Here is a 72089-nt window from a genome sequence, read left to right as displayed (position 1 = left end):
TATTACGCTCTGGAAAGTTGGGGGGGAGGGAGGGGAAATTGGGTGGGGGGGAGGGGTGGGTCTTATGTTTATAATGTATCTGTATAACTTTTTAATTAAAAAAAAACAAATATAAAATGAAGCAAAATATTTGAGCATTAGACATATTGAAGGATATTTTTGAACAATGACCCAGAAATTAATTTTAAGCCTGTATAGAATGTGTTTAAAAGATGTTATGGAAGAGGAACATATTTTACTTGACAAGATTGAAACTGATTTGAAAGTGATTTAAAAAGTACATGCTACAAGAAATATGGAAAAATTAGTTACATTGGGCATACAAAGGAAGCCAACTGACATTTTAATAATTAAAAGGATGATGCAAATAGTAAATCAAAATGTACCTGAATAATTTTCTCATACTGGATTTAGAAAAGATACCTGATAAAAGTTTTGAAGAATTTTGTGAGAAGGGAGAAATAAAAAATGAAATCAAGTCCTAAAGACATTGTTTGAAGGGATCAAATATCAAGCTTGTTAAAAATAAAAGGTATATAAAGTTGGTTTATTTAATGAACCTTAATGGATTTCTGCTGACATCAGACCTGAAATGATGAGATTTTAAGGTTGGTTTATAAATAAAAGATGGGCTATTGGAAGAAGAGATAATTGTTGTATTTTTTTGTATTTATTGTATTTTAAGTGAAGGTGATAAGTTACAAAAATTGTTTATAATTATGATAAATCAGAAGTTATACTTTTTCTCTACTATAATTTTGCTTTTTCTCTCTTCTGTTTTTTTTCTTTTCTACATCGTCTATTTTCTTCTTCTTGTTCTTTTAAGTTTAGACTAGTTCCTATTGTTCTAATTGTAATTTTTAATACAATTACTATAAAAAACAAAGTTACAAGTACGAATTAAAGAATACCAACAAAATAGGTACTAAAACCATCCAACAATTGGAAACCTGGAAAATGAAAGGTGTCTTTACAGACTCTTCTAATGCTAAGAAAGTCAGGACAAATAAAACTTCTGAAAAGGTGCAATTCAAAGCTTGGGAGCAATGCAGAATAAGGACCTACCTATTCCATGTACAGTACCTGAAACGTGAACCTCTCGAGAGCAGACATATATTCAGGAGGTCACTTCTGCTAATCTTCACCAGACAAGTTCATACCAGGAAAGGTGGGTTCCTTAGCTAATCAGGAAGTAAACTGTGTAGGGAAATAATGGGTCATTTCCCAGCACCTTAAATTTGCTAAACCAGTTGATCCTAGAACTCTCTTAATCAGTTTACAATTTAACTTGGAGTACGGACAAGACTGAAATATATTTCATTTGTTTCATTAATTTTATTTATACCTAGCCATAATTATTAGTAGTAGTTAGTAGTTTACAGAATATAAAATATAGAATATAAAAGTTTGAACCATCCATGGTAGATATGAAATAAAAAGTATAAAAGCATGAACGAGCTCACAGATCTAAGCTACCAGTTCAATACCACCACCCATACCATACTATTGTACAATGGTTCATTTATGTGTATGCTATTTCCAGTAAATATTTTAATAAAGTAATTTTCAATAAATGAATAAACAACTGTAAATTGCCCAGAGTTGCTGGGAGCTATATGGCATATAAATTTAAGAAATCATCATTATTATTATTAAAGTAGCAATAGCAATAGTACTTAGATTTATATATCCTTCATAGTGCTTTATAGCCTTCTCTAAGCAGTTTACAGAGTCAGCATATTGCCCCCCGACAATGTGGTTCCTCATTTTACCAACCTTGGAGGGATGGAGGGCTGAGTCAACCTTGAGCCAGTCAGAATCAAACTCCTGACACTGAGCAGTGAGGTAGCCTGCAATACTGCATTCTAACCACTGTTCCACCAAGGCTTATTATTAAAGTAATACATTTTGAATTGAATTTGTCTTTTGAATACATATACAACAAAGTTTTAGAATATTAAAGTGATGAGCTGATTAAATTCCCCCTTTCCATTTGCATCTCCCTTGTATTTTCAGATCTGTTAATGGGGGGGGGGGGGACTGGTGCATTCTTAGGGCCCTTTGTCACTTGCACATAACCATATGCTCAATAATGTTTTTTATTTAATTTATTTTTGTATTCTGTCCCCATCATGTTGCCTTCATCTCACCCCCAGCCTTTGGGTAAGAGAAACAGCCTTAAGCGATTCATAAGTGTGTTATTGTTACAGTGGTATTTCCCCCTTTTCCAACAGTATCCAAGGGCAGCTTCAATGTGTATGAAGTCTGATAGGGTTTGTCTCCCATTGCCTTGGAGGGAAGTCAGACAATTCTGTGATGGAGACAATAGAACCAGGATAAGGACTGGCAATGCAGAGAGCAGATTTCCTGCTACAATAGTTTTTTATTGACCCAAGGATGGGTGGATAGCATGTCAGTTCAGCAGTGGGGAAAAGCCCTTGGTGTGTACACAGGGGAATGTGAGGGAAGGAAAGGGGAACTCCACAGGCCTAAGCAAAAAAATCTCACAAAATTCTGGATTTAGTAGATTATACGTTGCTTTTTTGCATGCTTTATTTATGAAAATATATAGTTATAAACAAATGTACAGCCTTAATTTGAGAAAAAAGGAGAGTAACCATATGATTCATGAAGAGAGTTTGAGAGCTCTTATACATCCCTCCTTAACACTGGAAACAACTCACTAATCCAGTATTATCACTTGCTGGTATCCATGTTAGAGAAACTGTATAGAACTGGCTTTGCATATTATGACGGAAGAGCCTGCTATGACTGACCTTGAATGCAAACTTGAAAAGTTTTTTTCTTACACATATAAATCCTAGATTATCAAAGGAGCCATTTATTCAAATTACATATTTGAATTATTCCAAATCTTTAAATTAATCCATAACTCCATACTCTATATTCCAGTGATGATTACTGTATAGATGAATTACACTGTTTTTGTTATTTCTCAACTTAAAAAAGTAGAAAATCAAAATAAGAACATGGCTGTTATAAAGCATTCCTAGGAAATTAATTCCTACTTAATAAGATAGAATCCCTATGGAAAACTTAGCCTATAGTAATTAAAATGCCATGCATAAATTATTAAATACAGGCTCTGATTTAACCTTAAAACATGCATCACAATTTCATCCAATTTTAACAAGTGATTATATCATAAGCAAAGTATTCAAAATTTTATTCTTGAATATTTTGCCTATGTTATAATCACTTGTTAAAAATTGGATGAAAAAGAAATATAAAACACCTTATTAAAATTGTAATTAACCTGCTAATTTAAAGGCTAGGAAAATATGTGCTTATCTTGCCCAATAGTGTTGTAAATTATGCTTAGATTTGGGGCATAGTTCATCATGGGCTGTCATGTACAGTTGTTGACTTAGATGTGCAAAATAGCCATTTCCAGATTACTAGTCTTTCTCATCACCTAATGTCAGATCAAAAATAAATTGTAAAATTGTGACAGCTTGTACCTTAATGTGAGAGTAACCAGATAACAAATGCTGAAATGAGAGCGTGTAGAAGATTGCTCCTCAAGCTCTTCCAATTTATTCGAAGGAAGTTGATATTTGCACATGTGCTGACAATTACTGGGAGCTGATTACTATTTTTCCTTGTAGTGTTATTATATATACAGAACTGTTGACCTCAGATACTGGTCAGTTTTATCACAGGCAGAATGAGGAAGCAACCTGCTGCAGCAGATTTGAGTATCATAAAAAGACATCACAATATTGGTTATTGCTGCATTAGACCCAGATTCATTCATAGACTCAGTGTAACCTTTGCACTGAAAGTTATTCACATCTAATTTAAATGCCATTAATTCCTGCTACAAAGTCTAAGCAAGGACTTACATTTTTACTTGGAAGGAAAGAGTTGCTTGTGGAATTCTCCACCTTAGGTCCTTAAAAAGCATACTTTGTCTTGAATATTTGGCACCTTAGCTGTGGGTGTGTTTGCATTACACATGACAAGAAAACTGCTGCAGTGATTTTCTACTTCTCCTCCCCAACAGGTATTTCAGCTGAGAGTACAGGTAGTCCTTGACTTACAACCGTAATGGAGCCCAAAATTTCTGTTGCTAAGTGAGACATTTGTTAAGTAAGTTTTGCCGCATTTTATGACCTTTCTTGCCACATTTGTTAAGTGAATCACCGCAGTTGTTAAATCAGTAGCATGGTTGTTAAATGAAGCTGGCTTCCCCATTGACTTTGCTTCTCAGAAGGTCACAAAAGGTGATCACATGACCCCAGGATACTGCAACCATCATAAATATGAGTCAATTGCCAAGTGGCTGAATTTTGATCACATGACCATGGAGATGCTGCAATGGTTGTAAGTTTGAAAAATGGTCATAAGACAGTTTTTCAATGCCATTGTGACTTCAAATGGTCACTAAGTGAACTGTTGTAAGTTGAGGATTACCTGTAGTAGATGTGCTGTTGCCTGGTTTTATATCTAGATCTAGGAACACAGAAAAACCACTGATTAACTCTGCTACCCTGATGTGAATTTGTATGCCATGGTTCCAGCCAGCTAACCTAAAAAAACAAAGTAATGAATTTGGCTGATGATTACAGTTTGATGTAGTGATTAAAACATCAGTTCTAGTCCTTTCTTCTACATGAAAACAGCTGGGTGACTGGGCCAGTCACTTTCTTCTGTGCCTAGAAAGGAAGCAATGGCAAACCACTTATGAAATTGTGCCAAGAAAACTGCAGGGACTCGTCTTCAGGATTCAATGCTGACTTGAAGACACACATATAGTGGCTGATGGCTGAAGTTCTAACTCATTCAACAAATTCATCGACCATTACAGCAGTTAGGCTAGCAACATATCCCATTTTGTTGCCTAGCATACACTGAGCATAAAGTGACACACACTGTTCCATTTAAATGCTATACTTTAATGTAAACTTTAAACTCAAGAAGTGCAGGATATGAAAAGGCTTAGAGACTCCCATATTCCATATGAAGAGAAAGAGCCTCTATTTAGGGTCCAGGTAATTTAGAGCTTAAAGGCAAGTACTTGAAAATAACAAGAAATCTAATCTAGGTGATAAAATAAACAATGATTAACCTAGTGTAGGTAATGCCAAAGATGACTAAGCACAAAGCTGCTGACAACAAAAATACTTTAATAGTTTCTGAGTATAAACAAAATCCAGTTTTGTGTTTTACTTACTTACAGTTACGTGTAATATAATTAATGCTTCCAAAGATTTACCCATAAACATTATAAAGGAGAATAAGGATTACCTTCTAATGGTTTTCAAGACATTTGTGACAGAAGAGGCCTCTGCTTAAGTAGAGAGTTAGAGAAGTGGTGGGAGAAGGAAAAATCTGATAACTGCGTAGACTAGAGAATAGGAATTTGGTTGGGCTTGTTAGGAGCTACTAGTAGAAAATTAAATCCTTTTCAACCATGTCTTACTTCAGTATAGGTATCCTGACACTTATGCTATGGCTGGTGCATACATTTGATATCACCAAGGCAAGAACTTATTTCAGAATATCTGTTACTGAAAACCGTATAGTTGCCTTGACTCCTAAGTTTTTCTCCAACCAGATTGTTCCTGTCACTTTAAGCATCCTATGACTATGACTCCTTTGAGACTTGATTATTCTTTCCCACTGTTTCCTCCACTACAATACTTTCTTCACCCCTCTGTTTAAGCAGTCAAAAACTATAATTCTGCTTGCTGCGTGAGTTGGTTTTGTGTTTTAAGGAATTTTTCAAGACGTTCTTTGCTCTGGGATCTCTTAATTTGACATCATAACAAAACACAAGAAGACTGGGAAGAGCAAGTAAGTGTGCAGGGGTGTCAAACTGCCGGCCCACGGGCCAGTTGCATCATGCATAGGCCATGCCCATCCCAGCTCCTGCAATGCAAAAAAAGTTGCAATACGTCACAACACGTCACATGACGCAGCGAGTTTGACACCCATGGTGTAGGAGGATTTTGATTCTAGCAGTGGAATTGCCTTATGGCAGGGGTCTTCACACTTGGCTCTTTTATGACTTGTGGACTTCAATTCCCAGAATTCCTCAGCCAGGCATGCTGGCTGAGGAATTCTGGGAGTTGAAGTCCACAAGTCATGAAAGGGCCAGGTTTAAAGACCCCTGCCTTATGGCGTCCCTGGAACCAGATTACAGATAGTCCTTGATTTACAACCACAAGTGAGATAAGAAATTCTGTTTCTAAGCAAGACAGTTGTTATATGAGTCACACCCACCTTTTTTTGCCTTAGTTGTTTACATAATCACCCCAGTTAAGTGAATCAGAGAGTTATTAAGCAAATGCAGCTTCTTGACTCTGCTTGTCAGAAGCTGGCCGGGAGGGTCACAAATGGTGATTGTGTGGCACTGGGATGCTGCAACCATCCTAAATACATGCCGGCTGCCAAGTACCTAAATTTTGAGCACCTGACCGTGGGGACTGTGTGAGGACCAGTTGCATGCCACTTTTTTCAGTGCCATTGTAACTTTGAACGTCAACTAAATGAATGGTTGTAAATCAAGGACTACCTATATCTTAATACTTCCCTCTTGTTTGACAGTTTATGACAACAATCCTAGTCTTGTAGCTTTGGTGGAAACCCTCTAATAAAGTTAATAGTTCAATGGAAAAAGAAATCACCACTGGACATTTGACCTCTTCTATCAAAATTCAAGAATTTATATTCCCTGAATTGCATTTAAACTTTAAACTTTCTTGCTGTTTCTGTCAGTTATAAACTCACCTTACTGTTAAATTCATGTGTGTACCTGTTTTTCACACCTTCTCCTGAATGTTATTATTCATGGCTCCTTCAGGAGATGTTGCTCTTACTCATTCCTTGATATGAAGGGCTTTTAATAATCCATGCTCTAATTTCCTGTATTTCACCAGTACTGGTAACTTCCTGTAACCTCAAATTTCCTGTATTTCACCAGTACCTAATATTGATAGTGCCGGTAACTGAGGAATATTAACACTGTTAATTGGCCAGCTCTCTTTAATTAAGGAAAGAGTCCTATTACATTAGCCAGAGACATAAACAGAGAAAGTGCTGAAATACAGAAAGGAAACAAAAAATGTTTAATATGTATGCTAGATATGTTTGGTTATTTAATATTTTGAGTTACTTTAATTTCCAACTGCAAAATCAGGGATGGAGATTTTATATGCATGTAATAGTTATGTCATGAGAATTTCAAGAACATCTTTTGATTTTCTGCATATATATTTTATTTTCTGCATATATATTCAAATTTCTTTTTAAAAAGGAGCTGGCTAGCCATTCTGATTCTGCTTGCCTTCTCAGGTACTTTGGGCTTTTGAGACCCCTCAGCTTCATTGGATCACAGATCTAATGTAATGTATGAGGTTAAGGGAGTAGTAACCCAACAAATTGGAAACTGCTGCTCATGCAATTTCGTCATGATACAAAACTCATTTGTAGTCCAATGCAATTTATTTAGAATTTACCTTAAAAAACACACAACTGAAAACCAGTTGAAAAGAATGATTGGGAGCAACATGTTCCGATATCTGAGGGCCTGCCACAAAGAAGAGAGAGGCCACCCATTCTCCAAAGCACCTGAAGGCAAGGCAAGAAGCAATGGGTGGAAACTAATCAAAGAGAGAAGCAGTACTAGAATTAAAGAGAAATGTCCTGACAGTGAGAACAATTAACCAGCGGAATGACTTGCCTCCAGAAATTGTGGCACTCCATCACTGGAGGCTTTTAAGAAAAAAACTGAACAGCCATTTTTCTGAAATGGTAGAGGGTCTCCTGCTTGAGCAGGGGGTTGGACTAGATGACCTCCAAGGTCCCTTCCAACTTGGTCTAAATTCTGGAATGTTTTGTTTCATGGATATGTTTCTAGTACAAAACCACACAAATTAGATATTTGTCTCCTTTTCCTTTGTCCTGATGATTTGAAAAATACTCTTAACATCTTAAAATGTGCTACTGGATATACAGTGCAAGTAAAATTGGAGGGAATTTCTATTTCTAATTATTCCTAAGGCTGTAAAGAGATATTGTATACAAATAAGAGATGTTGATTTCCACTTGATAAAAAAAACTATTCATGCTATCTATAAAAACATCATACAGGACCATTATATATCTAAATCTGACAACTAGTTTTCACAATTTCACAGTATTTTATGCATATAGGGCAAACCACCCAGGTGTTTTTCATTGAGGAAGAGTCTAATTTTGCAATATATTTTATATAAATATACATTTCAGAATAGTTCAAACTGAGTAGCATATTCACAGGGAAGATGACAATATAGCTCTCAACTTTTCATTTTTCAAATACTAACACTATTAGGCTTCAAAATTCAATGCACAAATTAGTAAAGGTGTTAGTTCGATTCTAAATAAGTCCCAAATCAGCTAAGATCAATGTCTGCCAAATGCAGACTAATACATAGAAATGAATAATTTTATGAAGCTACTTGTGTTCAGGATATAACTTCTTTGGCATCTGTCCAATTTGCACACCTACCTGCAGTAAACAAACCATTTTTTTTATCTGACAAGAACTTAATTAGGAAACTTAAAGAAATATATTAATCGAAGAACTGAGAGAGGGAGAGTTTAAAATAGATATTGAGATTTAAGTGTATATACTAATAGCTGAAGGGATGCGGTGGCTCAGTGGGTTAGGTCGATCAGAAGGTCGGCAGTTTGGCGGGTCGAATCCTGAGTGCCGTGTAACAGAGTGAGTGCCTGTTACTCGTCCCAGCTTCTGCCAACCTAGCAGTTCGAAAGCACGTAAAAATGCAAGTAGAAAATAGGGACCACTCCGGTGGGAAGGTAACAGTGTTCCGTGCGCCTTTGGCGTCTAGTCATGCCGGGCACATGACCACGGAGACGTCCTCAGACAAGCGCTGGCTCTTCGGCTTTGAAACGGAGATGAGCACCGGCCCCTAGAGTTGGAAACGACTAGCACGCATGTGCGGGGGGGGGGGGAACCTTTACCTTTACCTTTTACTAATAGCTGAAAGTACGTTAGCAAAAAGAATCCCTTGTTTCAATAAAATCATTATGGAGAAATACATGTTTAAATATTTAGTCAAACCATAATATGTAAAAGCTTCAGAAACGGCCAACTTCGCATTCACAATCACCCACCATTTACTTCTCTGATGTACAAAATCAACAGGCTCCATTCCAGTGGGTTTTTCCCCCCCAAACTTGGCTAATTAAAGATGCGCGGACTCCAATTCCCAACACCGGTAGTAGCCACAGCCATGGAATTCTGTTAATTGAGCTCTACACATCTTCCAAGTTGCCAAGTTTGAAAAACGCTGCCCTGTTTCCACCCGTTTGTAATTCCATATATCTAGATACTTCCCAAGTTCCCATCGACGTTTGCGGTTAAGGTGTTTGCTCAAAAAATCATCCCTATTCCCATTTGGTTAAAGTTACGTACGCCAGGTTTTCTGGCGTTAAAAGCCTTACCTTTTCCCTCCACTCGTTGGAAGTTATCAACTGGGGGGGGGGGGGGAAATGCGGCTCCCCATTGGCTAATTCAAACCCTTAATCTGAAGAGGAAGTGTGAGAGCACCGTCCTCATGCATAGGGAATGCTCGCAGGTTAGTTTATTCCAAGCCTTATTTTGTCTTTATCTCACACACAATCCACAACGAAATTAAAAGCCGAAATAACAGCGCTTTGGGGTGTGTGTGTGTGTGTGTGTGTGTGTGTGTGTGTGTGTGTGTGAGAGAGAGAGAGAGAGAGAGAGAGAGAGAGAGAGAGAGAGAGAGAGAGAGAGAGAGAGAGAGAGAGAGAGAGAGAGACTAAATCGCAATCAAGACGGCACGCGAGGCGTCCTGCTTCCCACAACTCTCTGTATTAGCTTGTATAACTTGAAGGGGGTGGACTGTCACGCAGGAATTAGGGGTAGAAGCCCGCCCCCCCCACTCGGAGCAGCCAAAACAAGAGATCCCCAAACGTAACAGAACTGCTTTACCGCAGGTCGAAGAAGCACACTGGTCAAGGTGCAGACAGGTCTAGGTACAGGCAGGTGAGCGGATGGGTCTAAATCCAGAAATCAGCTAAGCTTATCGTGGAAACAAACGGGGTCTCTTACCTTAGGCTTAGGGAGAAGACGACCTGCTTCTGAGCTGCTCGGCTGGGTTCCTCCTCCCGGGGACTTGCAAGCTGCTGCTTGTTTTAGGAGGAGGGAAACATCCTTTGCTTCAGGCAAAAATTCTCCAGGATTTCATCTCCTGAGCTCTGGAAACACACTGGTTCAGCTTTATTCCCCAGCTCACGCATCCCTGAGCATCCTTCTCCGCTGCAGCTGCTTCCTACCAGCATTCCCTTGTGCCAACCAGCCAGCTGCTGTGTGGAGGCATTATGAAAATGCCAGTCGCCCCCTCGCCCAGGCATGTGGTGAAAAAGGGAAAAGGAAGGGGGGGGGAAAAGAAACAAAACACAAAAGCTTCCTTTGGGAAGGATGGGCTAGAATGATACCTCAGGTGTTCTTATTTATGCCAACTAAGCCCCTTTCCTCCCTGTGTCATTCAATAGTGTCATTCAATTGTCTCTGTGCCCATTTAACAGATATGAAAACAGGTGGCATATTAAAATAGTGTTGACTCGAGTTGCTCCAAATCACCAATGAGGAAACAGCTAGCTTTCCTTTGTAAATGTGCACTTCATTCTGCCTAGACTTTGCACATGACCATCCTGGTTAAATTTTCTCACTGCTTCCCAAGAAATCTTAACTGATTTTCATGGGCAAAATAGAAGAATAAGCAGGATTCCCTTCAATCAATTTTGTCCAAACTGGAATGTCTTCACATGGCTTGGAGCCTTTTCTCACTATTGAGCTCAATGCTTTCCACCCATCCTTGAGTAAACACAACTAAAAAAATAAACATGATTTGATTTTGTGCCAACAAATCGTTGTTGACTCCTAGAAACCACACAAATTTTCTCCCTGACCTTCTGTCCCTAACCTGGTTCTTCAGGTCTTCCAACACTGCACTCATCACCACTGTAATTGAGTCTGTTCACCTCAATGCTGGTCATCCTCTTTTCGTTCTTTCCAATTTTTACAAGATTGGAGGTTTTTCCACTTGAAAAGTTTTGTCTCATTTGGGAGTCTTGTCCAATCTCTATTGTCTCTGTTAGTCCTCATAGTCAGTTGGACTTCCCTCCATGGTCGCAGATGCAAAACCTAATGGATTTCCTGCACTTTGAGGCTAGTTTTGGACAGTATGGATTAAGGAGGAAATGTACTGGTACAATTAAGGACACCCTAAGGCTGATTGTCTCACTCGTAGGCTGGAGATGAAATGGGGGGAGGGTCACAGTAGAAAAATGATTTTCCTACCTCGGACAGGCTTTTTGCAAGATACTTGCAAGAGGGGGAATGGCCATATTAGGTTTGTTAACTATAAATTATCACTGAGAACAAAACTAGATTTCCTTGTGTATTCCCTATCATTTATTTTATGCTTTGTATCCATACTGGAGAAAATTTCCCTGCAACCTCCTTAAGACACCTTCATTTATTGAGGGCTAATACTGTAGAGCAAGGGAATGAAAGGAATAATGGAAGAATAAATCCTTCTTGCTGATCTTTTCCAGATGATTTAGACTACAATCTCATAATCTCCAGCAGATCAAATGACTGTCATCTCATATTTCCACAATGTGAACATAGGCTTCCATTATTAACTATGATGACAAAAATATTACAATATCCGAAGACAACCCCCACCCTTCACTGCTTGCGTCCTGACTTTGAACACAAATACTTAACTGTTTTCATGTTTGTATGATTATGCTATATTTGTGTGTTTTATCACTTGCAGTACTTTGCCCACCTTCTGGTGCCTATGATATCAAATGAATGCAGCAGCATCCATTTATAAACTGCAAAGATTAACACACTTCGCAAAATGCTATTGTGGCAGCCACAAATATTTTTTTTATGTGGTTCAAGACAAGAATATTTCTTTTGTCATGAAAAAGTTGCCTTGTTCTTTCATACTGAGTAAACAGAACATATATGCATAAGGGGTGTAAGTGCATATGTACGTAGGGGATAACTTTCCTTGTGTGGAAGAGCCATTTCACATCTACATGGCATTTCTCATTGATTAGCTAGGCACTGGTGGAAACCATTTAATGTAAAAGCAATATCCCCAACAGATAAACTTTTATGGGCTCAGAAGCAAAGTACAGTTGGTCTGGTTAGTTTTAAAACAGCAGGCTACCAGGGAATGCCAGGGTGTTAGTCTAAACTAAAAAATCACATCCCAGGAAAAAAGCTTTCGTATTTGTTTACCTGAAAACAAAGTCTCCTCTTTCTAGGATACATAGAGATTGAAAATAGAAGCTGGAAAATAACATTGTCACATCCATTCCAAAACCTACAAGTTTGGAATTCCTTGCCTGAAGCAACCGTTTGGATACTTCATAGAAAAACCTGCCCTATGATTTTTAGATTGACAGATTACCTTGTGCAAAAATATATATCTCTGTAATTCTGGTGATTACTCACTATATTACTCTGTTTCCTTGGTTTAGAAACCTAAAGCAGAAATGGGGGAGACACATTAATTACACACTAAAATTAGAGCTAATATAGTGCTGCAAGAAAAAAATGCACATATGACAACATCTGATTCATGATATGGACTGAACCAGGAGGCTTAGAGGTATGTTCATATGTGGAATATAACTACACTCACATATATGTAGGAATTATTGCAAAATAATTGGTTCCTCATGTCAAGTCAAACCAGTAAACATTCCAGGAAATAATTATTTCCCATTCATACAGAAAAATATTTGCAACAATACCAGTTTTTATGGGATAGTTCCACATAAGGACTTTGCCACTTCAGAATCCCTCTGAGCCTCCATAATCTCATGACATGAACATTATCTTATTTCTGGTTTAACTTTAATATTTTTGAAATCACAATTAAACTAGTATTTGAAACACTGTTAACTCTGTGGAGCTTCTGCCCAGTCTGCTGAAACTCTTGTCCCATCCAATCTTCTGCTCCAAGACTTCAACCATCCTAGTTTGTCTTTCAAAGATGTTTTATGATTTTGCAGTTTCCTCTCAGAGGCAGATCTCTGATTTTTTTTTATAGACAAATAGATACTGCACATAGTAAAAATAATTATTGCAAGCTACTAAGTAATTCTACTTCACTTTTGGATAGAGTGGGAATAAGTCAGGGATCCATAAACTCTTCAGGTCATTGACCCTTTTGTAAAGTTTCAGATAGTTAATTAACCCCCAAACACTCATCTATGAAAACAATTTAATAACTACCACTTTATCTAATAGTACTATGAATCATAATAATTAATAATAATGATCTCTTAAATAGACCCACCAAATCTTGGAGGTCAATATTGACTACTTTGGAGAACCCTGGAATATGTTCCTAGTTCCCCACTTTGTAAGATCAGTGGAAGAGAATATGATCACAGAAGTCTTTAATCTTCTTTCAGGAATTCAGAAGGAGAAATGGAGACAAAGTGGAAGTGTTTTCAGAAATAAATCAGCAAATATTTGATCCAGAGAAGACATCAGCTCAATAAAATAAAATAAAACTGCTGTTTCTACTGTTTTTTATTTTAATGTAATTTCTTCATTTCCATTTCTCTAAGTGCATATTTTCAGGGGCCTATAATGATGCTTGATAATTATCAGGATCTGATGGTAAGAGATGACAAAGAGAGAAATAAAATTGCAGAAAAAGAAATAGAACTGAAGGAAATACATTAGTGAGGGAGAACGTATGAATAAGTCATTTTCAAGCCTTTGGCTTAGTCACCTGTGCATCTTTTCTTCAAACACATGCTCACTTAATTTGTACAGATGCCCACCTAATTTGTCATTTCGACAAAGATGGTTATTAAAGAACAACCAGAAGAAAAAAAAAAGGTTCCTAAAAACTGTAATAATAGAATCAACCTTTCCAAATTTGACAATTGTTCATTGCCAAGACTCCTCCCACAACTTAGCTCTCATTGTTTAATTTCTCAGTTAATCACAAATTGATAAAGCATTGCATTTTCTAAATGTTGCCTGGTAATTTTGACCTTGTGGGAAGTTGCTATGGGAAAGAAGTTGATGTCATTAGCACAAAAAGCACTGAATTTACACATACAACAGGAACAGAGCTATTTATATAAAGAGCATTTTACCCTAGCCTCCCTCTTTCAGTGCTGTCAGAGAGAGAAGAGCAGTGATTTTCCTCAGTCCTGTCTGAGATAGATTTTGCTAATTTGTCAATAAATGCTTTGAATTCATGCAGAGCAAAGGATAGAAAGCTGGAGGGGGGAGTTGTCATTTGGCAGGCCATTCAGGCATACTTATCTACTTAAGTCTATGATTTTATAATAGTAACCTTGAAAGATTCCAGAGCTCTTCCTTGAAATCTGTAAGCCAGTGTTGTGCCATCCAGTAATATTGACCATTCACAAATAATTCAACTCCCCACACCCACTACTTGTAGCTGTTTTCTTATGTCTTTACACATCTTGTCCTGTGAACAAGTGTTAGGATGCAAGTAAAAAAAAGGCATGAGATTAAGTCCTGTGCCTTAAGAAAAGCAAGATCATAAAATCTTCAAATTATTTTTTAAACAAAGGAGACTCCCAGTGTAGACATTACAGTATCTGAAATGCAAACTTTGGGAATACATCTAATTCAGTCATTAGGAACTTTTCACCTGGCGATATGCTGTCCTCCAGTATTCTTCCTGAGTGGCAGGCTGGCATTAAGATGAGGGTCCTGTCGTGAGGACATGTTCTCAATGCCATCTCAGCATTGAGGCAAGAAGAGTACTGCGTATGGAAGAGTCTGTATAATGCTACTCAGTTTTACTTCCATTGTTGTTTTTTGAACTTGGCACATTGCTGAAAAGCTAAGAATTGCTTAATGTTGCTATATTTTGTTTATATTCCAAGATGGTGTCAGGTTTAAATGTGCAAACGCATTTTGAAAAGTCAGTGTGCAACCATTTGTTTCTTTCTCCTAGAAGTTCCTGGAAAAGATCTACGTGCAGCCTGAAATCATCTCAGTACCTGACAGAGCCTAATTTGTAGGTCTTTAGCCTACTCCCATATTTCATCATACTATACTGTAAGTAACCACAGATTGTAGCTTGAATATTAGGCATTTCCCCCTCCCTGTTCCTTTTCTTAATGCCTTTCCCTCTACCTAAGAGTTCTTGAGAATTTCCACAGTATTTTGTAAGCTAAAACAGAGTTCTCCAACCTTTCCAGCTTTGTGGACCAGCCCGGGGGCAGGGGGGAGAGGGGATGGTTCCACGTGAGTGGCTGGCAAGCATGTGCATGTGCACGCAGCTCCATTTGCACGTGGTGTGCATGCACATCCACTGCTCATGCAAATGGAGCATGCATGCATGTGCTTGCTGCTGCTCACACAAATGGGGATAGACATACGTGCTCACCTGACTTTTCCACAGCCCAGTTGCGAACAGCTCATGGCCCACTAGTGGGCTGCGGCCCAAAGGTTGAGGACCGCTTAGTTAAAAGTCAACTTGAGCAGTATTTGCAAAACATTCTGCCACTAATGAATAACTTTTAAAATGGAGTTTGCCTTCAGATCTGAATCTGCCTTCAGTCAGTCTTATCTCATATTTGTTAGCGTTTGGCTAAAAAAATTTTTTAGTAGTAGATGAATGGAACTGTATTTTTTGTAGCCTATTTTCGTTTCATCCATGATCTGCTCTCTGACTTCCTGGTATCTGTCAATAAACTTTAGCTACGGTAGAGTTGACCAACACCATCTAAGCTTGCAAGTTTATGTTGTGGTTAAGGCAACAGACTAGAAATTGGGAGACTGCCACTTCTAGTCCTGCCTTAGGCATGAAGTCAATTGGGTGACCTTGGACCAATCATTTCCTCTCAGCCTTAGGCAGGGCTCTTTTTCTCATAGAACGCTCAGAACAGCGTTCCAGCACCTTTTTTTTTGCAAAAAAAAAAGCTCCCTCTATTGGCTTTAAGAGTAGGCAATCTTGGCTCTTTTTTATGACTCGTGGACTTCAACTCCCAGAAATCCTGAGCCCAGCCACGCTGAGGGGAAAGAGAGAGGTTTCCAACCTGAGCCATGCTGGCTCAGGAATTCTGGGAGTTGAAGTCCTTGAGTCATAAAAGAGCCAAGGTTGCCTACCCTGCACTAGAGGAGGACATTAAAATTATTTACAAGGTTACTTCTTTAGGAACTAAACTTTTAGAATCTAAAACAGCTAATTCAAAAAAGTCAACAGGAAAGAACCTCACATTTTTCATCTGCTTCGGTCTTTTGGAAGGTAAAATTAGATAACACAATAATCTATTTCCTATGTTAACATCTCTGCAATGAAATCAATAAAGGTAACAGGAAAGAAATGAGAAACATTTTTCTCAATGTAATATGTCTAATTTAGCTGATGCTAGAAAAAAATGGTATCTTTTGTACACTCTTGAAAACTATTTTGAATCTATAACCCTCTATTACAACTAAACCACTTTAAATTAAACAATTATTAAGAATGAAATATTCTTAATTTGGACTTTACTTTTACTGTTTGGACTGTTGTGTGTTTTGAAAAATAGATTATTTAGAATCTAGTTATGTTGCACTTCAGTCTTTAAATAATTAACCTAGTATATACATAACAATATATGATGTTTTCTATGGTGAGCTTAACATCAATAACAACATTTATTAAAAAGGCTAAAATAATTTCTGGTGGTATTATCTGTACATTAAAATTTTGTTTACAAAAGATTGTCACAATCTTTCAAAAAATGTTACATATGTGCATAAGTGTAGTCAGTAGCATATGCCTTTTTAAAAATATCAAACATGCAAAGAAACAAAAATAAGTCCAAAATATCTGTATTACATCCAGAAATGCCAACTTTGCAACCAATATTTCTCATCCATAACTATGGCACCCTAAGGATACCTGCATACATGCAAATGCTTCTCTGGGATCAGTAACGCAGCGGGGATTGCTTTTTCCTTCCAGTAACAGATTGCTGGGAAATACCAAACATGGCCTTGAGAATTCCAATGTTTGTTACAAATTTTTCTGGATGTGGTTGGAAAGAGGCTGTTTGGCGCCGGAGACCACTGCCACGAGGAACACAGCTCTGGGTCGGGGTTTGGAGCAGCTCCGGGTGGGGGCTCAGCACGGGCCACGGCATGGCAACTGTGGGGAGGGGAATCCCCGTGGCATGTGGCTCCAAGCCACAGGGGCAGGGGTGCAAAGGACGGGCGGTGACGCCGTAGCAAGACACTGGCATCGCTCCCAGTGATAGCACCTCTGAGTTCCGGCACCTGTTTTTTTTTTAGAAAAAAGCACTGGCCTTAGGATGGTGGCAACAGCAAGCCACTTCTGAAATCTTGCTAAGAAATCTACAGGGATTAATGATTGGAACTAATAACTTGCAGTTCCAAAATTATTGAAATTTTGAGAATTGGTTTCATGTAGTGATTAAGACATCAGGCTAGAAACTGGTAGACTGTGATTCTGATCCCGCCTTAGGCACAAAGTCAGCTGAGTGACCTTGGGCTAGTCACTTTCCCTCAGCTCTAGGAAGGATGCAATGGCAAACCACTTCTGAAAAACCTTGCCAAGAAAACAGCAGGGACTTGTCCAAGCAGTCCAAGAATTGGACACGAGAGAGAGAGAGAGAGAGAGAGAGAGAGAGAGAGAGAGAGAGAAAGAAAGAAAGGAAAATAGCTGATCTGCACCATCCAATATTAGCACAGCGAGAAAGATATCAACATATAACATGAGAAACTAAAAAGGAAAAGAGAGAAATCATCTGAGTTGGTAATCTGAGAGTCCTTCCACAGTACAGTATAATGTTTCCTAAATAATCTTACCTATTAGTCAGTAGATACTTGGTGTTATGCAGTTCTCCAGTGCTCACTGCCTACAGCTAAATGATAATTTTAACCTTCAGAAAGGAACAGTGTAGATAACTGGCAAAAAATATAACTGTCTTAAATCAGATAGTCAAGTATTAGCCCTTACAGGAGGTTCAGGGAGTTTTTCTGTGTTTTAGTAAGCAGCAGTACACATCAAGTACAACAATTTAGTCCAAGGTTATGCTTGAATATTTATTAATAGGGGAATGAATATAAGACCAGAGACAGCTACATAAACATATTAAAACACAAACAAAACTTTTGTAGGTGTCAAACATTTTTGAAATATATGATTTATGTATTAAGGCAAACACAGAGCATTTTTAAATAATTCCATCATTTGTAAATGAGTGGGTCATAGGGATGGGGAAAAAACAACAACCTGGGAGGCCTTCTAGTCTAACCCACTGCCAAAGGCAGGAGTCTTTATATTAGCTCTTAACAAATGATTGTCCAATCTTTACTTGAAAATCTTCAGTGATGGAGCACTGACTCCATGAGGCAAGCTGTTCCACTGCTTAATAGTTCTGTGAGGAAATATTTCCAGGTTGGATCTCTCTCTGATAAACTTTCATCCATTGCTTCTTGTGCAACCATTAGGTACTATAGATAATAAAATGATGCCCTCTTTTCTGGCAGACCTTCAAGTATTGGAAGGCTGTTATCATGTCTCCCCTCAGTCTTCTCTTCTAAAGCTAAATATATCTAGCTCCTTTAGACATTCTTTACCAGATTTAGTTGCAATGTATGGCAGTGAAAGCTGGATGATAAAAAAGGCTGAGCGCCGGACTTCTGGTGGCGCCGCGGCGCCGGAGACAGCCTTTTTGGGCTGCCCGCGGCTCAGCTGTGTTGTTTTCACCCGAAACAGTGCTGATCAGCTGTTCGGGTGAATTTGAAGCCCCCTCCTCGGGAGAAGAGGAGGGGGAGAGGCCCCAGGTAGGGGTTGAGTTCTCCGGGGCCGCCTGAGCTTAAAGCTTGGGCGGCTGAAGGATTGAACTCCCCCGTAGCCTGGGTTGCTCCCAGCTGTTCAGCGTCTCCGCTCCGTGATTTCTGGAGCGGAGCCAGGCGTTTGCGACCACCCCTGCCAGAAGGAAAGACCATGGAATAAAAGGAGCAGGCAGAGCGGTACAGGAGGATAAGGTGAAGAGGACTTTTATTTTTGCTCTCTAGCTTAATGGACTTTATAAACTTAAAGTGAAAGTGCGTCACAAGTGAAAGTAAAAAGATGGCGGCTAAACCTCCCCCAAAAACTCTTCGGAGTGCTGGAACTTCTCCGGTGCAACAGACATCATTGCAAGCTTTGCTTCCTCCCGCTGCACTGACATCGAAGGATTTACAAGATGCTCTTGAAAAACATGCCCAGGTAATTTTGGAATCAATGGGTGATAAATTGGCAAAGATGGAGGAGAAATTGGAGGAGAGGATGGAGGAGAAGTTCAGTGCGATGAGGGTAGACATTTTGTCTACAGTGCGTAGTGTGGCTGAATGTGTGCAAGATCTGGATGAAAAAGTGGAGGACTTGACTCAAAAGAATGCCATATTAGAAGCAAAGGTATTGGAGAATGAAGATTTAAGAGACAAAATGGACAGAGAACTGTGTCTAGTTCAATATTACCAGATGCAATATGCTGTTAGACTTAATTGAAGCAGATAAGCATGGAAGATACGTTATGATAGAGTTGCTGTTAGAAGGTAAAAAGACGCTTTTAGTTGGATTATATGCTCCTAATCAACAACAAGCTGATTTTTTTAGTTTACTTCACACAAAGCTTACTCAGTTGGATTATAAATCGTTTATTTTTATGGGGGACTGGAATGGTGTTTTGGATGTACAGATGGATAAGGCTGGTTCTTTTAAACACGTTCCAAGTCATGCTAGACTGCCTAAATCCTTTTTTGAAATGAAGGATGACTTGGAACTGCGAGATATTTGGCGTGAAATACATTTGCATGAAAAGGATTATACTTTTTTTTCTGACAGACATCAATCTTTCTCCAGGATTGATTTTATTTTGCTGACTAATGACTTTTTTTCAAGGATTAAAAAGGTGAAGATATGTGCAAGAACTATTTCTGATCACAGCCCAGTCTGGCTAGAGATTAATAAGGAGAATAGAGATAGGCGCTCGTGGCGCGTAAATGAGAATTTGTTTAGAAATCAGAGAAATGTGGAAGAATGTAAACAGCGGATGAAGGATTTTTTTGAAATTAATATGAACAAAGACACTTCTATGGACATGGTTTGGGATGCTAGCAAGGCCTATATGAGAGGGGTGTTGATATATATGAACAATAAACATAGACGTATTTTGGAAGCCAGGAGGAAAGAATTGGAGAATGAAATTAAGGAAAAAGAAAAGGCTTTGATTTTGAATCCAGCGGATGTGAAGACTAAGGAGGTTATTAAGCTATTAAAAGGACAATTTGATAAATTAATGGCTGACCAAGTGGCAACCAATTTGCGGTTTGCCAGGCACAACACCTTTTGCAATGCTAATAAACCAGGTAGATGGTTAGCTTATAGACTGAGGAAAAAGCAAAGGGCTTCTAATATAGATAAAATTGAGCATAAGGGAAGGGTTGTGTTTCAACAGGATCTTATTAAGGAGGCCTTTCTGGACTTTTATTCTAAATTATATGCTAAGGAGACGATTAATGAAAAAGATATTGTTGTATATTTGGAGAATGCTAGCATCCCGGTTCTTACGCAAGAACAAAAAGAGGGGATTAATCAATTGACAACAGAAGAAGAAATTCTTATAGCAATTAAGGAATTGAAGGTGGACAAAGCGCCAGGCATGGATGGTTTGACTGCGGCTTATTACAAAAATTTACAATTAGAGATGATAAAACCGTTAAAGGAACTGTTCCAGACAATTCAGAGGGGGGGAAAGGTGCCACCGTCTTGGAGAACTGCTTTTATTTCTTTGATTCCGAAGGAAGACCAAGATGCTACTCAAGTTAAAAATTATAGACCGATATCGCTTTTAAATACAGACTACAAGATATTTGCTAAGGTGTTGGCTAATAGATTGATGAGGGTTCTGCAACAGACGATTCATGGGGACCAAACGGGGTTTATTAGTGGTAGGCAAATGAAAAATAATGTGAGGCATATAGTTGATGTGTTAGAGTTTTTGGAAAGGAATAACCAGATCCCTGCGGCGCTAATTTTTTTAGATGCTGAAAAAGCTTTTGATCAATTGAATTGGCAATTTTTGATGAAAGTCTTGGATAAAATGAATTTTGGGGATAATTTTTTGCAACCAATTAGGGCATTATATCAAAAACAAACTGCCCGAATAATAGTTAATAATAGCCTGACAGAAGCATGTAATATTGAGAAGGGCACAAGGCAAGGGTGTTCGTTATCGCCCTTGTTATTTGTACTAACATTGGAGATATTGTTGCTTAAAATACGGAATTCGGAAAAAATTAAGGGTATACAAATTAGAGATCAGGATTATAGATTGAGAGCGTTCGCAGACGATCTGGTTGTTACAGTGACCCAGCCGGAGAACTCTGTTGTGGACCTGATGAAGATAATAATACAATATGGGAAGGTTTCTGGATTTAAAGTCAATACACAAAAAACTAAAATTCTGGCCAAAAATATGACAGCTTCGCAAAAGGCTCTCTTAGAAGGATTAACTGGATTTGAGATTGTTAAAAGGGTTAAATATTTGGGGGTGCTTTTGTCGCCCTCTAATACAAAGTTATATAAAAATAACTATGAAAAATTATGGGGGAAAATTCAAAAAGAAATGGAGAGTTGGGAAAAATTGCAATTGTCTTTGTTGGGGCGAATTGCAGCAGTGAAAATGAATGTCCTGCCTAAATTCTTATTTTTATTTCAAATGATACCGGTTCTTAAGAAAGATTCTAACTTGGAGGAATGGCAGCGCGGTATCAATAAATTTGTATGGGCAGGGAAAAGGCCACGAGTTAAACTAAAGATAATACAGGATACTCGTGAAAGAGGTGGTCTTAAAATGCCTAATTTTAAATTATATTATGAAGCTGCTGCTTTAGCAGGAATAAGTGATTGGATCAATTTGACACAAGAGAGATTATTACATCTTGAGGGCCATGACTTGTTGTTTGGCTGGCATGCATATTTGTTGTATGATAAGAAGGTAGATAATGTCTTTAGAGTGCATATTTTAAGACAGGCATTGTTGAGGGTTTGGAAGAAGTACAGACATAAATTAGGTTGTAAGATACCATTGTGGGCAATCCCAAAACACGCAATAGAAAATATACATGCTGGTTTCAAACACGATGTGACTACGTACAAGGAGATTCTAAGCTTGGAAAGAAATGTCTGGTGTTTGAAACCATATAGTCTCTTGCGAGATGAGAAGATTGTTCAGACTTGGTTTCAATATACTCAGCTACGGGCCAGGTGGAAAGAAGATCAGAAAAATGGTTTTACAATGACTGATGAAAATCTGATGAAGCAAATCAGAAATCAGGGTCCAGCACATATTAAACGGATATATCTTGCCTTGATAGAAATTGACTCAGAAACAGAACTCGTTAAGGATTGTATGATTAAATGGGCCCAAAATATCCAAGAAGTTATTACAATGGACACATGGGAAAGGATTTGGGTGAGGAACGTAAAATTTACACAAGCTCAAAATTTAAGAGAAAATTTTTATAAAATGTTTTACAGATGGCATTTAGATCCTAAAAAGCTGGCAAGTATGTATCCGAACTATCAGCCCAAATGCTGGAGGTGTGGTGAAGAAGATGCAACATATTTTCATATATGGTGGACTTGTAAAAAGGTTAAGGCCTTTTGGATAAAAATTTGGTGGAACATGCAGAAGATTTTCAAGCAAAGGATAAAGTTTTGTCCGCAACTTTTTTTGTTGGGTATAATTACAGATGCTACGGTTGTGGACACTAAGCTGATGTTGAATTTAATTACGGCAGCAAGACTCTTAATAGGCCAATATTGGAAGAAGGAGGAACTGCCGACTGTAGAAGAATGGACTTTAAAGGTTTCTGACCTGGCAGAGATGGCAAAGATCTCGGCTTATTTGAAAGATCACTTGCAAGAACGTTATGTTATGGAGTGGAGAAAATGGATTGAGTATATCCAGAACAAATATGGGACTAAGAAGTTTCATGTAGCATTTGAATAAGTCTTCCTTTTTTTTTTCTCCTCTTTTTTTCTCTTTTCCTTTTTTTTATATATCTTATATTAATAGTGTTTGTAATTACCTTATATGAGCTAGGGAGAGATGGATTTCAGAGTTTATGGTTGTTAGCATATGAATGTCTACGATTGGTTTTTTTTGGTTTTTTATACCTTGTACTTAGCTCTGGGAAGTCGGGGGGGGAGGGGGGGAGGGGTAGGGAGGGAGGGATAGGGGAGGGCTAGGGGGGATTGTTAAAGATAAAATGTATGATAAAACTTTTCAATAAAAAAAAAAAGGCTGAGCGCCAAAGAATTGAGGCCTTTGAACTATGGTGCTGGAGAAGACTCCTGCGAGTCCCTTGGACTGCAAGGCGATCAAACCGGTCAGTCCTAGAGGAAATCAACCCTGACTGCTCTTTAGAAGGCCAGATCCTGAAGCTAAAACTCAAATACTTTGGCCACCTAATGAGAAGGAAGGACTCACTGGAGAAGAGCCTAATGCTGGGAAAGATTGAGGGAAATAGAAGAAGGGGATGACAGAGAATGAGGTGGCTGGATGGAGTCACTGAAGCAGTAGGCGTGAGCTTAAATGGACTCCTGGAGATGGTAGAGGACAGGAAGGCCTGGAGAAACGTCGTCCATAGGGTCGTGATGAGTCGGGACATGACTTTGCAGCTAACAACAACAACAACAACCAGATTTAGTCTCCAGATCCTTTATCATATTTGTAAAACATATATTAGATTTTAATTGTTTGAGGCAAATGTTACAAGTCTTTGGTTGTTACATGGTTGAACACAGTAAATGAATCCGTAGTACTTAAAAGAATTATGCATAACACTACAGCAAGTGGTTGAATGCCAGTAATAAATTAAATTTGTCTTTAGGTTATATTGTGGTTCATCAGCTACCCTCCATAACTACTTACAAAGATGAATACTTTAATGGAGTGTTTTCCTCTTCTAATAGCAAAGGCAGTAAACACATGCTTTGAAAAGATAATTTGTCACTGCATGAGAGGGGAAAAAAGAACCTCTAGAGTAAGCTTTGAGCTAGTAAAGAATATCTTATAAAACGTGTATGTAGGATACTTACCCATGCCAATGAAATTAGAGATGTTAGAATTTCTATTTTGAGGCCCCACAAGTAGAATAGCCTGAAGGCATTCCCTGAACCTCCACTAAAACCTTATCAGGACTTCTTCCCAGGTATGTATAGAGTACGTTTTGAGTTTAAGAACCCGTATGCTGGAGATTTGTTTTATTCTATTTGAATGTATTTTCCTATGCTGTTTATCAATGCATTCCTATTTGTTAATAATGTTTTAAATCACCTTATAATCTATCCAGAATGCCAAGTGGAATAATGTTTTTATGGTCATACATTCAGGTACATGTCCTCCTGAATTAGGCCAAGGCATATCTTAATCTATGACTTTGTTACAGTGGCCAGCAAATGAAGCCGTCTCCATTTCCAACCACTATTCCTGTGACTGGTTCCAGTAGTTCTTGACTTACTCCTTTTATTTAGTGACATTTGAAGTTGCAATGGCACGGGAAAAAGTGACATATGACCATTTTTCACACATGTTGCATCCCTGTCATCACATGATCAAAATTCAGTTATTCGGCAACTGGCTCATAATTTTGACGGTTGCAATGTCCCAAGGTCATGTGATCACCTTTTGTGAGCATCTAACAAAAAAAGTCAATGGGGAACCAAGATTCACTTTCCAACTGTTACTAACTTAATTGGAGTGATTCAGTTAACAACTGTGGCAAGAATGGTCATAAAAGGGGGCAAAACTCACATAACAAATGTCTCATTTAGCAACACAAATTTAGGGCTCCATTGTTGTCGTACGTCACGGACTACCTGTATCTGAAGCATGTTGCCCTGACTGGGAGATCATATTTTGTTTTCAAAACTAATAGCCCCTGCAAACCTGTCTTTCATGAATTTATCTTCTCTAAAGGAATCAAATTTAGTGGTCAACACAACGTCTTCTGATAGTGAAGTTTAGGACTCTATTTTTTAAAAAAGTCAGCTGAGAGAGATAATTAAGGTGTGTAAAATCACAGAAAGTCAGATATTTTTGCTCCCGTATTATATTGGTTATCCACTTTTATACATTTTCTTTTCTACCTTTTTCAAATGTAGTGACCAAGTGTACACTGTTTCAGACACAAAATGTACCATATATAAGGAACTCTTTAGTTACAGATAGCTTACGCCCCATATTAAGTTACTCTAATTGATTTTTTTGCCCAAAATACATTTTATACTTAATTAAATGGACCTGTATTGGTCATTTGGTTGGCCATTAACCCAGAGCTCTTTCTATAATATTCACAAAATCCTGTTTTTAATCACCTTGCATTAACTGGTGTCATCTCCAAATCTAACCTGCTTACTGCTTATCCTGAGTCAAGCTAACTATCAACTGGCTAAGAAGCAGTTTATACATTATACACAGAATTTCAAGGACTCCACTTCCTACTTCTCTCCAGTAAGAAAACTGCCAGTAAATATTTACATTTTTCTTCTAACCAATTAGCAATCCATAAAAGGACTGTCTTTGTCAAGTATTTTGAAAGACCAAGTATACAATATTGAACAGGTCTTCTACATCCACATGTCTATGTGGACACTATCAAGTTTGATGAAATCTGTGCTAAGACAAAAAAAACTTTAAAAAAGCAGCAGCAGAAAATGCAGCGCTATTTTTTAAAAGATTGTCAAGATATTCACTCTTAACCAACTTTGTAAGATTACCTGTATTCTTATAGTAAGAAAATGACTTGCACCACTGGGAAGTATTATAATATGGACTGAGACCAGTCATTACCATAGGGTCATTAACTATTATGAAAGGGTTAGGGTTAATGCCATCAATTTAGTTTGTTACCAACTAAATTTCAGTGAAAAATATCCAAGGATGAGATCCAAACCATCTTCTAAAGGAATCACCACAGGAGAGATTAAGCTGCTGCAGAGTAAGTGTTGGCAGCTTTACTACATAAGATTGGCATGTTCTCTATTAGCAGATTGCAGCTTCCATCTATAGTCAAATGTAGAAATTTATTCTGATTTTATAGGTAAAGAATTAACCTGTACAAATCAGAGACAATTTTGACTGCCAAATGAATTTATTAATATTTGAGGAAGAGATCCATGTCAATCAATGATCTAATACTGCTACTGATGTAAACGTTACTGCCCAAAGTAGAATTTTCTTCAGGATCCAAATAGCAGCCATAGGCGGCAGAAGTGGGGGCAGTACTAATGCAGAGGCAAAGGAATAATTTTGCCTTCTCCCTTCCACTAAAAGTAGAGAAATGCCAATTATGTAACTAACATCACATCAAAGAGTTGGCATTTTGCCTCTCCCAGGATTTTTTTTTGATACATAGCTTACAAACATGTTCAGATAAACCTAGCAATCCAAATAAGATACAAAAAACTAGAAAGAATGTCAAAAAATTTCATTCATCCAATAATTCTAGAAATTTTCATGGTGTCAACAAAACAGTTTTACTGAACAGTGATTACACAGAAAGAATACAAACAAATAAGTGATTTACAACAGTTTAAGGATGAAAAAGTTAAGATATTACACAAAGCAATCAATTCGGGACATTTATAGAGAAGCAAGCATAGAATACTACCAATAGATAAGCAATTGTACATACTCTTAAAGCATCAGCTAAGCTTCATTTGACAACCTAAGAGAAAATAATTGTGAAAAATGTTCTTATTGTTTACACATCTAACAGGAACAAGATCAAGCATGAGCTTTCACTTGCCTTAGGTGGTACAGAGGGGAATAGAAAAGTAGGGAGATATTAAGAGGGGCATTTTCTGTATGTCAGAATCATGTCTTCAACATCAAGGAAGTCTTCCAGCTTAGTATGAAATCACAAAGGCGTCTGGGGAAAGAACCATCAAATGAACTGCTCAGCTCTTCTCTGAGATCTTGCAGAAGAGGCACAGTAGATTTCCCATTTGGATTCAGAATTTTGTCAAAGAATGTATTCCACAAATCACCATGAGCAAACCTAAACAAGAAGAAAAAAGTGCTTTTTTGAGAATATTCTGCATACTGCCACTTCCAGATTCTTCTATAAATTAGCACTTTCTCAGTTGTCCTTGAATGTAGCCATAAAGTTCTCACTTAGATGTAGATGCTTTATTATCAATTTCATAAACCACATTGTGAGACATATGTAGTAGTTAAATATGATGCAATATACAGAAACTTTGAAAGTACTGAAATTATTTGTAGATATTATGCCTTCTACTCATTATGGAAAAATTTTTTAAAAGCTGACACAAGAAGTAATTTATTTCTAAGCATGAACTGAATTGGATCCAGAGCATAAAATTATGAGTTAATATTAATTGTTATGCACGTTAGGATTTCATGATTGCCAAAAAGGTTGTTCATTTCAAAAGTGAAATACAAAATTTCAAATATTACATAAACACATCTCGATCCAGAAACACAGTAAAAGATCTGCAGATCTCATAACAAATAGTCTAATTGTATAAAACTACAATACTGTAACTAGACTTTTAAAAAATCTACTCTTGCCATTTATTGCATTTGTATATTATTTCACTGCATTTGTTTATTCAAAGGGCAAGGCTTTTTTGGGGAAACATTTTTATTACCGTATATACTTGAGTATAAGCCGACTCGAGTATAAGCCGAGACCCCCAATTTCACCCCCAAAAACTGGAAAAAGTTGTTGACTCGAATATAAGCCAATCCGCCGTTCTCCAAGCCTCTGCCGCCAGCAGAGGCTCGATCCGCCATTTTGCAAGCCTGAATACACAGGAATACCCTGTGTGGCCGCGGCTCTCGGGGAAGCCCTGGCTGTCAGCTTCCTCGCTCCACGCTGCCATTCGGGGCCCGCGCGTTCCCCGGGCAAATTGCGGCGCCCAGCAGGCGAGGAAACACGCCCGCTCCAGTCGCCCCCCCTTCCCTCAGGAGACGCGAAGCAAGTGACCGCCCGGAGCTTACCGAGGACTTGCTTCGGTGCTTCCAGGATCGCGCGCACCTCTCCCAAGCCGCCGCCGTCCGGAGACCTGCCGAAGTTTGGGGAGGTTTGGGGAGGTGCGCGCGCACCTCCCCAAACCTCCCCAAACTTCGCCGGGTCTCCGTTCCTCCGCGCCCTGCCTGCCTGCTTCTTTCCACAGCGGAAAGAAGCAGGCAGGCAGGGCGCGGAGGAACGGACACCTGCCGACGTTTGGGGAGGTTTGGGCGCCTCCCCAAACGTCGCCGGGTCTCCGTTCCTCCGCGCCCTGCCTGCCTGCTTCTTTCCACAGCGGAAAGAAGCAGGCAGGCAGGGCGCAGAGGAACGGAGACCCGGCGACGTTTGGGGAGGTTTGGGGAGGCGCCCAAACCTCCCCAAACGTCGGCAGGTCTGCGCGGAGGAACGGAGACCTGGGGAGGTTTGGGGAGGTGCCCAAACCTCCCCAAACGTCGGCAGGAGGAACGGAGACCTGCCGACGTTTGGGGAGGTTTGGGGAGGCGCCCAAACCTCCCCAAACGTCGGCAGGAGGAACGGAGACCTGCCGACGTTTGGGGAGGTTTGGGGAGGCGCCCAAACCTCCCCAAACGTCGGCAGGTCTGCGCGGAGGAACAGAGACCTGGGGAGGTTTGGGGAGGTGCCCAAACCTCCCCAAACGTCGGCAGGAGGAACGGAGACCTGCCGACGTTTGGGGAGGTTTGGGGAGGCGCCCAAACCTCCCCAAACGTCGGCAGGTCTGCGCGGAGGAACGGAGACCTGGGGAGGTTTGGGGAGGTGCCCAAACCTCCCCAAACGTCGGCAGGAGGAACGGAGACCTGCCGACGTTTGGGGAGGTTTGGGGAGGCGCCCAAACCTCCCCAAACATCGGCAGGTCTCCGTTCCTCCGCGCCCTGCCTGCCTGCTTCTTTCCGCTGCGGAAAGAAGCAGGCAGGCAGGGCGCGGAGGAACGGAGACCTGCCGACGTTTGGGGAGGTTTGGGGAGGTGCGCGCGCACCTCCCCAAACCTCCCCAAACTTCGGCAGGTCTCGGACGGCGGTGGCTTGGGAGAGGTGCGCGCGATCCCGGAAGCACCAAAGCCTCGGCCGCGCACAAGTCCTCGGTAAGTTTTTTTGTTGACTGGAGTATAAGCCGAAGTGGAATTTTTCAGCCCAAAAAGTGGGCTGAAAAATTCGGCTTATACTCAAGTATATACGGTAGTTTTATAAAATTAAAAAGGAAGGTAGGGAAATGGGGATTTGGGATAGGGTAGAGGAAAGGTTAAGGGTAGGGGTTGGGTTTTCCCCCAATAACATTCAATATTTGGCAAACAGCATGTTGTCTGGGTAAATATATATAAATAAAGATAATAAACCTAACAATAACATTGATAGATATCACAAAGGGCAAGTTTTGATACAGATAAACAGCTCCAAGAATGAACACTGATGCAGCGCACCTTCCTAAAATGAACCATTTCCCCCCCCTAAAATGAAGATTGTGTACTGCATTTTGTTTCTATTGACTAGTTTTGGAAAGGGGCAGGGGGTGAGTAATACAAAATCACAATTGTGCACACATTAAACACTGCCACAAAAAGACCATGTTGCGTGTCTGTGCCTGCTGAAAGAAAGAGCAACTCTCTTCTATTGGTCAGCATGGAGATACAAGTCATATTTTTTTTATTAGTTTTCAGTTATTTTCTGCAAACAGGCTGCTAATAGGGAATTGAATCCCTTACTTTGTAATAATATGCAGAATACAGAAATCAAGTGGATTAGAGGAAGGATAAAAAAACAACCTATTTCTTTCTCACCAAGCTGTTCTTTGCTTCCCAAAATTCTTGATCTAAACTATCAAATAAACCTGGATGACTGAGAATCTCCATAGATATCAAATAGATTGTTAACCTCAAGAGGCAGGAGGACAAATTATAATCAGCAAAACTATTTCTCAATTTAAATGGAGTTGGGATTTGAATTTCCCCACCACCAGGTCAAAAAAACCCTCTGGCACCTGAAGGGCCAGAATGATTCACATTGAAAGAAAAAGCACCGTAACTGAAACTGTAAACTCACATGTAATGTAATGCAATGCAAATAAGTTTATTTAGGGAACTAATGTGCATAGACAGAGAAGAGAGCATTATTGGGAACACTTTAAATTTATCTAGCTGAAAACCTTCCATCTGTGCAATATAAGCATCAATTTAGGGACAGGAATAAGGAGTTCCTGCACACATGGTGTTGTGATTCAGGGTCAGCCTGTGGGTTCGGCAGTTGGGTCGGACGACTCAGAGGAGGAGGGGGGTGTTGAAGACCTTGCTGAGGGGGCTGAAGATCTTGCTGATGAGAGCCCTCAGCCAGGCCCCTCCCACGTGGTCACCACGGAGACCCAGCTGTGTGAGCCTGACAGCGTGGATGAAGATGACCCACAGCTGGCCCTGTTCAAGGACGCCCGACGCAGGAGGCAGTCAATTAGGAGTAAACAGAGGAAGGCAATGGGGCTCCTCGGAAGGAGGCAGAGAGAAGCCACGCCCTGAACTCTATATAAGGGGAATGTGTGGGAGGGCTGGTTTGCTGAAGGCAACCGCTTGGATGGTTCCTGTTTCTTAAAGCTCCTGTTTCTTGGTTCGTGTCTTGTTTGTTTTTGTAGCTATAAATTTGGCAGGCGTAATTCCAGCCTCTTGCCGTTTGTAAAGGGGTTGTCCCTGCCTTTTCTGCAGGGCCGGTAGCAGGCTGGTACAGAACACATGGAAATATTTCAGTAGATATTCTGAACAGTCTGATCACCACAAACATACTGCTTAGATCTGCTTGAAAACTCTTCATATGCATTTCATTAGTGCAGGTTCGCGTCCCACCAGGCTCAAGGTTGACTCAGCCTTCCAACCTTCCGAGGTAGGTAAAATGAGGACCCAGATTGTTGGGGGCAATAAGCTGACTTTGTAATAATGCCGCTTGGGGGGGGGGCAAAAGCCCTAATAAGCAGGCATATACATAGAATGAAGGCTATTGCTAAGCACATTTGATTTGTGCTTAGATTGTAAGCCGCACTGAGTCTTCGGAGAAGGGCGGGATATAAATGGGATGAAAATAAAATAAAAATTATCCAGTTCAATGAAGCTGTTGATGCACATTCATCTAGTTAAAGCACACCCCTAAAAGGAAATGCTATAAAAAAGGCAACATTATTTTTAAAAAAATACCAACAGATTATCTATATTAAAACTGGGTAACTTAATTTATCAAATATGAGTTATCATGATGACTTATAGCTCTAAGAAAGAAACCTGTAGGAAATAAGAATTTATACATTCCCTTGATTGCATAAGTGATAAAAATAAGTACTCTAAAATAAAATTAATGGCAAATTATATAATTGGACAATTTAACGCTACAGATCAAAAAGAGTTCAGTAGGATAGCTCTTGGTACATCTCATTGTGACTTAAATCAACCAAGAAAAAGCTAATACAGGCACCCCAAATTTCATGCAACTATTCTGAATCCCAACATGTGATAAAAAAAGTGAGTAGAATTCAGACCAATTGTAATGATTCAGTGATTCAATCAATCAATCAATATATACCTTGTCTGTACTCTGGAGAACTGATGATAAAATACTTACATTATTCTGTGAAATGTCTTAGGTAACAGCAAATTCCTCAAAACTAATCTGGCCAGCTTTACAATTAAACTTAAACTTTAAACTTTATTAATTAAAATAATTAAAGTTTAATTAAATTTAAACTTAGATTCTGCCGGCTAAAATCCAATGATTTCCATTCCCACGAGTTCTCCTATTTATCCACCATGAACCTCAAGATCAAATCTGTTTGTAATGCCCTTTTCTAAACCATCTGAACTGTTTTTCTTGCACTACATCTCCCTCATCCAACTGTTATGTTCGGGTCTGTCTCCGGAGATCAAGTCTCCTGGAAAGGTACATATTCACACTCATCATTCTCAAGGTTAAGAGCCTCAGCAGGATGTTTGTAAGTGGGAAAAGAGGTTGCCTCAAATTACAGTTGTCACAGATGTCATTAAACAATGGCCCATATATTACAGGTAGCCCTACTTCCCATATACACAAACTGCTATATTTCTAAAAATGTAGATCTACTTAGTTTGTAAAATATTTATCTTAGTATTTTTCTCCTCTATCCTCTTTTATCAAATTAACAGAATGTTTGTGAAAGTTTTTAAAAAGTTTTTCTCTCGGTTATAAATAAAATTATACTAAATGTCAACAGAAATATGTTACACATATGTTGGTAACTTCTCTAAAAATGAATCAATTGTTCTTCTACATTCTCACACATTGAGTTACCTATTAACTAGCCATAAGCTTTCATCTGAGATTTTCATCTCATTAAACTACCTAAGGTATTAACTAGCTCTAAGTTTCTTGAATGTCCTAGGCATTCATTATTCCCCAGTTAAAGCCATACTGTGTGGATCAAGTCACTGATTAGATATAAAGGGGTGGGGGGGGGGAATTCTGCTGAATTGGTAAGAGATCTGGCCTAAGCAGTGCATGGAAGGAAAGATAATATAATTTAAGAAAAGCAGTTGGAAATACAGTAGAAAGAGACTACTGTAGGACAGTAGCCACTAATCTACAGCTAAACTTGGAAACAGCACCGAATATTAATTACTTATATTAACAAAGATCAAGTTACCTAAGAATAAGTAATACTCTATATTGTAAAATGCTGAATTCTGATTTTATATCGTTTAATGCATGTGCTCAAGAAAGAAGTGATATAGCAAATTTAATTTCAAGCCTTCAAGCCAGGAAGCATTCTTTGTAATTTATCTTGCCAGTCATTCCATGGGCTCCATGATTGTATAGGGGACATGAACTTAGTTTCAAATTTAACACTTTAACCAGTATACTATACTGGCTAAACAGTAGATTACATTGATTTTGAACAGAGGTTAAGAAGCAGTCTGCATCAATTTACTCAGCCCTTAAGCAACTGAGGTTATACCACCTTACTGGTCTGGGCAGCACTACTACTTGAGGTGGGGTTATCCCAAGTATGTCTTATCCTAAACTTCTCAATGCTGGAAAAAAACTGTACCATAGCCCCCATATGGAACATGGGGTCTCACTTCAAGAAGGGATTTTTAGAGGCTACTTAAATAGTATTTTTACTCCATCGTTTTTCCAAACAGCTCAAAACAGTGTACAAAAGGTTTCTCTTAGCCCCAACTACTGCGATCCAAAAGAAACTAAGCTGACAGTGCAAATACATGAGTTCATGAAAGTCACCTGAAGTCTGTGCAGCTAATCAGGAATCTATGCTATCCACCTGAGAACTACAATATCTTGAAAGAATCTGTGAGCATCAGTGCAAAGCCAAGAGTCACACATACCACTTCTAGCTAACCTGGCCCCTCCAGAAAAACAAAAGTGCATACCTCAAGGACCTCATTAAGGTCTCCATATATTTCAGTGTGGTTAAGCATATAGTGACTAATGACATTGATGTCTCCACAGGTTCCCCCCCCCCAAGTGTATCACCTGGGCATGCTACTCAAAGCCTATGGAGAAACTTTATTCCTGCTTTAGAGTACTTGAAACAGTTTCTGGGCTGTGAAAGCATCTGTTTATTTTGGCCTCAACAGGCAGACACTGATTTTTCAAAGACTACTTTGCTTTCAAATGGCTGACTGCCATATTCTCAGTATTAAAAATTATTGTAAATGTTTCTGGTACATATTTAGCAACAAAATGTTTGTGTTTTCCAGGTACTAGATCATTCTTTGGCTAAATGTAAAGCTTAGGAAGAAGTAAAAAGCCATAATATTGTGACGTGTAGCCTCTAGTTTCTACTTCTTGAATGGGGAAGGTCCAATCCATCCACCCTTTTGGTTAAAGGGATTAACTGTTTCTGCTGTAGAAGGCAGTTGTAGTTAATTTTGTTAGTCAGTGACTGGATTCATATCTTATGCTAAGACACAATGTGGTATGCTTGGTTTTGGCTTGGCATGTGAGTATAACCACTATGCTTACTCAACAAACGATAACAATTTTGTGCACTATCAGTTTCAAGAATGTGTTGCAATTAAGAAACATGCTATCTCCATTGGTATTCTTTTATCCTTAAGAAGACTTCAACAGCACTTTGCAGTGACAGCTATGTATCTGTCACTGTCATCAGTTTATTCAAGATACCTTTAACAAAAATAGTCTGTCAAAGTTCAACAGATATACCGTATATACTTGAGTATAAGCCGAATTTTTCAGCCCACTTTTCGGGCTGAAAAACTCCACTTCGGCTTATACTCCAGTCAACAAAAAAAAAGAACTGTCCCTTCGTTCGGAACAGGCTGCTGAGAGAAGGGAGCGGCAGAGCCTTGCAGAGCTGGCGGCAGTCCAGCGTTGTTTCTCCCCCTCGTGCGTGCGTGTGTGTGTCAGACCCACGGGAATGGCTGGTAGGGAAGCGGCATTCCGGCATTCCCCCCCTTCCTGTGTGTCGAGCCCACGGGGCTTGACACAGAGAAATGCAACTAGCCATTCCTGCGGGTCTGACACACACACACACACGCCGCCGGGCTCGGCTCCTCGGCAGGAGGGGCAGCCCCCGCCGCGCCCCCCTCCCCTCCCGGCCCGCAGCGCCGCGCCGCCGCCGCTTCCTCCAGGCAAGTCGGGGGGGCTTGCGGGGCGAAGGCACCGGCCAGGGGGCAGGCAGGACGGGAGGGCGGCCGCGCAGCTCAGCGCCGCCCCGAAGCCACAGCCAGCCGCCGCTCCCCCCCGCTCGCTCGCTGCCTCGCCCGCTGCGCCCCGAACACACCGCCGCCGCCGCTTCCCCCCCCATCGCTCGTCCGCTGCCCCCCGAACTCACCGCCGCCGCTTTCCCCATCGCTCGCCCGCTGCGCCCCGAACACACCGCCGCCGCTTTCCCCCCCATCGCTCGCCCGCTGCCTCGCCCGCTGCGCCCCGAACACACCGCCGCCGCCGCTTTCCCCCCCCATCGCTCGCCCGCTGCGCCCCGAACTCAGCCAGCCGCCGCTTTCCCCCCCATCGCTCGCCCGCTGCCTCGCCCGCTGCGCCCCGAACACACCACCGCCGCCGCTTTCCCCCCCCATCGCTCGCCCGCTGCGCCCCGAACTCACCGCCGCCGCCGCTTTCCCCCCCATCGCTCACCCGCTGCCCCCAAACTCAGCCAGCCGCCACTTTCCCCCCCATCGCTCGCCCGCTGCCCCCCAAACATACCGCCGCCGCCGCTTTCCCCCCCATCGCTCGCCCGCTGCGCCCCGAACTCAGCCAGCCGCCGCTTTCCCCCCCATCGCTCGCCTGCTGCCCCCGAACTCAGCCAGCCGCCGCTTTCCCATCGCTCGCCCGCTGCCCCCCGAACTCACCGCCGCCGCCGCTTTCCCCATCGCTCGCCCGCTGCCCCCGAACTCAGCCAGCCGCCGCTTTCCCCCCCATCGCTCGCCCGCTGCCCCCGAACTCAGCCAGCCGCCGCTCCCCCCCCGCTCGCTCGTGCCGCCCCGAACTCAGCCAGCCGCCGCTCCCCCCCCGCCCGCTCGCTCGCTCCGCGCCGAACTCAGCCAGCCGCCGCTCCCCCCCGCCCGCTCGTGCCGCCCCGAACTCAGCCAGCCGCCGCTCCCCCCCGCCCGCTCGCTCGTGCCGCCCCGAACTCAGCCAGCCGCCGCTCCCCCCCCGCCCGCTCGCGCCGCCCCGAACTCAGCCAGCCGCCGCCCCCCCGCCCGCTCGCCCGTGCCGCCCCGAACTCAGCCAGCCGCCGCTCCCCCCCGCCCACTCGCTCGTGCCGCCCCGAACTCAGCCAGCCGCCGCTCGCCCGTGCCGCCCCGAACTCAGCCAGCCGCCGCTTGCTCGCTCGCTGCCTCGCCCGGGGACCAGCGCCAGCCAGCCAGCCCGCCGGCGGGCGGATGGGCGGAGAGAAGCCCGGCCCAGAGGTGAGGGGAGGGAGCGGAGTCACCGGCACACAGCCCGGGGCCCACGTGGAAACAACGCTTGACTGACACACACACACACACACACACACACACACAAGAGGAGGGAAACAAGCTTGACTGAGGAGGGAAACAACGCTTGACTGCCACACACACACACACACACACACACGCACGAGGAGGTAAACAAGCTTGACTGAGGAGGGAAACAAGCCCCTCCCCCCCCACACACACACGAGGAGGGAAACAAGCTTGACTGAGGAGGGAAACAAGGCTTGACTGCCCCCCCCACACACCCACGAGGAGGGAAACAACGCTTGACTGCCGCCTCCCTAGCAGACCTCCCCATTCCTGTTAGAAATGGAACCCAGTACTTCTAATCCTGCACCAAAACAAAGACGCAGGTCATACGAAGCTGCTTTCAAACTAAAGGTTGTGTCAAGAGCAGAAAAAAGCAATAACAGTATTGCAAGTAGGAAATTTGGTGTTGATGAAAAACAAGTGAGGGAGTGGCGGAAAATGAAAGCTGAGTTGGAAAAGATTCCAAAGGCAAAAAAAGCTCAACGTGGTTTAACAACTCCATATGTGGCTCTAGAGACTGAATTGCATAAATGGGTTATGGAGTGTCGTCAAAATGGTTACTGCGTAACACGCATGGGAATTCGCTTACGTGCCCTTCAAATGGCTAAAGATGACAAATTAAAAGTACCAGGCATTGAAAATTTTGTTGCGTCAGCAGGATGGTGTACTGGCTTCATGAATAGGTATGGCCTATGTTTGCGGCAAAGAACAAAGATTTCACAGAAGTTGCCAAAAGACCTTGATGAAAAAGTGATGTCATTCCATTCATTCATCATAAAACAAAGAAAGATCCATAACTATGACCTGGGAGATATTGGGAATATGGATGAAACACCTATGACCTTTGATCTTCCAAGCAACAGAACCGTGGCAAGTTTGGGAGACAAAACTGTTTTACTCAGAACCACAGGTAATGAGAAAAACCATTTTACAGTTGTTCTGTCATGTTTGGCTAATGGAACTAAGCTGCGGCCTGTCATTATTTTTAAAAGAAAGACCTTGCCTAAAAAGGTCAAATTCCCACCACGAATTACAGTGCGCCCACATGTTAAAGGCTGGATGGATGAAGATGGAACAAAAAAGTGGCTGGAAGAAGTTTGGAATGGACGACCAGGAGCAGCCTTAAAGAAAAAACCATCATTGCTAGTTTGGGATATGTTCAGAGCCCACACATCTGATGACATAAAAACATTGGCAAAGTCTTCTCAAGTTACTTTAGCCGTTATTCCAGGTGGGCTTACATCTGTATTACAGCCCTTAGATGTGTGTTTAAATAAACCTTTCAAAGACCGTGTGCGAAAGATGTGGTGCGAATGGATGTCATCTGGTCAAGCCCGACTAACAAAAGGTGGAAATATGATGAAGCCTGACATAGAACTGATAGCAAAGTGGGTTCGTGATGCATGGGAAGAGATTCCAGAGGACATGGTGAAGCACGCCTTCAGGAAATGTGGCATAAGTAATGCTATGGATGGCAGTGAAGACACTGCTTTGTATGAGGACAACAACTGTGATAGTGATGACAGCGAACTCTGTGACAATGTATATGATGATAACCTCACACCAGCTACAGCTGAAGCTCTGTTTGCAGATACAGATGAGGAGGAGGAATCCAGTTTTGAAGGATTTTGATGCTTGTGTTTTAGCTTGGTTGCTTATTGAGTTAAGGTTTTTGTACATTTAAAGTTATTGTTAATACTTTAATGTTATATATTGTTTTTGTTGAATATACTGATAATATATTGTTTTTGTTGAATATACTGATAATATATTGTTTTTGTTGAATATACTGATAATATATTGTTTTTGTTGAATATACTGATAATATATTGTTTTTGTTGACCCTCTTTTCCACATGCCTCAATTAAAGCAATTTTATTGTTATCTACCTGTATTTTTATTTTTGAAATTTACCGTGAGCTGCTGCATTTCCCAGCCTCGGCTTATACTCGAGTCACCAACTTTTTCCAATTTTGGGGGGTAAAATTAGGGGTCTCGGCTTATATTCGAGTCGGCTTATACTCAAGTATATACGGTAAATTAACAGTCAAGGAAAAAGTTTATTACTATTTGATTAACAAATCAAATTCTGTCTATTAATAAATTAGGGTTAAATTATAGATGCAACAGGATATAACTGAGCATACAGTGTCCCTGAGCATTTTTTTCATATTGCAAGTCTACATTAAAGTTGATACCAAGTTTAATATTTCTACTAAAAACATGAAATAATTTTTATTTTCTCACTTCATTGTTTAAAAGACATTTACATTATTTGACATCTTAGCAGTATTTACAGTATTTAATCAAAATTCTGGGCCATCCAACTCCAAACTACTGTTGGCAACTTTACAAAGTGGAAAAAAAATCAATTCTATATAAAAAAAAACCATTGTAAAACAAAACCCACCCAAGGTAATAAACCATTCTTCCACATCTTCTCTACCTTAAATAGCTCAAAGCCAGGTTGTTAAAGAAAGTTTGAACACAGGCAAGATGGTCACTACACCATAGAGAAAGAGGCCTACTAGGAATCTTGGCTGGTATGATCCAGGAGACCTTTTTTTGCCAACGGCCCCTGCCCTTCCGAACATTTCGCTACAGGTGAGATTGGCCCCCTCTCATTTCCCTTCAGAAAAAGCCTCAAAACCTGGCTATGCTGATCAAGTTGGACTCCTGAAGGAGATGCTGTTGGCTGGTGAGAAGGAACCACCATCTCTCCGCTCCAAAGACAGGGATTTTTAGTTTGTTTGAATTTTGTCTGTCTTTTCATCTTTTTTATATTTATAATTGTAGGGATATTTGTACGTACTGTCACATTGTCAGACACTCAGTCACCTCAAACCACAAGATGGGTGGCAGGTGGCAAATAAATTTAATAATAATGTAATACAGCAGGTGCCTTGGGTGCAATCCCAAAACATCTGGAGCACCATTTGAATACTATTGGCACAGACAAAATCACTATCAGTCAGTTCCAAAAGGCAGCTTTACTCAGAACAGCTTACATCCTGTGAGGGTACCTTTTAACACTATCAAATATCAACATCTGCCTTTCCCAGGTCTTTAGGAAAGACTTGATAGGTGGACAAAAATGCCAAAATCCAGTCTAAATATCTGGCTGACTGTGACAAACCATAATAATTGATATCGAGAAAACCTTCTTCCTGAGTCCCACTAAATGACATGCTTAATCAATGGGACCCAAAGCAAGCTGGGTCTCTCAAACAGCCCCATGGAAATCACATGGTAATAGCCCACCTTCAAAGTGTCCAAGTTGCCTATTTGTTATGTTGATATTAAGATAAAAAATAGTATTAAACTGCAGTTTAGTACAGCAACATCCTGAAACACAAAATGTAAATTTGGGTCCCATATACTTACGTCCCAGGACCACACTTGGTTGTCACAATTACTTAACTGATTAACATGTTATTCTGATTTAAATATTTATGTCATTTCTCTCAATTAATAGTATTTCTGTCACGGTGAATCTAGAATGAGAAACAAAAGGCTAAATACTTACTGAGATAAATCTCTACTAGTTTTCCATCTGTCTTCTTCCCAATGAACTTGCAGGTATTCCCCAAATAAAATCAAATGGGCAGTGTTTGCAATGCCAAGCATGTCCACCTGAAATGATTAAAGGATTTCTATGTTAATAATAATTAACTGTAATTTCATAATCTTGAATCATTCAAATCATGTAATAAAAAAGTAATATTTAGAAGCAGCTTACTTCAGAAATATTACATCAGTTTCAACCGTATTTTTTTCTGGGATTTTCTAGTAAGACATCCAAAATTTTTAAATATCTTTAAATAAGAGTTACCAAGAAAAAATGGCCTTTTACCTGATGTACTGGGGTGTTTTCATTAAAAATCTGCTGTCCAGTCTGAGTGTGAGTTATTGGGAAGCTTTTCAATGAATTCACAGTTGGCTCTCGTTGTAAATCTAGGCTGTGAGAGAAATCCACTATCTTCAGAATTTTGTCACTCTTTTCCATGGCAAATGGATTGTAAATCCTGAAGGGAGAGCAGATTTGCAGTTTAATTGAACGGTACAGAATTTGCACATGTCTCTCTTACTGCTTCCCTCTAGTGTTTGCAATAAGAATTTGCTTCATTTTTAATGGTGTATTGATGTAAAGGAAAAGCAAGGTTTTCCCTTCAATTAATCAATTATCTGTGGACTGTGCGCGCACACACGTTTGTAGAGGTATTTTGTATTTGATGAAAATACTGCCATAGGAAATATCACTGAAAAGAAGTCTATGGGTGGCAGGTGAGGATAATAAAAGCAAGTGGTTGGAAGATGGATGGGTGTGTACGTAGGCATGTGAAACCATACTGGTTGCTCTGAGGCAAAAAAGGGCAATCACATCAGCCCTGTTCTCTTCTTGTTGCCTTTAAAGGATGGAGAACGAGTGTCTACAATGGAGACCTCCTCTATACATGAAAGCCAACTACGTGACCAAAGTTGCCTGAAATCAAATCCTTAGTTAGCAAAGAATATTTATAGTTTGAGAATTTTTCGACTTGAAGATTTCATCTTCTGCAAATGGAAGGTAAAAAGGAGACTAAGGCTACCATACTTATCTGGAATAAGTGCTACTGAACTCCCTAGGGCATTCCAGAATAATTTATCTTTGCTGCCGTTAGATGTCCACCGTGTTTATGTGCATGAAAGGGTAGTGTAAATAGAAAATGTTTTGTATATGTATGTCTACGGAGATTCTCAGTCATCCAGGTCATAGTTATCCCAAAGGTGCTTTTTCAGGAGACAACTGGACTTTCTTGTTTTTCTTTGAAGATGTTTCGCTTGTCATCCAAGAAGCTTCTTCAGCTCTGACTGGATGGTAGGGAATGGAAGGATTTATACTCCTTGCAGACAAGCTGGTCATAGGGATATAAATCCTTCCATTCCCCACCATCTAGTCAGAGTTGAAGAAGCTTCTTGGATGAGAAGCAAAACGTCTTCAAAGAAAAACAAGAAAGTCCAGTTGTCTCCTGAAAAAGCACCTTTGGGATTTTGTATATGTATATGCAGGGACGCAGTGGCTCAGTGGGTTAGGACGCTGAGCTTGTCGATCAGAAGGTCGGCAGTTTGGTGGGTCGAATCCCGAGTGCCGTGTAGCAGAGTGAGCGCCTGTTACTCGCCCCAGCTTCTGCCAATTTAGCAGTTCGAAAGCACGTAAAAATGCAAGTAGAAAACAGGGACCACTACGGTGGGAAGGTAACAGCGTTCCGTGCGCCTTTGGCGTCTAGTCATGCCGGCCACATGACCACGGAGATGTCCTCGGACAAGCGCTGGCTCTTCGGCTTTGAAACGGAGATGAGCACCGGCCCCTAGAGTTGGAAACGACTAGCACGCATATGCAGGGGAAACTTTACCTTTATATGTATATGCAGATAAATACATTTTTCACATGGATGCTTTATTTTACAGTTCATTTTCCTCAGTCAATACGAATTTATGAAAACTATCCAATTTTTTTTCTGTAAACAATCATCAAGCAAATCATGGCTTACCGCAACCTTTCTGAGTTGGCGGCCTGGAGGAAAAGGGAGCAGGGAAATGTGCGCCTGCACAGATGGCAAGGGTGCTACAGCCTGCATGCATTGCACATGTGGACCATGCACAAGCAGGCATGTGCATGGAGGGGGCCCTGGTGCCTGCACACATGTGCAAGCTGGCCATGTGCACCTGTGGCACCCGCACAGCAGTGCTAGCAAGGGGGGTTAGGACCAGCCATTCCCAGGCCACAGTGACCAACAGGCCGCAGCCCAGTACCAGGCCACAGTCCATAGATTGGAGACCCCTGGTTTACACAATGTTTAAAATAAGTTCATTTCCTAATACAAGTTTTTCCCCCGCTGTACAATTGATATGTGACACCCAATTCTCCATGAACTAGAATATTAATGATTACACCTATATGTTTGTGATCAATAACACTGAAGGTCAGAGATGGCTCCAAATGGATTGGTGAACTTCTTATAAATCTTAGGTACAAGTTAGGATAGAATACAATCAATTTTGAATTTACTGACCCAAGAGTCCATATTGTCCTTATTCCAACACCAATTTAGAATTAATTATTATAATGCTCTTATTTTTTCTTTAGTGATATACATTGGCCAAAATCAATTGTATCTACTTGGAATATTATTTTGAAAAGTGCCAGTCTAAAAGCACAAAGCTTGAGGTCAATAAAGAAAGACAGCCAACCTGTTTCCCAAGAACAATGTTTCTGGATTCAGATTCCCATGGATTATTTCTGCTTTATGCAATTTTTCCACCACTTCTAGGAGGTTGTCAATGATCAGCAATATCACTTCTTGAGGGATAGGTTTATCATGCTGGATCATATCCTGTGGGAGGGGGGGGGAATAAAGATTAGGCACAAGAAAACATTCTACCACCCTGATCCTAACTCAGTTAATTAAATCTTGGAAATATCATGCCTACATTTAAAGCTTGCTTTTCTTAGACATATACCTTTCTTTTCATTTTGCACCATCTACTTCAGTTCCAATTTTTCATATAGCTGTTTTACTTACACTTGAAGGCAAGTGTAAACAAATTGTTCAACTCCCACTCACTCAACAATGTAAACACTGACCTGAACAGTGAGAGAGCATATTGTCTCATGGAGAGTCACACAGCCATTGTGATATAAGAAACAAGTGCAGTACTGACTAAAGTTCTGGTCAAATTCAGCACCTAGGCGCTCTTGAAGTAGCAATAATATGTAGAAGTCCCATGGCACAGGCTCAGAATGTACCTGCATAAAGGATATTTACAACGATGACTTCCTAATATTCAGACCACAACAGCTATACTTATCCAAATTTAAGTGATTATTTTGTTATCCGATAATGTACAAACTATGGTTAATGTACGCAGCCTAGAGTTACTTGCTTGTGAGTTAGGCGGTTGTATAAATTAGATAATCAAGTAAATAAATGGTGTGTTTATATAGCAGATAAAGTTGAGCCAATATGGCAGATCTCATTACAACAATTGGAATACCATGCTTACATTGCAGTTTCACCATAGAAAGGTATTCTATTATAACCATTGTGCTTCACTGCCTGTAGAAAATCTGAAAACGTTGCCTAATTCCACCCAGGTAATAGGGATGGGAACGAGCAATTAAAATTGGATTAGAGTGGCCCACATCATGCAGGGAAACTTACATACAGACTGAATTAAAAAGAATTGGCTAAATCTCATAGTATCTTTCTGCTAGCAAAACATCATTTGCAACTATATGTCTTTCCAAATAAGGGAAAATGCTCCCTAGAGAAAATGTGGGACACATTTCAGGCAGACCGAACAAATGGAAGTTTCATTCTGACCTGAACTCTTATGCTTCAGAATTAAAATACAATTTTATTTCACCTTACTTTTCATTGAATGATTTTTTTAAAAAAATATATAACATTACTATTAAATTAAATCTTTTGTTGCCTTTCTACTTTTTATTGTGACGATCCTTTTGTATTTTTAACTGTTGTTTGAAAGGAATACATGTTTGTTTCTAATTAGAAAACAATCTTAGGGGCTTTGGTAACTTGTCATGTTAGAACAGAAGGAAAAGAACTGCACCGCAAATTAAAGGGATAGGTGAAAGGGCTTTGTAAGTGTTCAATGAATATATGGGAATAAAATAATTATACCTTTATTAAAAATGCTGCTGAATCCTTATTTGTAATGTTAGTTGATACAGCAGAGAATATCTTGTCTTGCTCACTGATCAAATACTCATGAGTAACATGATAAGTAGCATTTCCTGTTGGAACAGAATTGTTTGCAAAAACAAATCATGACTAGAACACTTCATGTTTCTAACACCCTTACACATCTAGAAATAATATTTAGGCATATGAACATTTAATTCTAAAAAAACCCTACATCTCTACACATCTCTAGAGTTGATACAGTTGTTTCTTTGTTAATCTGGAATTATTGGGAGGATAGTACAATGGATCGCATGTGGAGGGTTGTGTAACCAACATCACTACTTGCATATTGATTTGTACTGTGCAATGCTTCGTAAATGCTTTGAAAGAGGTACTTCAAACCTCACATGAGCACCACGTCTGCCTGCTATTAAAACAGACTTTTTTCAGACTTCTGCATGAGCACAAAGTTGTCCCTGCTTTGAAAGCTGCATTAAAGAGGCAGCTTCTTACAGCAGCATTTTTTTCCTTCAAGCTCATGAGGCAGTTTGAAAAAAGCTGGAAACCTTTAAAGAATAGTAGGAAAGCACTGTGTTTGCCCAAGGTTAGAAACACCTCTCTTAAAAGAAGAAGAGCCTTGGTGGAGCAGTGGGCTAATGCCTCCTTAAGTAACACCAGCTGCCTGCAATTAGTGCAGGTTCGAGTCCCACCAGGCTCAAGGTTGACTCAGCCTTCCATCCTTCCGAGGTAGGTAAAATGAGGACCCAGATTGTTGGGGGCAAGCTGACTTTGTAATAATGCTGCTTGTGGGGGGTGGGGGTGGTTGAAAGCTCTAATAAGCAGGCATATACATAGAATGAAGGCTATTGCTAAGCACATTGATTTGTGCTTCTTAGATTGTAAGCCGCCCTGAGTCTTCGGAGAAGGGCGAGATATAAATGGGATTTAAAAAAAATATTTTCAACCTTATAGGGCCACTGTTGCCCACTGTACATTTAACCCTTTGATAGGATAAATGTTTTAAATATGACAAGAAGAATAGCTAAATTTCTTAGCTAACTTTCTGTGATTCCCTGTATCACTCTCAGGATTAACTCAAGAGAAAAAGAAGCAACTGGAATTTAAGGCATCATCAATTAGATTCAGGTAAATCATTCAGTGTTCACAAAATACAGGTTTGTTAAAGATCAGCATCCACATGGTAACTTGGTAAATTAAAAATGAGATAAAATAAAATACAAAAAAACCCTAATATCAATTCTAGCCTTAAGTAGCAGATTAGATCTGGGTTCTACACTTTAATCCAAGGTCCAACTACTTATCTGAAATTGAAAACAATAAGAACAAATCATTTTTCAACCTTGCCTGAAGTAACTAACCCCTAATCAAATCCTCTTCCCACCCCAAACTTGATAAAATCCCTTCTTTTTCTTTATTGGCTCTTAGGGCCTACTCTGGTCATATAAAACTAGTCAGTAATTTAAAGAACCAGGTACTCCCCACCCAGGGTAAATTTGCTAATTTACTAATCAAGTTAAGTATCACAATAATACACAATAATACTGAATGCTGATAGTATTATTTTCCATCCACATAGAATAGCTAATGAATTCAAGCAAATTGAACTAGAAAAATATATATATATACTGGCTTGAGTTCCCAATGTTTTATATATCACAATGCAGAAATGGCAAATTTTTCTACCTTAGAGGCAGTCTTTTGCCTTTCTGTACTGCTTATGACATCACTAGAGCAGAAGAGACTATTTTTTTTCTCCTTTAGAAACCCAACATGAAAAAAGAAAAACTGACCTAGTGGAACCAGACTTAGGGAGCATCTTAGCAAGATTCAAGTCACCCATTTTGACCCCAAGTTAACAAAAGGTTAAACAATTCCACTTCATACATTCTAAGGCAGGGGTGTCAAGCTCAATTTCATTGAGGGCCGCATCAGCATTGCAGTTGCCCTCAGGGGGCTGGGTGGGTATGGCCAGGGTGAGCGTGGCCTACTGGGTGGGTGTGGCTAGAGTGCTTATGGCCTACTGGGTGGGCATGGCCAGCTCTACATAGTTGGCATCAAGGGTGCCTATGGGGGCCTGGGCATAAGTGGGACAGATCTGAGGGTCTCTGGCAGAAGGAGGGTCTCTGGGCCAGGGCCAAGGCAGTGGCGGCCGTTCCTTCACTGTTTCCAGGATGGCTTCGCGGGCCACATGAAACCACTTCGCGGGCCGGATCCGGCCCCCGGGCCTTGTGTTTGACATGTCTGTTCTAAGGGGACGGCGACAAATGGGATATGGGGTTACAAGCTGCTCATGGCTTTTCCACTCTCCCTCTAGAATTTGTTATTAAAACAGATCATACCATGACAAGACTATAACTATAATCACCTAAATTAACTTCTTTTTCCAATTCTATGCAAGGCATAATCTGATCCTCCTGTTTAAAGCCAAAAGCCTTGGTCAAGAAATCTGGAAGAGGTTGCAAGAACTGTTTGCGTTGTTCAGCATTCTGCAAACCTTCAGAAGAGTCATCTAAAAAAAAAGAAAAAGAAAAAGAAAACCCAAACCACATATCTGTCAGATAACAATTCCATACTGCAGAGCAATTTTCCTCTATAACTACACAGCAATTGAATATTGCTGTTCAAATACGTCCCCCCCCCACCAGGATGTGCTTTATATTACCAATGTGTATTTTCTTGCCTTATGCTGACCTGGTATTGTTACCATTAACAATATATAACACAGCTTTGCATGAACCAAGAATCCAGTTAACTTTGGGACAGTGTCCAAGCATCCCTCACCCCTTCAAAGACCTGAAAGAATCAGTGGGGGTGCAGAGCAGCAAAGTCAAGTTGCTCTGCTCTAAAACTCAGGGATTGGAGCCACACCATTTGCTATCTCCTGTGTGGCTCACAGACCACTAATGCTAAGAAGCCTTGCAAATACTCCCTCAAACAGTTCCTGGTATACTGCTAATAGAGTTTTCAATTATTAATTGAATCAATTGCCTTATTAATGAATTACATGTAGCAACTGTTTGTAAAAAATGAAGACTGGAGACTGAGTGAACATCAGTCTGCACAGTGAACATACTGAGAGGTTGTACCACTTCTCCCAAGGCCAAGAGCACGATACCCTCCCTTAAAGAAATATTAACCGACTCCTTTTGCTGAATGGTTGGTAGAACACAGTTATAAATGTGTATTTATTAGGCATATGCTTTGAGCCTGGAATAAGAAATTGTCAGTTGCAGACTCACCAGAGGCATTTTCAACAGCACTGGTGATTTCATCAGTAGTGTGAATCAATTCCAGTTTCTCAGGAATTTGTTCCAATTTAACAGTAGAGATTTGTGATGGGGAACTTGAAGATGCTGAAGATCTGGTATCTTCTTGGCTTGCCTCCAAAATTGGACTACACATAATTGGAAAACAACTGTATCAGATTTACATCCTGCAAATTTATTCAAGCTACCAACAACTCCAAAGGCCAACTATTTAAACTGGATATATATTTTTTTTCTGAACCTCCTTGCAGTTAGAAGGTAAGTGGTAGTAGAGCTGAATATCATTAATGTACGGATGCCATTTTACTCCAGAGCTGCATATAACCTTTCCTAGCAGTTTCACATACAGATATTAAAAAGCACGGGAGAAAAGTGTTTAATGTATTATTTTTTTAACATAATCTGTGAATTAATATTAGTAGCAGCATTCAAATTCTGCTCATGAGGCAAGGTGTAGGGCTCACGTTTACACAGAATTTTATATAACAGAAATTCCTGGATGCAGTGAGGATAATATATAACTCTCTTAATATTATCATAAACAATTAGCATTTATTTCTAATTTTATAGCAGAATAATAGGCATGCAATTTGGGAACCATCGTGAAAATCTGTAAATTATATAGCCACCATATACACAACCAAGACAGCTGTGTACTCAATCCTATATAAACATTCAAAAGCTGTTGACCTCCCAACTGAGTTACCTCAGTTTTTTCACATAGATGGATTCCTCATATTGTTCTCCACAAACAACTGTTTGTTGATTCAGAGGTATAGTCTTAGATTCCAGACATTCTTCCTCTAGTTTGTCACCCAGCTGATTTCTCTGTTCTGTTATTTCATGGAAAGGTGTTGACACTAGATGGGCAGCCCTAACAAAATCACATGTGTCTTCAGGATTAGGACAAAGAGTTTTGTTCTTATATAAGCCTGTGACAATTGTATCTTCACTCAAGGGTTCAATTCCTTGAAGTTCATCCTACAGAAAAATGCAAAAGAGATTACAGCATGACTATCTCAGAGAAGATATTCTGTGATTCAAATAGGTTTTGCAACACAAAATAATTGGTTTGGAATTCTATTAAAAATAGATTTATCTTTTAAATTTATTTCAGCAGCAACTGTAACTTTTACATATAATTTTTCCAAAGCTCAATCCCAAACACATTGAGATTTTGTTAGTTATTTTGAACTACTGTATTCTAAATAACTTTAGCCAAAAATGAATACATTATTAAAGAAAAGGAGTTTTGGTTCTTTAAAACAACCTATTTTGATACCTGGCAAATTTCTTTTCCTGCTTATTAGACTATATCTGCTTCTTACCTGTTATTTGGTGCCACACTATTTTCTGAAATATACTGCTGCATAAGGTAAACCAATCAGCAATTCATATTTAATTCATATAGCAGATAGATATCAATATATACATAGATATACTGATTGCTCAGCAGAGTCAATTAACTGAAAATGCTATAAATTTGCTAATATTTGCATGTGCATATGTGTAGATAAAGACATCACCTACTGATAAAGAACTTCATCTTGGGATTGTGCAGGAAACATATAAAAAGGAGTTGCTATCTGAAGCAGTTGAGCTTAATCTCAATCAGCCTTTAGTGATTCCAAAAACTTGAACTAATGAACCATATTTCTGGTAAAAGTGATCTATCCCTGACAGCTGCAAAATAGGGGTGGGGAAAGGTTATAGTGAGCATCCCATCATGCCCCACATTTGGCAAGTTGCCAGTGTATAATTTCTGGTAAATTACCATAAGTAGAACGTAGCTTTAATCAAAAACACATATATTATTTTCCAAGCTTGAAATGAAACTTTTATAGGTAGATGAAACTTAAACTGAAAAATCATCAGAGTTGTTAAGAAACAGATAGGAGTGGATTACAGATCCAGATCAGACAGCTGGCCCTAGGCCTTACTATGTATTTTTAAATATGATTACTCACAGATGTAAGGTGTTAGAACCATAAATTTGTTGGCTGCAGTCTACTCTGTATGCCAACATATTTCTGATGAAAGTAGTGTTTTAGAGGTAGGAAGCTATTGTGGGTCTTTAGAGCAAAATATATTCATATAATAGGCATCGTACAAACTATGAACGCTTACAGAATTTTCGGGAGGTATGTTTTCCTTAGCAGTCATACTTTCTGAAGGTTTGCGGACTGCGCAGGGATGTCTACCACGTACCAGTGCAAGACCAAGTGAAAAACTAAAAGATAAAACAAACAACACTGTTTTGATGACACTGAACATTCACTGAATTCTAGAATTTATTTAAAATACTGGACTTGCAACGTGCTGAAAGATATCATTTATTAGTTGTTGTTTTTTTAAAGTTTGTATTTACCTTGCAGTCTTACTTTCTAGAGCAGATGACTCATCAAAAATAGAGAAAGGCATAGAATTCACAGCTGGAGAGATCTCAGAATCTGAAAGATATGTTGTTGAGTATTAGGGTGGCCACCTTAATATTTTCTAGAGGCCGAGTACATTAACAATATAATTGTCAAAGGCATTTTAATATCCTATCTCTACATTCATTGACTTTATAATTTTTTTCTGAAACTGGCAACGGCTCACAAGATTGATTATACCAAAGAGAATTACATTCCACTTAAAAAAGAACCTTTCTACACAACTCTCATCAATTATAATTGTTGGCAATTGTCAGTCCTCCAGCAGAACATATTAATACAGGGATCTAGAAGTTTATATCTGAATAGGCTCAAGAAACCATATAGGAAGTAAAGCAGGTAATCCTCCCTTAGCAACCACAATTGTGACTAGAAGTTCAGTTATTAAGCAGAAAATCATGCAACTACCACAAACCTTACTTCCCCTTCAATTGTTAAACGAAGCAGTGCAGTTGCAATGCAAGCAATCACATGAGTCCAACATATGATTTTATTTTCATGGGTCCACATTCTGCAGTGACACTGTTTGCCACAAGTGATTGTGAAGCGCACAAATGGTGATCATATGACCAAGAGGCACTGCAATGGCTGTAAATGTACTCAGGTCACAAAGCGTCCAAATATGAGATCATAGGATATTGTGATTGCTATAAATGTAATAATTGGTTGTAATTTTTTCCACTGTTTTAACTTCAAATGGTTGCTGCACGAGGATTGCCTGTGTGTAAATCTCTCTCCTAGGCAGAGTGAGATATAATTACCATAAGAAATAGCCATTCCTAGTCTCAGTCTCTTTCTCCAAAATGGAAATAGAAATTTTGGAAGAACACAGCATTTCCCGCTATTTTATTTTTAGAAAATAAATAAAAAAAATCCATACCACTAAACTGTTACCTGGCTTTTCCACTAAGTCTTTAACAATGTCATTATGTGATAAGTAAGAGTTTTTCTGCCATTTTCTCTATCTTCATAGGCTTAAAAAAAACCTTTCAGCAGCTGCCAACCGCTCTTTGTACTTTGTTCTAGTCTTTTGTGTCAACACTTTCTTCAAAGACACCACTCAGATAAATGTACACTGTTTTCAAGCAGATTAGACACACAAAGATGACCAAATCCCCTTTTCAGATAAAAGCATACACCCAATTCTTCCAGATTCAGCCTCTTTATAAAGGAGCATAGGAAGAGGGGAAAGAGGGAACAAAATGGTTCATAAAACAGATGTTTTATGATGTTGAGATGTTTTCCCATCAGCACTATAACTTTATAAATTTGTATAAATTTACAAATATAATCTGAGATGCTGCATGATAAACTTTGGCTTACATAATGGTAAACTAAGGTGAGTGGCTGTATAATGGCTAGGTTGGAAGCAGTATGTCCCTCACTAGAAGTGAAGAATTTCTCTCCCTGCAAAGTAAGCTAATGAACGAAGCTTAAGTTGCAATTTGATTATTTTCATGCTCTCAGAAAAGAAAAAAACAAACTCATTTCACCAATAGGTAGGAGATTCATATAAAAATACTGCCCATCTTCCCTTTGGTTGGACTCATGGTTTGGATTGAAAAAAAATATAAATATAACTTACCACTGGAGTTTGAATTCTTACACTGATTATTTTCAGCCAGCTCAAAATTGCTATAACAAGGATAGAATGTAAAACAGAAAAGAGGTTAACAAATAGATCTACTAACACTTGTTTATTTAAATGTATGTATGCAAGTAATAGAGGGACACGGTGGCTCAGTGTGTTAGGACGCTGAGCTTGTCGATCGGAAGGTCGGCAGTTTGGTGGGTTGAATCCCAAGTGCCGCATAACAGAGTGAGTGCCTGTTACTTGTCCCAGCTTCTGCCAACCTAGCAGTTCGAAAGCACGTAAAAATGCAAGTAGAAAAATAGGGACCACTACGGTGGGAAGGTAACAGTGCTCCGTGTGCCTTTGGTGTCTAGTCATGCCGGCCACATGACCACGGAGATGTCCTCGGACAAGCGCTGGCTCTTCGGCTTTGAAATGGAGATGAGCACCGGCCCCTAGAGTTGGAAACGACCAGCACGCATGTGCAGGGGAACCTTTATCTTATGCAAGTAATACCTTGTTTCAGAATTTTGAAATTCTGAATAGAATAGAATTTTGAATTATTGGCTTTTTTTTTTTTAAAAAAAAGATATCTCTCTCTTTCTTCCTCCCTCCAGCAAAGCAACCTTTCCTTTACCTTTTGATGGAAAAACACTCTGGAAGGAATCCTTCAACAATTGCTTCAGTATCTAAAACATGTTGGTGTTCAGTTGGGGAAAATTTCAAATCCTTTGATGCAGCAGGAAATACGGCCGCAGTCTCTTGTTCCACTTGTTGCTGTGATCATTGAATAAACCATAAACGTTTGACTATATTCATCAAGTATAATGCAATTACACAGAAGTTAAATAATAAACTTATGTAAAGCCAAAACAGAATGTTACCTGAGTGTCTGATTTCTGCTTACTGTTTTCCTGCTGCTCTCTCACCACTTTTTCCATTTCTTCAATCTTTCTCTGCAACTCGGCTTTTTTTTGTGCTAAAGCCTGCAATTCTTATAGGAAAGGAAAAACAAGATAAAATCTTCATAGAAAAAGCAGTGTAGCAAAATCCTACGGAGATGCACTAAAAAAAATTACTTAGACTCCTAGCCTATGTAATATATAACTCCAGCTACTCAGCATCATGACACTAACAACATCCTCTAGATTTTTAAGAGAGAAATTCAGAACTAGGATGCACTGTGTGTAACTCCATTCTAAAACATAATTAAAATAAACATATGATTTGCTAAAGACTCCTACGTCCCAAAATTGTTGCGTGGACAATAAGAAAAGGACTTGCAAGCTAGCATAAATATTCTGGAGTAAAAGATGGGGAAGGAAAATTGGGTTATATTCTTATACCCAAATCTTTTAAAATCTTCCATTACTTCTTTAGATAAAGATGGCTCATGCACATTATGATGCATGTTTTGCCACTTATATTTAAGGGCTCATTAGAAAATTAAAATTGCAACAGTCTTACCTCAGCTTAAGAAAAACCTCTACTCTGTGTGTGTGGGGGGCGGAGGGGGGGTTAGGTTAAAAAAATATATTACAATGGTAGGACAGAGATTATTTTAGTCGTAGAATAATCCAAAGGTGCTTTTCAAACCTCTTTCAACCATATGATCCCAAATATAGCAACCTTTGAAAATGATCAGTGCATTCCCCCCATAACTCTTAAAATATTGACATTTGGCAATTCTGGGAGTTTCTTTGTAATTTTGGATTTAATACCTTCCCTTCTCTTTTTTCTGTAGATTTCATCTCTAATCTCTTCAAAGGAGAACTCCTCTACTCCAGCATATACTCTCTCTTTACAATACATGGGCTGTTCTTTCTTTTCCTGACCATCTTGATGATGGCTTTGCACACGATGTAGTGGATCCTCCACTTTTTCAGGTTTTCGGGCACTTAATACACAGTTAATGCTGGAGTCTATTTTATGAGGAGTCCTGAAAGAAACATGAAACAAAGAGAGGATATACCAAGTACAAATAATCAAGGAATTAGGAAGACCAGTTTGTCATAAAAGAAAAGCTACGTTAAAAAAAAAACCCTCAGTCTGTAATGAAAAACAATTGTTACAAAGGAAATTGCATGGTATTTTCCCCAGAAAAATAAAAGTAAGAGCAAGCAGCTTTGGAGGAGATGGTGGAGGGAACCAAGTGTGTAATTGCCAAATTGGCTTTGAAAACCTATACTCCAAATATTAGATGTAACTGTCGAGCCCCATGGGCCCGACATACAGCAAGGGGGGAGGAAGAGTCCTGGGACGGCTCCTCTCCCCAGCTTTATGTCTGTTCGCTGCTGCAGCAGGCCACCGCAAGCCCTCCGCCTATCAGCTGGCCGCTGCACGCCAGTCCCGCCGTCTGTCAGCTGGCCGCTGCAAGCCTCGCCGGAACCCTGGAAACTTCGGAAGGCATCGCTGGGCCGCTTCCCATGTTGCCGCCTCCCTGCCCAGCGCCGCTGATGGCCACGGGCTCTTTGCCGGCCCCACCGCCTCTCACCTTGCAGCCTGACTCCCGGAAGGGCCGCCATCACTGTAGCAAGCCTCCGGGACTCAAAAGGCTTCGGTGAGGCTTGGGAACAGTTGTAGCCGCACTGCCCCTTGTGGAGCCGGCAGCAGCGTGGCCAGTCAACCGGGCTTGCCTGAACAGCTTACCTGGTTTGCAGCAGACTGTGGGACATGGGGAAAGGCTTGTAGGCTGTGCGGAGGGTGGTGGGTAGTATGGAGCAGCGTGAGCTGTTTTGCAAAAGATATTGCAAAGGGAGAGGAGGGGTTATGAAGGGGTGTGGGCGGATGCTGGTTTGTGACCTAGGGGCAGGGTCCTGTCTCCGGATGGCTATATAAGCGCTGGGAGCAATTCACTCCTAGCGCTGACTTTGCTTTTGTGCTTTTGAGCCAAAGAAAGCCTTTTTGTTTGTTGCACGTTCCTGCTTGGAAATTCCTGCTTTCATTCTACGAAGGACATGTTTGACACCATAATCCCAGTTTTCATTAGGTTTTTTTGTTTTTTGTTTTTAAAAATCTCTCCATTTATTCCAAAGGGAAAGAAAAGACTGAAGCTGGTCTTGATTGATGCCTCACAAGAGAGCAGGGAAGCCCTTGGTTTTAAAAAGTCTGCCATTGCTACATTTTGCAAGCAATTAAAACATCAAACAATATTTGGAAATTATTCATATAGCATCCTAACACAATACTGCCCAACAAACCCTTCTGTCGTGCCTCCGTCGGGGCCTGAATCTCCTGAGGAAAATGAGCTGGAACTGGACCTTATGGAGGTTGAGATGTCTGTGGCTTCAGAGGAATCTGGGGAAGAGCAGGCCGAGGCAGGCCAGGGCCTTTGAGGATTGGGACAGGATGAACAGGAGAGAGTGTTCAGGCGATGAGCAAGGGCCACCCCCTCCTGATCCTAGAGCACGGAGAGTGGAGAGGAGTTAACGCAGCCAGGCTTAACTACTTGGGAGGAGAGCGTCCCACCCCTCTCCACAAGGCACACCTGGAGTCTGAGACTTAAGGAGACGCTGTGGGGAGAGGCATTTGTCGGGAACAAACAGATTCCTTGGAGTTGTGTGTATTGTTGCTGATCTCTTGTTCTGTGTTGTGATTTCTGCTTGGAAATCTGGAAAGTGACCATTGGACTGACTGACAACGTTGCTTGGATGTTGAAAGACCTCGGATTGTATTTTGGCTTCTCTTCTGAAACTGCTCAAGCAAGCTTATATTTCCACAGACTCGTTAATTTTTGATGTATGTGTCATTCCTTGTTATCTCCGTGGCCTTGAGTAAATTACTCTTCTAATCAGACTGTATGTGAAACTACTTGCAGCCAGAGGCGGCTGAAGGTGTGTGTGTCTTCCTTTGTTGAGGCTTGCCAGAAACGTGGGAGCATTTGGGGAAAATTTGGAGCAATTAAAGGGCGGTTTGAATTGCCAGCTGACTGCATTGCCTCTGTGCTGTGTCCTGGGTCATCACACCTTCCCAGATAGACTACTTTATTCAGCAAACAATATATCCAGATAAATACACAACAATAATACTCAACAGTACAAATAATCAGAAAGAATATTAACAAAGCTAAGAAAAATAGCTAGGAACAAAACTAACCCTCTAAAATGTTTCTTAAATGGTCTTTTGTCATTCCTTACAAAAAGTAAGTAGTTCCATCAAAGACACATAAAAATGGCACCAGCTCACTACTGAAGGAGTTAGCTATACCTCATAGAATAAGTAAGAGTAAGTAAATATTTACTACAAATTGCTCTATTCTAAATGTTTCAAGGCAAAATTACAGTCACTGGTTTTTAATTTCATTCTTGGAGGCTGGAAAAAAAGTATTAAAACACCTAGGCAATTTCTCCTTTGACTTAGAAATTTTTGGATTACACAAAATAAAATTGTCTTTTGAAAAGGAGATAATTGCCATATACTTTATTCTCAAATGTGTTGAGTAAAATGTCAGACATGATCAGAGATCCCACAGCCAAAGGTCTAATAGCAGAACTCATTATGGCAGATTTTTAAGTCCTTTTTCTCTTACTCATTTATTTAATAGTCTAAGGCAAACAACTTACATGGCCTGCTGCTGTGCAGTCTCTTCAACATACGGAGTAAAACTGGGGGTTGCAGCAGAAGCCATGACACTGGAACCCATATTGGTTTGAGGACGCTAAAACAAAAGAAAATCCATTTTTTATCTCAATACATCAACTGATGGACTGCTTGGTTTGCAGATAATTTGGACTATATTCTGATTAAGAGACAGCTATTGTGAGCAAACTATTACTAGAGCCATGGAAATGTGACATAAGCAGAAAATATTCACAATACCTTGAAAATTTGTGGAGCCTTAATATATTTAAGGGGAAGATTTAGAAGAAACCTATCTAAAGATAGTAGTAAGATAACGCGAACCCTTAATAATCTGGGTTTTCTCCCCTGAAGAATACATCAAGTTGTTTCATACTGACACATGATATATATTCCAACAACATTTAGCAGATTTCCTATCTCTTACCCTGCCTGTGGTCCATGGACCTGCTTTCAATTCATTCTCCTTTGATTTAACGGGTGGAGGAGCAACCCAAGGCTGTGGTGTAAGTACTGGAAGATCAGGTGAAGAATCTGCAACTCTGTTTTCATCAAACACAGAAAAATTCGGACGGACTGATGCTTGCTGAGATGGTGGGTGTTGGAATCTCTGCCCTTGGCTTGGGACTATAACACATCATTGCATAATTAAGTATCTGTTTCATAAATAATTGGCAAATTATAATAACATAATAACAACTTACCTTTTATAGCATTTCCTACACGGCTAATCGGGGCTTTTATGATTTTCTTTCCTCTCCCCTTCAGTTCTGCCAGTGTGGTTCTCTGTGGTTCAGAAACAGAACTGTCCAACTGCTCCTCATCATCACAATCATTTCCTAACTCTTCTAAAACCTGTCGAGACACACGGGCTTGGAACTCCCTGCAAACAGAAATAGCAAGACTTCCGCTATCATTCCTGCCTTTTTTTGCTTCCGAATAAAGCAGTGTCTGAATCCAAACTAATCTATGCAAAGAGATTTTTTTGCAAAGTACCTCTGCTAAATTCTTCCCAGTGCAGCCATGCAATTATAATTCCTATCCAAAATCTGGTAGCATTTTGTTCCAATTATTAAAATGCATAAACTTTGTGAGCTGAAGCACACTTCATCGGGGACATACAATGTGTTGTTGTTGTTGTTAGTTGCGAAGACGTGTCCGACCCATCGCGACCCTATGGACAATGTTCCTCCAGGCCTTCCTGTCCTCTACCATCTTCTGGAGTCCATTTAAGCTCATGCCTACTGCTTCAGTGACTCCATCCAGCCACCTCATTCTCTGTCGTCCCCTTCTTCTATTGCCCTCAATCTTTCCCAGCATTAGGCTCTTCTCCAGTGAGTCCTTCCTTCTCATTAGGTGGCCAAAGTATTTGAGTTTCAACTTCAGGATCTGGCCTTCTAAAGAGCAGTCAGGGTTGATCTCCTCTAGGACTGACCGGTTTGATCGCCTTGCAGTCCAAGGGACTCGCAGGAGTCTTCTCCAGCACCATAGTTCAAAGGCCTCAATTCTTTGGTGCTCAGCCTTTCTTTTGGTCCAACTTCCACTGCCATACATTGCAACTGGGAAGATCATAGCCTTGACTATACGCACTTTTGTTGACAGGGTCATGTCTCTGCTTTTTAGTGTGCTGTCTAGATTTGCCATGGCTTTCCTCCCAAGGAGCAAGCGTCTTTTAATTTCTTATACAATGTGTACTGTGTGATTAAATTGGGCCAAAATTTTGGAGGAGAGGAAGAGGTTGATCATGCAGTTGCGGCTTACATGCAAGACAGAATACAAGTACTTTATCAATTAACTATTGTAATGGGCTAAGAAAAACTATTCAATTAATTTTCTGTAAACCCAAGCAATCATCTCTCAATTTTCATCAATTACCTGTGGTGGGACAATAATTTATCCAAAGGCTCTGCTTTACAAAGGATCCCTTCCTGGAATATCACATCAGCTTTCTTGGAATTCCCTCTTGCCTCCAGCTCCTCTGCCCAAGTAATGTAGAGTTGTGCTAGTGAAGTGCCTATCGCCTGGCTATGCAGGTAACTATAAAGATCCAAAGGTTCACTGCAACAGTTCCCCTGAAAAACAGAGACAAGGAGAAAAAACAACCCTTGTTCATATTATAAACTATTTTTCAAAGAGATACTCAGAATTTCATTAACCTGAAACCCCATATAGCTCTACCTCTAGCCCTTATATCCTCAGATAAAATTGAAGTTACAGTAATTCAGAAAACTCTCCAGAAAGATGTTCTGTAATAGATGCAGACCAAAGCCACTTTTGTTCTGAGAAGTGGTTTCACACGGTAATGGCAGGAGCAGGAAACAAAGCTATTTGGCCATGGAACATGCAAAAAGAAAAGAAGGGACTAGGAAAATCAGAGATCAGGGAGCTGATGGAAGATGCCTTGCTGGGACATTGATGGCTGAGGCAAAGATCAGTGGAGGGCATACAAGACATACACAGGATAGGATCGCGGAGTGACATTTCCCCCGCTTTGCTCTACTCAGGCCACACACACCCTCCAGTTTTGTTTTGGCTGAAACCCAGTACAGCAAAATTCTGAGTTTTGATTCTGTTGAATCATGCCTGATCTGAAAATGGTTTGGCACAATTTTCTAAACACAAAAGTGTCATAGTTAAAACATATTTCTCTTCTGTACAAATTCTTACTAAAGTGAAACAGAATTAGTAGCTAAAAATCAAGGGTTTTTTTCCCTCTAAAATCTCTAATTTGAGCTTTCTGGGCCCTAGATTTGTCTTTATTTTGGGGCTTGGATTCCATGGTAATAGATGCATTACCATGCATTTCTGCATGCTGCTTGTGTTCTCTCAGTTTACAAGAATTGAAACAGATGAACAAATGAATTATTAAGTAGTAGGTACAGAGATGGGGTCCATTTTAGTTGCCTTGAAATATTATCTAGCAAAGGTATTTGTTCTTTAAAAACACTCCTTACTACTCAAGCCAGATAATCACTTACTCCATTCTAATTACTTGTCTAACCATATTATCCATTTTATGCAGTTCTAAACTAATATTGTGACATTGAGAATCAAATATGTGGGTCAAATTACTTAGGAAATGTGGTTGTGTGGGAGGTCAGCCCCCCAGAGAAAGAAATATTAAAAGGGCAGGAAAATATATTTCCTCAAAGGATCTTGAAGAGGCAGAAAAAGCATGCCCTGTTTTTCTTAATAGCCCCAGGTCTCCCTCCCGCAAGCAGAGAGATGCAGATGTAAATCCAGGGAGCTAGGAGTTTAAGTGAACAAAAACCTAAAATCTATATACCCCAGCCCCAGGGAAGCAGGATATGACCTTTGGACATAATAGGAGTCACCCATCACCATCAGAATATCAGAAAGACAAACCCAGACTCAGCTCAGAATACATGACAGGGGAAATAGCCTCAAACAGGAACAGGAAATCACGCCAAACAAAAGGCTCCAGAGGGTATAAAAACCCACTCCCTGCATGTGCCCAGTCCTCTTTTTCTGCCAGCCATCTTCCTGTCTGGTTCTCCTTTTCAATAAACAACCACCTTCTTCCTAAAGCAGTCACCATGTTTGTTCCCAGCTTGGACTGAACCATGATGAAGACTTTTCTTCCAACAGTTGATTACCTTTCTTTTTGTTCTTATTACATCTAATAGGGATGGAATTTCTGACTAGATCCAGGAGTTATAAATTTGTAGTCTATTTTAGTTTCAGAAGTTTAAATTGTAGTTCCCTTTAATACATTTCGTTTCTGGGTAAACTCCCTCAGCAAATTGTTAAACAATTTCAGATATGCTTGAATAAAGCTCATACAGCTAAATCAATTCTAGTCAGGCATCAAGCTTATTTGTGGACAAAACAATATTGTGCTGGTGATTACTGAGAAATGGACAGAGGAAGCACTGATTCAATGGTTTTTGGTCTATGGATTAATAAGAAAACCTATTAAATATGTATACATATGTTCAGTTTAGATTTATTCTGGTCTTTTAAAATGGTTGTTATAATGCTGTTATTTTGTTAAGGGGAGAAGATTAAGCATGATTTGGTGAACTATTCAGAGAATTCAACACATTACATATTAGTGCAGTACTGTTGCTCTATGAAAACATAACTGGGGACAACTCCCATAAAGAAAGTTTTGTGTGAAAATACTGTTTTTCACAGCATATGACAATCTAAATAAAGTTTGCTAATGAACTGGGCACAATATAATATATTACTTACAAATTTAAGCCAGAGGCTAAGATAACGGGGATCTTGATAATATCTCTGCTGTTCATTCAAAGCTTGAATAGCTCTCTCCAAAACAGCAGAAAGATTGCCCTCTTTACCTCCTTGAGGGAAGGTCTGTTCTGTCCATTTGATATACCTAGAGATATTAAAAATAATTATAAACACAATGGAAACAAGAATAACTTTATTTCGATTTTTTTTATATTTCACTTACAAAAGTTAAGCATACCTGTCCCAGACGTCCAATGGATCATCTCCACAGTAAAAGCGAATTTCAGATTCAAATGCCCTAAAGTGATAATCAAATATATGCCTTTTACATTACATATTATTTTACTTGTTGATTTTTCTTATATTGCTGTACTGGTTTATTGTAAGCTGCTTAGATATATTAAATGTCTAAAGAACTATAAAAATATTTTCAAATTAAGATGGCATGCAAAATCCAGATCTTTAGAGAACAGAGTGTACATGGCAGTCTATGGACTGGAAAAATCCTACCAAGAATGCAATGACAATAATTGAAAAGTATAGCTGTAGTGCTTATAAATTATTTGGAAGATGCATCTAATTTAAACTTTCAAGGCAATCATAAAAACGAGCTTATTAGGCACCAAATACATCTCCAGAATTGTTTAATCATGAAATATATATTCTCACCAAGAATCATAATAAACACCCAGCTATCCTGTTTGTATGTAAAATAAAGCCATACCTTATTTTAAAGCAAGAATTGTAAATGGATGCCTACAGTAATGAGATAAATTAGTGTATCACATTCACCTCTTTTGCTGCTGAATAATTGTGTGACTAGAAACATCTTGCTGAGTCAACACTCCTTGCAAAGTAGTCATTATTCGCCCCTGCCTCAGAGGCTGCACATTTTCTTTGCTCAATTCCCATTCATTCCCATCCGAAGCCATGGTAACTTGTGTTGGCCTATTCAATAATATACAGAAAAGATCCACAGGTAAGTGTTGAAAGATGGGCAATCACAACACGTGTAAAAACAAATGGAAGAGTGAAAGATAGCCTGCTCAGGGCTTTGTATTTATTTATTTATTTATGGGACTTATATGCCGCCCTATCTCCCGAAGGACTCAGGGCGGCTAACAACAATAAAATACAACGATACAAAAGTTAAAAAGAATTAAATTAACAGCCCCAATAAAATAAATTAAAATTGAAGTTAAAAATGTAAAAAAAACATTTGTAACTATAATTGCACCAGAAATCCTGAGATCACCTTTACAAACGACTCCTCTTCTATGACTTTGATTTGTACAGAAGTTGTATATATGTATGTTGCAAGTTTACATAAGGATTAAAAGAGCTGGGGATAATGGTATAAATGGATTAGCTTCTCCGGCTTCACGTGTTTCTGTGAACTATTGCTGCATTTAATTCAATATTTCTAAGGAACTGACTTTGTAATTAAAGTAGCGACTGCTGCACGGAGCAGAGAGAGATCCTTTTAATTCCCCCTCTCACGGAAATCCCACCATTTATAACACACAAACACGCGCATTTCTCCTTCACCTGCTTTGGCCCAACACAAGCGAGGACAGAGCCTCCAAACGTTCATTCGCCACAGCCGGAATGCATTAACCAAATTCCCCCAAGCCTGCTCGGTCGCTTCCTCCACCGTCTGCGTTCAAATATTAACCGCCATCAACCGCAGCAGCTCGTTTGGTCTGATTGGCTCCTTCCTGACGTTACCGCCTCTGATTGGACAGAAGGACATGGAGATTAAAAGACTTCTGCAGTGTGGCGTAGGACGCTATGGACGTAACTCTCTGTGGGCGGAGCGGCGCTTTCTTAAGACTGGGACCGCTGTGATTGATTCATTCCCCGCTAGATGGCGATAAGATTATGGTTTAATGAAGAGTGATTTTTATTTGCAGTTTCAGGTTTGACCCAGGTGGCCAACGAATCGCAGATTTCGGCCATATGAGTAAACGGCTTTCCTATATTTATTCCCCCGCTTTCTTTGTCTAAATCAGGGGTCTTCAAACTTAGCCCTTATATGACTTGTGGACTTCAACTCCCAGAATTCCTCAGCCAGAATTCTGGGAGTTGAAGTCCACAAGTCATAAAAGGGTCAAGTTTGAAGACCCCCTGGTCTAAATTGTGAGATTACATCAGGTTGCTAAGAGGAGATAAATTGGTTCCTTCTGTTTCTACACTATAGCTCAGTCAGACCTTGCAACACATGACTGCACTGCTGTAATCAGTAATATTTTCAAAAATTAAATTCAGACACATGCCATATACTAGAACTCCCCTAACCCATTTGACATTGCAAAAGGAAGGTTGATTATTTAAAATGGAAAAACAGCAAATTATTCAAATATATCTGGATTTCACAGTTTGCTTTGGTTACATAGTTTATAAAACTCAAAAGGTGTTCTCTATGCAGGAATGGATTTGGGATGATTCCTATGGCTACTCTTTTTTAAAAAAATACTAAGGAAAATATTAATCATTTGCAAGAACTTTGGAATTAAAAGCTATATGAACAAATGAATAAGACTCTTAACAAGTGTAAGAAATTAAGATGAGACTAATGAAAGTTTATTTTGCGGGAATGGGGACATAGCAAAGAATGCTTTAAAAAGTTTTTGCTATCATCCTTAAAGTTGTTATTTTATTAATATATTACCCAGTTTTTAAAGGTATCAGGTGGTATACATCAGAACACTAACAAATACCAGTGCAATGTAAGGAATAAAGTTCAGAAATGAGAACTCTGGTTAAAGTGTTAGACTAGGCATAGAAATACTCTCAGACTATAATCCATCCTTCGCCATATAAATTTACTAGATGGCTTTGAGTCAGTTACTTCTCTCAGATCAATCTACATAGAGAAGAAAATGGGTAGGAGCATTATGTACATTGTGCCTAAAATGAAAAATAAGATATTATTTTAACATCTTGCTTCTTCCCTCAACCTTTACAGGTAATCCAGAAGGATACTATTGAACAAAACATGACTCTGTGTGTTGTACAGATGCATCCATGTAAACGTAATACTGAAAAGAAATGTATATTGACACCTTATCAGTAACATCACCAGTCTACTGATTGTGCATAAATAAAATGCATAATAAATGCTGAAACTAGTGGGGCAGGTAATGGAGCAAACATCTTTATTATGGTATATTTTATTTTATATTTTATACTTTGGCCAGTAGGGGCTGCTGTTAAGATATGGAACTTTTTTAAACCAGCTCTGTTCTGCAACAGAGGTACTGCAAGATCTTTCCTTGCTAAATAGTTTATCCTGGTTTTAAAACTACAGTGCTTGTGTTACTTGGTATCTCTTACAGATATACACTTCTCTACTTTCATGAACAGGTACCCTTACCATTGTAGCTGATATAAGTAATATCAGAATGCAACTTTTAAAACTGAAATGCAATTATGATACCATAGCTTTTTATACATTGACCAAGAATGGTTACCTCTCCATTGTATCTTTTTAACCATGGCTCCTGTTAAGTGATACATCTCTGGGAAGCTTTCCCATTCTGCAAATAGTTACTGTTACCTCTGTTACTGTACATTTGTTTAATTAATTGCTCATTTTGTTTCCAGACTGTAGTATTAGCCCAATGTGCTTCAGGTATGCATGAGTGCTTAAAAGGTGACAATCCTCTGAAAGATGATTCTGTCAGTTTAATTTATTTATATGACTTAGATACATGATCCCCTATTAATTGCAGCTATAGCTACGTGTGACTTAATGTAATGTTGTTTCCAGGCCTCTTTAACTGTGCTGAATACTAGCCCATTAGTGTAATTTAGTTCTTAGCATGTACCATCCTTCAATAATAAAATAATAAATAACATGAAGTCTTAAAAGATGAGTGTTTGTCTTAGACACAAGCAAGCTGAAGTCTGATCTTTAATTAGCCTGAAAGTTGTCTGCAAGAAAAGTTTAAAAACAGTTGAGTTTACGTTTAGTGGAGAACAAGATGTAGGATATCAAAACCTGAAACAAAGAAAAAATTGATGAAAAATTTGTTCATAGAGGATGTTTGGAGTGGCATACCCACAAGGATCCACGTACATTACAACATTACTAATATTCCTTGTCTCTCGGTGTGTGTGTGTGGCTGGGGGAATTCTAATTTAGCAATAACTAAATGGTTTATACTATAGGATGACTGGGCAATCTGTGATACCTGAACCCGTTTTTGTAGTTCTGCAAAAAAAAATAAATCTAATCCATAGTTGGAAAGGTGGGTGGAATTTTTTTCTCTTCATCAAATGGTGAAATTCTGTAGGAAGGAAAGGTAACACAGTCAGGAAATCCCTCGGTTCCTGTTCTTAAGATGCTTTGTACCTAGGATAGTATGAATATTTTGCCCACGTTCGCCTGGTGCGACCCTACCTGGACTGAGATGCCCTACGCACAGTCACTCATGCGCTCGTGACCTCCCGTTTAGACTACTGCAACGCTCTCTACATGGGGCTGCCCTTGAGGACCACTCGGAGGCTTCAACTGGTGCAGAATGCGGCCGCACGAGTTGTGATGGGAGTTTCCCCATACTCCCATGTAACACCTCTACTCCGCGAGCTGCATTGGCTTCCAGTTGCCCTCCGGGTGAGATTCAAGGTGCTGGTGATGACCTATAAAGCCCTAAATGGCTTGGGTCCGGGATATTTGAGGGAACACCTGCTGCCGGCATCAAGCTCCCTTCGTCCTGTGCGCTCCCACAGGGAGGGCCTTCTCAGGATACCGCCGGTTAAGGAATGCCGGCGGGTTATTCCCAGGGGAAGAGCATTCTCTGTGGGCGCGCCGGCCCTTTGGAACCAACTTCCCACGGAACTTAGGACTGCCCCCGACTTTCGCTCATTTCGCCGGGACCTGAAAACTTGGCTCTTCGAGCTTTCTGGCCCAGGCTGAGGGGTTTTAATTTTTTATTGGGTTTTACTTTTAAATTTCAGGGACTTGAAATAATTAATTGTTTTAACTGATTTTAATTTTTGTATGTTATGCTTTTAATTTTCCCTGTAAACCGCCCTGAGTCCTACGGGAATAGGGCGGTATATAAATTTAATAAAATAAAAAATTAAATAAATAAATATTGACAGTGTTTAGCCATTGCACCAAATCATGGTTTGTTAACATACTGTGCATAATAATAATTGGCTCAATTCTTATAATATGCTATTATAAAACCACAGCTAAACAAACAATGGTAAATAGATTCATATAGCAATCAAAGCCATAAGCAAATAAGCCACAGTATGACAGAAATTATCTTTCTCTATCAAAAGGTTTCAAGGTATGTTCTCAGAAAGTAATGCTATTTTTGAATATAAGTTTATGTCTTTGATTTCCACTCCATATCACATTGAGTGTCAAGCTAAATAGTTTTATAAGTTAGTTATGTGCCATACAGGTGAGTGAACACCTAGTGGTTATATGAACATGTACTTGCCATCTTGACTTGCTTTTAATAATAAAACAAGTAACTCTTCCAAAAATTTACCTGTAATCCTTTTGAACCTGTCTACCCATCTTACTAGTTATGTTTTCTCAATTATGCCAAGTATATTAATTTTTCTAGTCCAGTCCCTAATATCACAGACCCATGGTTTGTTAATTTCTACTTGCTGATCATCACCTCAGTGACACAGTCAGCTTTTATTTGTTTGCAATCTGCTTGATTTTTCTTAAGTTCCCCATATCATTTGTAACCAGATCTGTAATTTCTCAGTATTCCACTTTTTACAGCCATGGAATACCACTGGAAAGGCCAGTACTTTAACAATCCAGATCTTTCCCATCACTGAAATAGCTTCATTTTTCCAGCACATCAACTTTTGGTCAATCAAAAACAATGTCTATCATCTTAACTTGTTCTCTGAACAGTGTTAGTTTGCTATTTGGTTTTACATTTGGCTTCTTAATATTTAACATTAGTCCAGATTTTTTCACTTTCCATTTTTAGTTTCATAATGAGCACTTGTAAATTATTTCATCTTCAACTAATGAAGTAATATGATATCATCTCTTCCTGTCGTCCATCCATATAATAATATTTGATGTAAGATCCAATTCAGTATACATTTTCTTGGGAGTAAATTTTGTTGAACAACACCCCCCCCCCATTGTTTATATATTAATAAAAATTATAAGATTGTGCTCCAGAGTATCAAGAACTCAAATTGCTCTAAGGCTTTGAAGGATTATCTTAAAACACAAACTTTTTTTTAAAAAAAAGAACCTGGCAAAAGAAACTATTTTGGAAATAGATGGTGTTCCCATTGCTATACTGAGCTGAATAGGGAGATAGTTGACTCTGACCTTCTATCCATCAACACTGGTGACTATCAGGAATACCCTTTCTATATGTTCTGGCTTCCCAAGGGATCAAGCAGCCTTCATTCTTTGTTCTCTATTCAATGTTTGGATGAGATGCTTTATCTGTGATCAGAGGGGAGTTAATTACATGGACGCTGAGCTTATCGATCAGAAGATCAGCAGTTTGGCAGGTCGAATCCCGAGTGCCGCATAGCAGAGTGAGCGCCTGTTACTCGTCCCAGCTTCTGCCAACCTAGCAGTTGGAAAGCACGTAAAAATGCAAGTAGAAAAATAGGGAACACTACGGTGGGAAGGTATGGCGCTGGAGAAGACTCCTGCGAGTCCCTTGGACTGCAAGGCGATCAAACCGGTCAGTCCTAGAGGAAATCAACCCTGACTGCTCTTTAGAAGGCCAGATCCTGAAGTTGAAACTCAAATACTTTGGCCACCTAATGAGAAGGAAGGACTCACTGGAGAAGAGCCTAATGCTGGGAAAGATTAAGGGCAATAGAGGAAGGGGACGACAGAGAATGAGGTGGATGGATGTAGTCACTGAAGCAGTAGGCGTGAGCTTAAATGGACTCCAGAAGATGGTAGAGGACAGGAAGGCCTGGAGGAACATTGTCCATGGGGTCGCGATGGGTCAGACACGACTTTGCAGCTAACAACAACATGGTGGGAAGGTAACAGCGTTCCGTGCGCCTTTGGCGTCTAGTCATGCTGGCCACATGATCACGAAGACGTCCTTGGACAAGCGCTGGCTCTTCAGCTTTGAAATGGAGATGAGCACCGTCCCCTAGAGTTGGATACGACTAGCACGCATGTGCGGGGGAACGTTTACCTTTACTTTGCAATGTAAATAACATCTGTTGGCTCAGCAACTGAATATTGTCAGTAATAAATGGATCAGTATGTTCATAAAGTCTAGATAACTATCACTATATAATGGCTATGGCTATAATGACTATAGATAATGGCAGTGCTTTTTTTCTAAAAGAAAAAGGTGCCGGAACTCACACATGTCATACAACCTACCTTGCCTATCCTACAAGGTTCCATCCAAAAAAGGTGCCGGAACTCCGTTCTGAGCGTTCTATGACAAAAAAAAAAAGCCCTGGATAATGGTATGGACATGATATAGGGCATATATTCCTGTTACCCGGAACACCAGGTTCTATAATGTTTGCACAGAATGCATATGGATGAATCAAAGATACCCACTAATATCTCCTTTCTATAAATGGAGCAGAGATCTATTCTAATTCTAATTAGGAGGCCATTATTTGCTGGAGTAAACAATACTTCAGCATATACAATAAGCCTCTTCCAAGAGGGTTGTCGACTTTATGTAATTTCTGTTAAGATGGTCAGATACCACTCAGCAAGGCACCCAATAGCTAGATGAGATGAGATTTTAAAAGGCCAAGATCAAATGGCTGGTTTTTGTTACGGGTTTCCAGACAGCTGAGACAGAGTTCTGATGTAACTGTGCATCCCGGAAAGCATCCGAGAAAGCTTTACAACTGACATTTGTCATTGAGAAGCCACTAAATAAACCATTTACTCCTTATACAGCAGTGTAGTACAGATGCTGAAAGATCAGCTATCATCTTTTGACTGGCATCACTAATTGCAATGATCTCTATCTCTTGGGACTGTAGACTACTTACTATAATCTTCTCCATATAATCTTACCTCCACACTGACTAAAGTAAATTTAATGTTTTCTTCTAGTTTATTTTATTTCAAGCTTCTGGCAAACAAAACCATGCTTCTTCTAACACTTACAGTATAAAACAGGAACCCTTTCATTTTAAGAAAGTGATTAAATTGGTAAAATTACCTGGTAGGGTATGGGCAATGGACCGTGGCTTTATCACAAGTTTATCACCTGCAGCATGTAGAGCTCTGAGTGTTTCCTCCCTAAAATTGTAATTGTTAATAGAAAATGAGAACTTAACAAAATAGATGGAGAGTAGTATTTAGTTAATTTTTAAAAATCTATATTCCTAGTTTGCTGAGAGCTGACAATGAGTTAGTGGCTGTTAATCAGTAAATCAATTAAGGCAAAAATAGTTCGGGCTTGCCTTATTGCTTTTTAAAAGTCCAGCAGTGGGCACAAACTGAACACACAAGGACAACATGTATCCTGAAAATGACTGAGCTCAAAATGCTTTCACATAAACTATGACTGGTGCAAAATCAACCAATAGGCTTTATGACTGAGTTGCCAAGTTCAGGTAGTCCTTGTGTCAAAGATACATGTAACTGATTGGATCAGAGAAATTGATCACTTCTCTTCAGAGGGCATTTTGTCAGTGGCATTAAAAAGAAAGCTGTGCCCCTTTTTGAAAAGACTCTTTCTGGATCCAGTAATTCTTCCCAGTCTTCAATCTTTTCTCAGGATGGTTTGGAGACAGTGGTGGGATTCAGCCAGTTTGCACCACTTTGGCAGAACTGGTAGCTAATTTTTTTGTTGCCCAAGCAACAAAATGGACTTCAGGAAGCAGCATCCACACATAGAACTGGTTGTTCACATATCTGAATCCCACCACTGACTGGAGATATCATGAAGGTCTTTTCTTCATCATCCTGAAGATTGGTAGTAAGAGTCTGGATGGGGAAGAACAAGCTTAAACTCTAGTAATAGCTTTCAGGCCTTTGTTGATGTATCAGGATATTCCTGTACCTCCAGTGTTGTTTCTTGACAGGGAAGTCATACCTGTGAAAGAGCGCTCTGTGACTTGGAGGTCCTCATGAACTCATAACTTCTATCAGGATGAGACTGTGGCCTAAAGGACCCTTGCCCAGCTTTGACTGATGTGCCAGTTGCAGTCTTAGCTAAGGTGTGAGAATTAGGCTAAGTGACATATGTCTTTGTCACCATGACTGGACTATTATAATCCTCCACACATGGGCCTGCAATACAATACTGTATTGGAAATGACTATTATTCCAGAATGCAGCAGTCTGAGTTCTGATCGACACTTGGCATCAGCAACGTATCACATTTGTTCTCCGCACACTATCCTGTTTCCAACTGCTTTCCAGGTACAGTTTAAAGTGCTGGTTTTAACCTACAAAATCTTCCATGGCTTGGTACTTAGGTTTCCAGGACTACATTCTCCAAATTATTTTCTGTTGAATTTCCTAGTCAACAAGATCATTCAAGAGAAATTTCTACTGGTATTTCAGTTGTAAAAGAGCACAGAGATGACCTTGCAGAAAATATGTTTCAACCGTTAATAAAATCAAAGCTTAGCTTGGGGAAAAAAAAGAGCACGAGAAAGGAACTAAAGATTGTCCCACCTTGATTCTCCTTGGTATTAAGAGATAGGGAAGGTGGAATGCCTATATCAATAAAATAGAGCTGTGATGCCTGTTTCCTGACCTAGCCTATCTTGAAGGACTGACACTGCTTCTAAGAAGTTTCAAGGGCTGTTACCAGGATTACTTCAGCTGGAACTGGCTGTCATTGACATCAGGCTTACCCCCCTCCCAGGCAACATTCAGGAAATAATCAAAGGTGGATAAGCTGTTGTTATTTCTCCATAGTATATGGACACCATCGGGGGATTTCATTGTTGTATATCTTAAATGTCTTAAATACTGAAACATATCACGAATATTTTAATATTGTATTTGTTACCTCCTTTCACCACAGATATCTTATGGTTCTGCTGTAAACAGAGTCAGTTTTGCTATACAAGTAGTCCTCACTCAATGACCATTAAGTTGCAACAGCCGCCTGATCCCTAAAGTTGCAGCCATTGCAGTACACATGCAGTCATGTGATCAAAAGTTGGCAGCCTGCCCTCACTTACAACCTCAGGGACACTTCAGCTGCCTCCTACCTATCTGCCCTTTTGACCCACCTTCACTCCACTGCCTCTGCTAACCCTACCCTCTTGTGCTCTGCTTACCTGCAGCCCTGCTATTCTCAACTCACCATCGTCTTCTTCCTCCTGCTACTAATGAGGTACACCTTGCCTAGCCCTTCATGAGGCAGTTACTGGCTGTGCCAGGCTGCATGTGGTCTTGTCCAAATCTCACATGACTTTCTTACAAGGTTTTGAAGCCTTCCAAAGCCTTGTGAGAAAGTTGTATGTGATTTAGACAAGGTCATGTGTACTTTGGACAAGAATGGGCAGCAGGACCAGCAGAGCACAGGTTGTAGTAGGGCCAGCAGGGGTCTATGACCTTCTGGAAACCTAAAAGAGTGCAGGTCCGCTGGATCATCAGGTAGGAGCAGCCATTGAAAAGGTATGCTTCTGAGGTCCAGTTAGATGGCAAGATTTCAGAGAAGGGACCTCAAGGTGCTTACCTATCTGATCTGGTAGGATGGGCAGACAATATGGATCATTGCAACAGTTGTGAGTTACATTTCTTTAAACATTTCCTTTTCGATGTTTCTATAACGTGGTGGTTTGGGACAAAAATGAAATTTGCAGTGCTGATAGCCTTGTGACCATAGAAGTGATCTTCCGCAGTAAAAGAAATACCTAAAAGAAGAATTGGATGCACAGATGTTATTCATAGAATGTATTAATTGTAAACATGTTTGCAGAGAGTGGTTATTTCAGGCTGGATATATATTTATTTGGGTTTGGGTGGCACATGGAGCCAAAGCCAAAACAATTGCACACAGCACATTATGGCTTACCACAATGTACAAGTAGTCTTCAACTTATGACCACAATTGAGTCCAAAATTTCTGTTGCTAAGTGAGATGATTGTTAAGTAAGTTTTGTCCCATTTTATGACCTTTCTTACCATAGCTGTTAAGTGAATCACTGCGGTTCTTGATGTCAACGCTGCTAACATTGGAAGTTTTTGCTTTGACAACAGATGGAGATACAACCATTTTCTTCTTATGTTTTACTCTTAGAATTAGTGTTAGAGTTAGATCGGGGGTGTAAAACTGCTGGCCCGTGGGCCAGATGCATCATCAGGAAGCTGCACCCACTCTATTGCTGGCAATGGCAAAACTCTCCCGATACGTTGCGTGACGTTGCGTGATGTCGTGAGTTTGACATGTCTGAGTTAGATGATGTTGGGGGGAGGAATGTGCATGAGAGTTTAGCTAGACATAACAGTACTGACCCTAGTGTGAGAACCAAGGTTATTGAAATAAGATATGATCAGAATTGGCTGGGCTGGAGAACTGGAGAGGAAGCCTGCATTTCAAATTAATTGGAGAATGTGATTTATGACTGTGAATTGGGGGAGGGAATTGTGCTTTGATACTATGTGCTCAGGGGAGGGGAACTCTGTTTTTGGCTTCGATTATGTTAATGCTGATGCAATGCTACTCAAATAAAGTTTTTTAAGGTAAACAATGCCTCAAAGTTCTTTGAAGAATTTCATCTTTCGGAACCATGACACTTAAGTTAGTAACATAACTGTTAAATGAATCTGGCTCCCCCATTGACTTTGTTAAAAGGTTGCAAAAGGTGATCACATGGCCCCAGGACACTAACCATCATAAATATGAACCAATTGCCAAGCGTCCAAATTTTGATCACATGACCATGGGGATGCTGCCATGATCGTATGTGTGAAAAATGATTATAAGTCGCTTTTTTCAGTGCCGTTGTGTCTTCGAATGGTCACTAAACAAATGGTTGTAGGTCAAAGACTACCGGTATCACCTCAGTCATTTTTTTAATCCCACCATTATTATTTTTATAAGTAACTCAAGGTGGCAAAGATATCTAATATTCTTTCCTCTTCCTATTTTTGCACAACACCCCTGTGAGGTGGGTTGGGCTGAGAGAGAGTCCAATGTCCCCCAGCTGGCTTTCATGCCAGCATAGAACTCATTCTCCTGGTTTCTAGCCTGGTGCCTTAACCACTAGACCAAACT

At 40.0% G+C, this 72089-nt stretch overlaps 1 protein-coding gene across 1 annotated transcript; it reads right to left on the bottom strand.

Moving 5' to 3' along the window:
- Positions 1-26619: 26619 nt before the first annotated feature.
- BUB1B (BUB1 mitotic checkpoint serine/threonine kinase B) lies at positions 26620-60830 on the bottom strand (the record flags this gene model as incomplete). The annotated part of the gene is made up of 20 exons (XM_081324875.1): positions 26620-27154; positions 39646-39752; positions 39973-40144; positions 42351-42493; positions 42745-42906; positions 43805-43917; positions 46194-46445; positions 47068-47222; positions 47801-48075; positions 49222-49324; positions 51740-51879; positions 51987-52096; positions 52824-53041; positions 55665-55759; positions 56108-56307; positions 56385-56563; positions 57556-57752; positions 59899-60043; positions 60137-60196; positions 60691-60830. The coding sequence occupies 20 exons, from the start codon at positions 60828-60830 to the stop codon at positions 26971-26973; spliced, it is 3150 nt and encodes a 1049-aa protein (XP_081181001.1). The 3' UTR covers positions 26620-26970.
- Between the last annotated feature and the right edge of the window lie 11259 nt (positions 60831-72089).

This window comes from Vipera berus (assembly GCF_964194415.1).
Source record: "Vipera berus genome assembly, chromosome: 1".
NCBI classification, from domain to species: Eukaryota; Metazoa; Chordata; class Lepidosauria; order Squamata; family Viperidae; genus Vipera; species Vipera berus.
The sequence above is the reverse complement of the archived record's forward strand: the minus strand, read 5'-3'. Positions and strand labels throughout refer to the sequence as shown.